The sequence below is a fragment of the Bos taurus genome, chromosome X (genome assembly GCF_002263795.3).
Source record: "Bos taurus isolate L1 Dominette 01449 registration number 42190680 breed Hereford chromosome X, ARS-UCD2.0, whole genome shotgun sequence".
Lineage (NCBI taxonomy): Eukaryota > Metazoa > Chordata > Mammalia > Artiodactyla > Bovidae > Bos > Bos taurus.
The window spans coordinates 90349012-90421100 of record NC_037357.1 but is presented as its reverse complement, the minus strand read 5'-3'; the positions used below and the strand labels follow the sequence as shown (position 1 = coordinate 90421100).

General features: G+C 44.1%; 1 protein-coding gene and 1 long non-coding RNA gene across 5 annotated transcripts; one reads left to right on the top strand and one right to left on the bottom strand.

The window, feature by feature from the left end:
* The first annotated feature begins 33388 nt into the window (after positions 1 to 33388).
* Positions 33389 to 44027, top strand: LOC104968724 (X antigen family member 5-like). Of its 4 annotated transcripts, XR_003033561.2 has the most exons (6): positions 33389 to 38283; positions 38558 to 38779; positions 39472 to 39766; positions 40242 to 40380; positions 40791 to 40916; positions 43915 to 44027. XR_003033561.2 is itself a non-coding variant. In XM_059883778.1 (4 exons), the coding sequence occupies exons 1-4, from the start codon at positions 39695 to 39697 to the stop codon at positions 43935 to 43937; spliced, it is 360 nt and encodes a 119-aa protein (XP_059739761.1). In that variant the 5' UTR covers positions 38962 to 39694; the 3' UTR covers positions 43938 to 44027. The 4 variants fall into 4 exon arrangements, 1 of the variants encoding a protein (XP_059739761.1); XR_009493565.1 differs by having other exon boundaries at positions 33389 to 38779; positions 39691 to 39766; XR_009493564.1 differs by having other exon boundaries at positions 33389 to 38779.
* A 495-nt stretch (positions 44028 to 44522) lies between these two features.
* LOC112445199 (uncharacterized) lies at positions 44523 to 60291 on the bottom strand. The gene is made up of 3 exons (XR_009493568.1): positions 57569 to 60291; positions 51117 to 52126; positions 44523 to 50906 (listed from the first exon to the last, which is right to left on the bottom strand). It is a non-coding gene; the product is annotated as an uncharacterized lncRNA (long non-coding RNA).
* Between the last annotated feature and the right edge of the window lie 11798 nt (positions 60292 to 72089).

Sequence of the window (72089 nt, the reverse complement as noted above, 5' to 3'; positions counted from 1 at the left end):
AGAAATGGGAGTTGGAGCTGTTTACCCCCTCTCAATGTGTTTTCTCCCTTTACATTCATTTGCACTTTTCTTCTTGAGTCACCGAATCCAACTCCGCTCATCCCTCCTGGTAACTGTAACAAGCTGCACCTGCATCTCTATCAGGGCGGGTGCACGTACCCCCGCACTATGTATTTTCCTTCTCTCCCTTCAGAATCTCTAGACTCCCAGACACCACCCTCAAAAGGGGCAGCGATGCAGGGGAGGTTGTGACTCTCATCCACAGCCTGGGCCAAAGCACAGCTGTGTTATATATAACCTCTTTCACTCTTAGAATGAACCTTATCTTCTAGCTTTCCTCCTGCTTCTTGGCCACCCTGCTCACCGTTTTGCTTGCTTTTCCCGTAGGTCCATTCCCTGTGTTTCTCCTTTGCACTTCTTTTCTTTTTATGTGTCTGTCTGGTCCACCAGTGTGATATTCCCATCATCCACCTCACATCACTGGTCTTGTTATTTCAAGCGTTGCAGATACACCTGAAACACGCTAGTAATCAATATGTGTGTACTCAATGAAGGAATATTTTTATGACTGACAGGAAAAGCATCTCCTCCATGTAGGAGTCGGTATATAGGCGTCATATTTGTGCACCATACCTAGTCTTGTGTGTTGTTCCAGACACTGTAGGAGTGTGACTCTGTCTTGGTGCCCTGGTGCCCTTGCATGTCCCCACTTAGGCTACATAGACAAGGCTAAACTGCAGGCTGGCTTGAAACTTGTCAGAGAACCTCCTGATTGCTCTTGCAGCAAGGGGAGATAAGCAGCCTGATGAAGAGCTGCTATGAGGCCTTTCTAACCTGCCTCCTCATCCAGCTGGAGGTGACACAAAGTTGTTACTCATCCACCTCTGGTTTCAGTTGAACATAGGATGGTCTCCCTAGCCCCAGCTGAGAGTACAGCTGTGGACTGCAGAGCTGCTCAATGCCATAGGGCACAACTGCGGGGTCCTTCCTGGCACAGACCCACCACCTGTAGTGCCTTTACTGAGGCCTTCCAATTCAGTGGCAAACCGTGGGACTAGGGACAAGGCAACTGACACCAGGGTCATATTGCTTCTGCACTGTCTGTAAGGTAGAATCTGAATCCATTCGGGTTCATTGTCTCCTTACTGGCCAAGCCCGTAGAAAGTGACAAGCCAAACTAACAACTGCAGTGGTGCCCTGAGGCCCTGTAGCTCCTGCGCTGTGACTTAGGGACTGGCTGCCTGACTACGTGACAGAGTCTGGTGTTGAGTTGTGTGATGTTGCTGACTAGAATATTGGCTTATTTTCTTTGTCATCACACACAGCAAGGAGCACAGTTTTCACTACATATTATGACTTAGGGTAGCCTTGTCAGTCCTCATTAACAAACCAACCTTAGAATGGATGCCATGTCTGACACCAGCTAATCTGCTATTGATCAATATATTTATTTAGACAAAATATGTTTCTGAAGTCCAATTCATTTTAAAAGTTAACCTTATAGTCTACTTGAAATTCAAAATCTGTATCACTTTGAGAAATTCTAATTGTAAAGGTAAATGAAATTAAATGTTTAAATGAAAAATTGGAGAATAAGCCAAATCCATTTGCAATGTAATGCCTACTTCACGTTATCTTGTTTATTCTTCATAACAAATATTTAGTGTAAACTTGTAATTTCCATTTAGAAATGGGGAAACAGATCCAAAGGATGTAAATACCTTTCTCACCTTCACACAGTATGTGTCAGAGCCAGTACTGACACTCTAGTTATGTCACGTGCTGTGCTTAGTCGCTCAGTTGTGTCCGACTCTTTGCGACCCATGGACTGTAGTCCGTCAGGCACTCTATCCATGGGGATTCTTCAGGCAAGAATACTGGAGTGGGTTGCCGTGGCCTCCTCCAGGGGATCTTCCCAACACAGGGATCGAACCAGGTCTCCAGCACTGCAGGCAGATTCTTTACCGTCTGAGCCACCAGGGAAGCCCAGTTATGTCATGTCATAGCCAATAAGGAGAACAGAGCAGATAAGACTCAAGTCATTTTGTCTCACGAAGTTCCCCTCTCCTTTCCCTTTTCTTCTAGCTAGGATCTAATCTTGTCAGGAGCTCCATGACTAGGGGCTTTTTCACATACTTTTTGGTAAGATAGGATACTCTAATTTAAGTCTCAATTTGTCTTAATTTGAGGTAGGTTGAACCTCCCATTTTCAGTCCCTTTTGGACCTGGCATTTTCATACCTCTGTAAGGGCACAACAGCTGTATTTATAATCCCTTGTTATTCCTAAGCAGAGTGAATTCTGAATAGGTCCTTTGTGTGAAATGTATTTTTTGGTGCGTGAGGATGCAGATGGGGCTCAGAGATGTAAGCTTTTGTTATTATGTTAATATAAGGATATAGGGAGGAATCAGACAGCTGGAGGACTTCCTGTAGCTCAAATGGTAAAGAATCTGCAGGAGACCAGGTCGATCCCTGGGCTGGGAAGATCCTCTGGAGAAGGGAATGGCAATCCACTCCAGTATTTGACTGGAGAATTCCATGGACAGAGAAGCTGGTGGCTACAGTTCATGGGGTCGCAAAGAGTCGACAGACTGAGTGATTCACACACACACAACACACAACCAAACACACACTGGAGGCTTTGAGATCTGGTGACTATCAAGCCAATGGAGATCATGGAGAAGAAAGATGTTTGTGGCTCTCTCTCCTGCACCAAAAAAACTGGAAGCAAGTCAGAATGTGTGAAGATATGCGTGTATTTGCCATGGAATTTGAACAGCAGTTTTTTTTCCTGTCTCCCTACAACCTTTAACAATGGCTTTGGCATTCCATTTCTCTATAGGCAGTACAAACATATAATTTTAAAAAAATGTTTCTCTGTCAATGATTTCATCAGGGACCATATGAGATTTGGGTGGCACATTTTGTAAACCCATTTATTCAAGAGAAGACCAAAGGCTTTTATGAATTTTTTATGTGTGGGTATATATATATGTATGTATGCATTAACATGTAGATTACACCTAAAGAATATGTTATGACCCAATTTTTTTAACCCTAGAAGTGCAAGGGTGGTTTACATGTATAAGGTTACCAATGCAATTCACCACATTAATAGAAAAATGGAGGGAAAACAATTCTATGATCATCACAATTGATGCAGTATAAGTGTTTGATGAATTAATCTATATTAAGAAGCAACTAGGAATAGAATGGAACTTATCTGATAAGTATATTACAAAAAGCATGTAAACAGGTTGAAATGGAGAAGATTTTTCCATTTCCTATTGGATAATGCGATTACACTACTTTAGTCAAGAATATTCTGGCCAGGTTTGTTCAATGCTGCAAAATGAGGACAGGTTTAAGTTTAAGCCAGTAGAAACTGTTGATATTCAAATATAATAGTATATTTTGAAAAGCAAAAATAATCTAGATCTAAATTTTGGAATTAATATGCATATTTAGAGGAATTGTTGGACAGAAAATCATATAGAATTCTACTACATCCTCAACTAGACAATAAAATCAAAACCATGAATTTTCAATAACATTAAATACCAGGGATAAATTTAACAAAAATGTGCAATAGAAAAGGAAACTTTATTGACGAATTTAACAGTCAAATACACAAATAAGAACAGCATAGATGGTTTCAGTTTATCTTCTTCAAGAAATGGCTGCCCTTCACCTATAATAAACATTTAAAAAGTCACTTAGCAGAATTATTCGATGACAGGAGAGGTATACAAGTTCACTGCAGTTGTAGTTTATAAAATGGACTAAAACAGGAACATAAGGGGACCTTTGGCTTACTTCAGTTAATCTCTCTAGAGATTTTATAGACTTTTCAAGCATATTACCATATTTTTAAAAACACACTACTCTTCCTAGTATACAAGAAAAGAAGGACACTGAGTTCAAACAAATGAAATCAATGGAACTATCAGAAGGTAGTTTTCAGTAGAAGCAAAAGTGTGTACACATTCAGTAAAATATCTAACAACAAAAACACCCTAAGGGAAACAAAATACACAAAAACTGAAACAAAATATCCAAAAAAGTATCATTTAAATGCACTGGTTTGAAATAATATTCCGAAATATGGATAGACTAACAGTTGTTTCTCTGTTACTCCTTTATGTGAAGTAAATAAAATGGCCAGCATTACATTTGTTTCTTCTCTACTGTGGAAAAGTGTAGACATTTTCATTTGTTCTAAATGGTTGATATGGTTGTTTTAAGTTGGTTAAACATTTGTCCCCCTTTTTACTTGTGGCCCTCATGTAATTCTAAATGTTTCTTTTCACCCTGGAAAGCATTCCAGTTGGTATAATACATTATATGGTGACACTAATTTTAAGTCATTACTATCACTGGTGACATGGTGACATCAAAATGTGAAGCAGAAATAGGACTGTTTCTCACAGCCACACCAAAAAAAAAAAGAAAGAAAGAAAGAAAGGAGAGAAGAAAGGGAGAGCAAGAGGGAGTATGAGTGAGAGAGAAAAGCAAGTAGGAAGAGAGAAAGAAAATCTGGAAAAGCAGATTTTTTGGTTTCTAAATGATAATGGCTTTTGAGAGAAAATTCTGACCAATTTCAAAAGTTCATCCACGGTATTTGTGATGTTTAGTTATTTAGTTACTGTGGGGTATGTTGAATATTTGTTTTTCTACCCTACTATTTCATCAATATTCTGAAAATATTTGAGTGCCAGAATTATACCCTGTTTTAATTCTGTAATATACTAACTGTTAGTGTCTTGTTCATATTTTCTAATTATGTGTACTTGGGCTTTGTCCATTTTCTTCACAATTATGTAAACTGGAGGAATCGACTGGCAGTCTGGGGTTGGCAGATACAAACTATTACATTCAGAATGGATAAACAACAAGGTCCTATTATATAGCACAGGGAACTAATGTCCAATCTCTTGTGATAAATCACAATGGAAAAGAATATTAAAAAATATGTGTGTGTATATATATATTAAAAATTACGTAAACTAAACATTGTCTTATTATTAGTTGAGTTTATTTTCCTCTTCCTAACAATTCATACCTGTCTTTTACTGAGTATCTTTTTTTCTTTTTCCCTTAGGTTTATTCTGTTGCTCTTTTTCTTACTTTTATGTTGGATTGTAGGATTTTATATTTATGTACCTTGTAATTTATGTATTTTCTTTTTAAATAACACAATTTAGACTAAGATTTTTCTATGAGAACATTTTAATCATGTTCTGTAGTTACTTGAAAGTAGTCTAAAGTTGTATTTTCATCTAATTTTTCTAATGGATTGGAAAAAAATGTAAAGTTAAAATATTTAGAAGGCTAATACACAGTAAATTCTTCCTAACTATGAAGTTTTCCTTTAAATCAGAACCATGCAATTCATTGTCAGCAATTTGGAAAACACTATGTGAAGATACTAAGTTGATTATGCGGGAAGAACTAGAGTTATAATCTTTGGCTTCAAAACTTTTAAACTTATGTATCAAAGAAAAAAATAACATCTTGATATGGTTAGAGACGATTATATCATGAGGCTCAGATTTTTATTAGTTTTAAGAGGAGAGTGGGTGTGTATGGCAAAACCATCATAGTATTTAAAGTAATGATCCTCCAATGAAATAAGCAACCTCCTTCCCCAAGAAAAGACCAACCTGGGGCAGTTAGTGTGCTTAGCATACGTATCTTACTCACACCTGCCTTGAATATCACTGACTAATGCACTCTCTCAACTTGATCAGCCACAGAAATAGGAAACTGGACTTTTTGGCCATTTTATTATTCAGTATTTCATGATTCCTGGGGAAAGGATTTAAAATGCAACTGTTTTTTAAAAGCTAGAGAATTCAGAATTGAGAGAATTTAACAACATCAAGCAGAATGTTGGCTCATTTTCTTTTTAAAAATTAATTAATTGATTTTAATTGGAGCTAATTACAATTTCTGGTGGTTTTGCCATACATTGACTGAATCAGCCACAGTGTACATGTGTCCCTCAGAAATGAAATCTCAATCCCCTGTTATAATTTGACTCAAGATGATATTTTATGATAATACATCATACAAACAGAGTATTCTTGTATGCATTCCATCAAAGAGAATCAGAGAATGCAAAATTAGCATTGAAAAATCAGCACCTGCTGTATCTGTCTGATTCACAACTTACATGAGTAAAGTTGAGTTTAGAAGTTAAGGATTTCATAGAATCACCACATTATGCTAAAGCTGGTACTAGAACCTACTTGGATGCCTAAGCATATTTCAATAAACGATATTTATTACAAATGCATTCCATATTTGCTACAAGCAGAAATTAAAAGAACTGAAAATTATTAGCTGTTGCTTAAAGTACTTATACTCAAGAGAAAAAATGGTTTCCTGTTTCATTTTGATATGGCTTTGATCCTGTCGTTTCTTTATTTGAAAGTCTTAAGTCAGGCACTCAGGCATCTGGGTCTGAACTATTTTCAAAGAATATGTGAACTCTATTATTAAAATAATAGTAATGTTCCTCTATATTTAGTAAAGATATAATATCTGAAAAACAGAAACCACATAAATTACTTTCTGAATGGATGACATACCTGCTTCTGGCATTTCAACGGCTCTGTATTTGATGCAAACTCTCCCTGACATCAGGACCATCTCCACCTTCACCCCAGTCTTTGCCAGAGCCAATTGCTGGAGATCAGTTCCAGGCCAGAATCTTTAAAAAAAAAAATGCATCAATTAGTGTAAGCATACATTAAATTCAGAAACAAGGGAATGATGATATTCATTCCCTCGGTGTTATGAATTAAAAGCCTAGGTTAGTATGCTAAAAATGTGATGAATAAGAACTCAGGAGCATTATTCCAGGAATGTTTTGCTGGAGAAAAGGAAAGCAGAATTTTCCGAATGTATTACCATTTTCCTTTTCCAGGTTGTCCTCAGACACTTAGTTGCCCCCTTCTCTTTGTCTTGAAAACAAGGGAAAATTTGAGCAACACACTAACCTGCAAACTATACTCTCCTCAGTTTTTTAGGAACTGTCTGAAGTCCTTTCTAATGTTTCCTTTCCTCTTCTTATGATTTGTCTAAGCATGACCAAATACACTTTACTTCAAAGGGATCCTTCTCCTCTTCTTCATCACGATTCACTGGATCCTCTCCATTACTTCCTCCTTTCAGTGTGATATCCTGAATCTCAGCTGGCGGTTCCTCTTGTTGAGGTTGCTCAACACTGGGCTGCTGGTCCTAGTAGAGTGTGCATGCAATAAAACCTTTTGTTGTTAATACATCTAATAGCATAAATATACATAATACATAGATATATCTATCATAAGTAAACCTAACAACATTTTCCCAACACAATTCTATGTACTTACTTTTAATAAAGTTACTCTTCCCACAGAGAAGAGTTAGCTCCCATAAGAGTTACCCAGAAAGACTTTGGAGCTATTTAAATCTATGTTGGGATGGAAGCATGCAGTCTGTTGTTAATAAGCAGGAGGAGGGAGTCACTGGGCACATTTCCAGGGAATTTAACAGTATACTCATCAGGCAAACCAGACTGTAATAATCTGGATCAATGTTCCTTCCTAAGACAAACTGTCACCCTTTATCAGCATGGAAGACTCTTATCACTGCATCTGTACTACTTAACATCATTTCTCAAAAATAATTTGTGCTATAGAAAATCACAAATGGTAAAGTACTCACAACCACAGGTTCATCCACCTGGGAGGAATCTTGATCTATAGGTCTCAATGTTGATGCTACTTGCTCACGTCATATTTCTCCCAAAAGTAGAATATTGTGATTTAGAAAATGTAATTTAAGAGTACAGCTATATTTGTCACTTTTATGACCATATGTTGACTTACTATTTTTAAAAATGTGAAAATGATTTCAAAACAAAACTCGGGTTAAGTATGAGTGTACATGCGTTCCCAATTAGCACCAAAGACGGTTTCTTGCAAAGCCACTTGTGTCTTGGCTAAGACGGCGAAGAAATCACCTTAAGGGTTACACAGGAAGACAGAATTTTTGTGAGGAAGTTTGATTTCACAACAGAATTCTCCATCATGTAGATATTTAGTGAAATGCTGCTAGGAATTTAAAAATTCAGGACTATTGCTTTTGTCACACTCTTATTCACGGACCTATTTTCCCCCCAACTCCCCTTGAGATCGGTTGGAACGGGAAGAAAGGCTCCAGTCTTTACAGCCTGTCTATGGCGATTTTCTCAGCGTCTGTGCTGAGGTGAGTCTGCATACAGAGAAACCGGTCCACTTCTCTCTTGGCACCTTAACGCAAACCTCGCGATACGGTCACAACCCCACCGTGGTCGGTTTCTAGGCCTTTCCTTAATTGCCCACCCCGCCCGCTGCCCAGGTCCCCACTGCGGGCCCCAGATTCTGTGCTCTGTCGTCAGTTCCAGGGCCCCATGAGCCAGATATCTCAACGCACCCCCAAGTCTCCCCCCACTGTCATCTGACCCCCTGCTCTCCTCTGCCCACCGCCCTTCCTTTCCCGCCACCGCAAGACAAGAAGTATGGCATCGCAACACCTGTGAGGAGAAAGATGACGACCTCGAGGGCCTTCCTCCTCAAAGGCCCCACATGGCACTGCCCGACCGCCCAAAACTCACTGGCTCCCCCTCACACGCATGCACACTTAAACTCCAGACAGGACAGATCTGTAAACCTACCTGGCGAGTCTCAAGTAGTGAGAAAGAACCGGGACTGAATAAACACACCTGTCTCAGGCCCAACGCTCCTCACAGAATGCGCTCAGGAAGGCGGATGCGCACCAAGGCGCGTGCACAGCAAGGGGTGTGGCGCACACACTGAGCATGCTCCCTGAGTTTGGCGTGTGCAGTGCAGGCTGAGGATTTCCCGCCACTAAGGTAGAGTCTTGGAACCACAGGGTCTCTGGAGGATGAGAAAAGGGGTTAAAGACTGTATTTTTTCCTTCCAGGGCAGTCTTTCTTATGCATCCACAAACTGTGGTGATAGGTAGTCCCAGGTTACCCTTAGTGGAGAATGTGTCTCGGGAAGACACTCATGACAGAAATAGATATTAAGATTTTTTAACACCTATTTTTATACATGCTTTGATGAACCATTTCCTTCTCTGCTTCTGGGATTTTCATCATGCTTGCAATGGCTTTACTCACTTCCATGGAATAAATACATAAATACATACCTCTGTTTCCATTGTTTTTGCTTGGAGCACTGCACATTTAAGTCTCTGAACTGGTAACTCATTTCTCTGAATATATCTCTGGTTCCTGTACAATATTGTTCTTTTAGCATCAGACTTTACTTTCACCAGCAGACACATCCACAACTGGGTGTTGTTTCCACTTTGGCTTAGCCTTTTCGTTCCTTCTGTAGCCATTTCTTCACTCTTCTCCACTAGCACATTCTTCTTATTCTATTACAGCGGGAATTTTCGTACTTACTAGGAGTTTTAATTTACCCAAGAGAAAGGAAAACAAGTTCACACAAGGACTTTTACTCAAATATTCTACTCATGTACTCCTAATACTAGAAACAGAAACTAGAAACAGCCCAACTATTCAAAAACTGGTATATAGATGAAAGAAGAACAAGAGTATACTCGTACAAAAGAACACTACACAGTCATTTACAAAGGAACTACTAATGCATGTAACAGCAAGGATGCATCTCAGCTGTGCCAATGAGAGATGTCAGACACAGAAAGCTGTGTATTATATGATTTCATTTCAGTGGATTTCTGGAAAAGGCACAACTATAGGCACAGAAATGTATCTGTGGTTGCCAGTGTATAGGAGTGGAGGAAGGAGTCTGAATGCAAATAGCCCAAGGGAGCATTTTCAAAACCAATGGGACGTTTTCTGCATTTTTATTGTGGTAGCATTTACATGATAGTATGCATATGTCAAAACTCAACAAACGGTAATGCTTTAAAGTGTTGACTTCTATTGTATATAAATTATATCTCAATACTCCTCACTTTTGTTAGAGGAAAAGGAACTTTTACATATTTAAATGTTGGTTATCATATCCATCTAGATCAGGAGCTCATAAACATAAAAATCTTATTTGCAATTCTTCCCAGACCTGGCCAACTTCCAGGATTCCCCATGCCACCTTTGCACTCTTATGACAGGACACAGAAACTTGGTCTTAACCATGTTTACAATTCCCTCTCCTTCAGCTCAAGTCCATATTCTTGCTGAGTTCTGTCCCTTTTACTTCGAAAATGTCTAATGCGTCTACTTTTTGCCAAGTCCCCCACATCTGTTGTAGTCCGAAGCCTCCCTCTGTTTAACTGTCAACCCCCTTCTAATGGTCTCTCACATCCACTCAGGGTGTCTCTTACAATTGCAAAACTGTTTATGACTTTCTAGATAAAGGCTACTGTCCTACACAAGAACTTGAAGGTATGGTCTAGCCCTTGCCCAGCTTGCTAACAACATGGGAAGCAGAGAATCCTCCTCTTTTCTCCCTTATCGAGCTTCATTCACACCCTTCAATTTCTTAAGCTTAGATTGTCCCATATTTCTGAAGCCTCCTGGTTAGTAAACTCCTTCAAGCTAGGCTTCAACAGTATATGGGATGAGAACTTCCAGATATACAAGTTGATTTTGAAGAGGCAGAGAAACAAGAGATCAAATTGCAACATTCCTTAGATCATGGAGAAAGCAAGGGAATTCCAGAGACACACCTACCTCTGCTTCATTGACTAGACTACCTCAAGGCCTCTGACTTCATGGATCACAACAAACTGTAAAATTCTTAGAGATGGGAGTACCAGACTAGCTGACCTGTTTCCTGAGAAACCTGTATGAGGGCTAAGACGCTACAGTTAGAATAAGACATGGAACAATACACTGGTTCAACATTGGGAAAGGAGTAGGACAAGGTTGTATATTGTCACTCTGCTTATTCAACTTACACGCAGAGCACATCATGGGAAATGCTGGGCTGGATGACTCACAAGCTGGAATCAAGATTGCTGGCAGAAATATCAACAAGCTCAGATGTGCAGATCATACCACTCTAATGGCAGAAACTGAAGAGGAACTAAAGAACCTCTTGATGCGGGTGAAAGAGGAGAGTGGAAAGGCTGACTTAAAACTCAACATTCAAAAATATAAGATTATGCCATCCAGTCTTATCATTTCACGGAAAATAGAAGGGGGGAAGTGGATGCAGTGACAGATTTAATTTGGGGGGCTCCAAAATCACTGTGGATGGTGATTGCTGCCATGAAATTAAAACACTTGATCCTTGGAAGAACAGCTATGACAAAGCTAGTATGCATGCATGCTCATTGCTTCGGTTGGGTCTGACTATGAACCCATGGACCGTAGCCTGCCAGGTGCCTCTTTCCATGGGATTCTCCAGGGGAGAATACTTTAGTGGGTTGCCATGCCCTCTGCCCATGGGGCATGGCAGGGGATCTTCCCAACCCAGGGGTGAAACCCATGTCTCCTGCATCCCGTGCATTGCAGGGTGATTCTCTTTCTTTTGCCACTTTATTTATTTTTTAATTGAAGGATAATTGCTTTACAGAATTTTGTTGTTTTCTGTCAAACATCAGCAAGAATCAGTCATAGGTACACCCATGCAGGAGAATTCTTTACCGCTGAGCCACCAGGGAAGCCTATGTCAAACCTAGACAGCATAGTATAAAGCAGAGACATCCCTGTGCTGACAAACTATGGCTTTTTCAGTAGTCGTGTACAGATGTGTGAGTTCGATCATTAAGAAGGCTGAGTGACAAAGAATTGACGCTTTCGGTTTGTGGTGCTAGAGAAGACATTTGAGAATCCCTCGGACAGCAAGGATATCAAAACAGCCAATCCTAAAGGAAACCAACTGTGAATATTCACCGGAAGGACTGATGCTGAAGCCGAAGCTCCAACACTTTGGCCACCTGATGGCAAGAGCCGACTCACAGGAAAAGACCCTGATGCTGGTCGTAAAGCAGGTTACGCCATGGTGACTGCTGAACAGGTTTTAGAGGCAAAATCTCTCCCTCAGGGAACCAGTGCTCAGTTAGCAGAACCTGTGTCTCTGACCCGAGCTCTGGAGTTAAGCAAAGGGCAGCGAGCAAATATCTACACTGATTCTAAGTATGTTTATTTGACTTTATACGCTCATGCTGCAATATGGAAAGAAAGACAGTTTAAAGGGCAACAGAAGAACCTGTTAAGCATTTCAGAGAGATCCAGAGACTTTTAACTGCCATATATTGTCCTAAAGAAGTAGCTGTTATGCATTGCAAAGGGCATGGCAGGGATGGGACTAAAGCAACTGAAGGTAATCAGCTGGCTGACTGTCAAGCCAGATAAGTGGCACTTTAGGCAGCCCACCAGGCTCCACAGTCCCTGGGATTCTCCAGGCAAGAACACTGGAGTGGGTTGCCATTTCCTTCTCCAATGCGTGAAAGTGAAGTTGCTCGGTCGTGTCTGACTCCCAGCGACCCTATGGACTGCAGCTCACCAGGCTCCTCCGTCCATGGGATTTTAAACTTGCTGAGAGAAGCATAGCTAGACAGGCTGAGGACCCTGCTAGGGAACATATTCAGGGATGACAAGGTGGTGACAAAGCCATGGTCTTTATCTCACCTACGTGGTGGTGTCCTTGAGTCCCCTCGGAGTTGACCCCTTTCCTAACAGAATGGAAGGTCCTGTTGTCTCTTTCTCATATTACTCTCAGTCAACGAGAGAGGCCTTCCCCACCCCAGGCCGTCAGATCCCAGTCGGTAAGGTGGCTGGCATTCATGAGACCTATTCTTTATTAAACAAGAAAGCACAAACAAGCACAATGCCAGCATAGATAAAATGCTTTCAATGCTCTCTGTTACTACAGTGATCCCCATAGAGACGCAATCTTCAGTTTATGAAGACGTTTTTATGAGACCCAAATTGCAGCAATCTGTGGGGTTTTCACCCTAACTTTGCGCTTCCGCCCTTTGGGGATCCTCCTGGAATGGTCCACAGGCATCTATATCTGCTGTTTCCCAATCCCACCAGCAAGGGGCGCGCGAGATGAAACAGTTCTGTCCTGGGATGTACCACTGAGGGGTAGCGGTAAGATCACCCACTCTGAAAGGTACCATTGGGAGAGGGCGTGTGACAACAGAGAGGGTCCCCTTACACCGCGTCGGGGATGGACCACAGTTCCCAGCAGCGGCACTCATGGCGCCACTGGGCCCATCCCCATTCGCTCCTCTTCGTCTTCCCACTGCTTTCGAATCCGAATGGACACCGGTATTAAGCGGAAACTTTCTGCGTCTCTTTTCCAACTCCACCCCTTCCTAGCTGGGACGACTACGGAGCGAGAGACTGGCTGTCGGTTTGGGTATGGCGTCAGGGAGGCGTTCTGGGCAGTGATTGGCCACCGCGTGATTGCCCGCACTGTGGTCGCAGAACAGGAACTGAGGGCGAGAGCGCCTGTATACGCGTGCGCCTGCGTTGGCGTGCGCAGATTTTCAGGACTTAGAATTTTCCTCCGAGTTTTATTGCTTTTCACGAAGGGGTCGAGTCCTGGTTAGTGGCGACGTTTGGCGCAGTCCCTGGCTGTGCATGGTGACGGAGTTTCAGTCTTCTTCAGCTCTCGTTCAGTCTGGATCGTGTGGCAGCGCACGGTCATTCGCACAAATGCATGCAATTCATGTCCAGGGAGAGGTCTCTGAGTTTGGTGTCTCTCCCTGGAGAGTAACCTGTATCTGGCAGCTTGGGATTGTGTATTGCTACGTGTGACAACACAGGTTTTGCTGTTGGGTACATTTGATCTCCTTGAGGCTTTGGGCGATGTTGTGAGTGATGGGATATTTGATCTGAGCGGATTTTGTGAGCCACAGTACAAAGCCTCTAGGACGTGTGCCTGTATACTGGGATGTGCATCTTTGGAGCTTGCTGGCCTTTCAGTCCCTGGGTGAGAGATCTCTGTGTAGGCATCTGCACCCTAGAATGTGAGATCACTGAGCTTTTGATTCTGGGTCCGAAGTTGTGATGTCTCTGTGCTGCTTTAAGGATGGGTCAGTGTAAAGGTGTAAACTATCAGCTGCTTGTGGATCTATGCACAGGTTGCAAGTTTTTCATTTGTCTGGAAACTTTATCTTAAGGTTATATGATGTTCTTGAGTTATTAAAACTTCTGTCTTTCCGTTTAGGGGTTTTGTATTAGGTCGGTAAGTGTCCCAGTGGTTTGGGAGTGATTCTCCATGATGTGAAGTATCTGTGCAGTTCTCATTTGTTTCTGTCTGGAAGACTTTGGGCTGTTTGTAGGGTCTCTGTCACAGTGTGTATGGTTATGGTCTCTGTTGTGTTTGAACATCTGAGACTCGAGTTGTGTACCCTCTGTGCAGAGATTCAGTGAGCTCTTTTTGGTGTCTCTGGGTATCTGTGAGCTGTTTGGAGTCTTTGTGTTAGAAATAAAACCTCTTATGTTTTTGGCTGTGAGGTCTCTGTCCGGGAACTGAGGATTTGGAAGCTGGCAGATATGATTCCGAAGCCTGGAAACTGACATGCTGACTGTGTGTTGTTGAGTGTACCAATTGTCTCCTGAAATCTCAGTTTGTATCATAATTAATACAATGGGGCCAATGTGCCTCTTGCAGGGCACCTGTGCATGTTAGCGATGTGTGTAAAGGGCCTGGATCCAGACTGTCCTCCAGAAAATGTTTTCTGAGCGCCTGCCATAGACCTGAGCACTACTGGAGGAGTTTGGGACAGGACAAAACTAACCAAGTCTCTCCTTTCATAGACTTGGTGGTCAGTAAAGAAGCAAGGGTGGCAGGCACCATGAAGAAAGATATTGCTAGATCAGGGGAAAAGGTGTCTGTAGGTATGATGTTATTATTTTATTCAAGATAATGAGGGAAAGACTCCCTGAAAGATGGCAAGTAAGCAGAGATCTGGAGGAAGTAAGGGAGCAGGCTGTGGGGTTACCTAAGGGAAGAGCATTCCAGGCAGAAGAAACAATAAATGCAACAGTCCTGGCATGGAAATCTACTTGGCGTGTTCCTGAATGTCAGGGAATCCTGTGATGTGCTGGATTTGGCACGTAGCTCTCATTGAAAGGGGCCTGGTGCTGCTATTTCTGTTTCTCCCCCAGTTTGTGGTCTTCTGCATTTCTTAGATGAAGGACTCAAGGCTCCAACATGTGCCCTGCACCTTCTTTCCTACCTATACTTGAAATTAGAGTGAAACCTTCTGGTCCATCATGAGAGACAGAGAGCTTCAGTGTACCAGCTGCAGGGATGGTAGCATCCACACTGAATGTCAGCCAAGCAGCGGACATCAGTTATAATCATGGGATTATGAGGCATGGGAATCATGCCTCATAATATTGCTCCCCTTGATGGAGGGCAGGACTTTAGAAAGAGAAAGGAACTGGGGCAAAGGAGAGAGGCACGAAGGGGAAGCTGGAGGACAATGAGAAAAAAAATGAGTGGTTTCATCATATTGCTTGGATTTGGCCCAATTCACCTTGATTGATGAAATGATTGGTTTAGGATATATATATATTCACCTTTTCCCTGTCCCTACCCTTTCTTTCCCTCACCTTCTCTTTTGTGCCTGGGATACCATCTGGGGCTGGAGATTTCTTTTCTGTAAATTTTTCAACCACAAGCTGGCTTTTAATATAGATTATGTGTTTCTTTTTCACTGACCTTTGATAGTTTGTTCCACTTCACCTAAATTGCCAGATGTAGTTATATAGAATTATTCATAGAATCTTTTTAATTTCTGTGGAATCTGTAACCTATTTCTTTCCTGATATTGGGAAGTTTTGTCTTTAGTTATCTTTTTTTTTATTCTTGTGGGTGGAAATTTATGAATTCTTATTGAATTCATAAGTTAGGATATATAAATTCATAAATTTAAAACCAATCATTTCACTACTCTAGCTAACAGCTCCCATTTACCTCAGAGGCTTCACACCCCTCCCCCAGAGCCTCAGTCTGCACCCTGGGACACAGAGCCCCACATCTTTGCCTCTGGGCTACTGCGTGGGCATTTGCACTGAGTCTCTGTTCAGTCAACCCCAAGGGAGAGAGGCCTCCAGTCTTGCAATTCCTGCAGCCCGCAGTCAGCAGCATGTCACCCTGAGGAAGGCAGGTTCATTCCAGGGGCATGGTGTGTCTTAGAGCTAAGGGGTTCTGAAATTGATTTCCCATGTCTGGGTCCTGAGAATGACCCTAACCCCACCCTGGTCAACTCTGGTCATGGTAACTTTGTATCCTGCCCTATGGAAGGTTCGGAGTGAATGCCAGTTCCACAGAAGAAGCCCCAGGGACCTGGTCCTCTCTATCGCAGCACCCACTCTGAACTACTGAATTCTGGAGAGAGGAGAGGGTTTCCCCTCACTGTGCCTATGACAACTCCCTTACATCCCTCTAATCACCTCTGTCATTTTCCAGAGTCCATCTCCTGGGGGCAGCTGCCTCAATTCCTCTCTCTCCCCAAATTGCCACCCCTCTCCTCCCCTTCCACCAGGCCTCCCCTCCCCACTCAGGGGCCTCGTTAGCCCCTCCCCCAGCCCTACTCACAGGGCCTCACCCCATTTGTGTCCTCTCACCCAGCACCCACGCTTCCTCAGAAGATCCCCTCAAGACCCTGCTTTTTACCCCCAGGATTCTGCCGGACACCTGTCTCCTGCCCACACACAGGGTCTGTCATAAAGTCCCTGTGAGGGCCAAACTGAAAAATCTGTTCAGGATCCAGATAAAATTCAGACCCAGACCAGGAGTCCGGGGCAGTTCCTAGGGGGCTGGAAGGAAAGGGAGAGGGTCTCAGAATTCTGCAGGGGTGAAAGGGTTTTCTTCCAGGGTCCTAGTGAGGATGAAGTGAAATAGCACCTTATAAGTACTTATGCATACATGCCAAATGTGTGCCAATTCTCTTGAGTCATGTCCGCCAGGGTCCTCTGTCGATGGGATTCTCCTGCAAGAATACTGGAATGGGTTGCCATTTCCTCCTCCAGGGGATCTTGCCAATCCAGGGATCAAACCCCCATTTCCTGCATCTCCTGCACTGGCAGGTGAATACTTTACCACCGAGCCACCTGCGTAGCCCCAACATTTGTTGAGAGTTAATCTAATATTGTGTTCTCACTACACACACACACAGTCTAACATAATACAAAACTAAAGAGACACAAGGAAAGTTTAGGAGGTGTTGGATATGTCCTTACTTTGATTGTGGTGATGATAGTATCATTGTTTGCATATGTCCAAACTCATCAAATTGTACACATTAAACATATACAATTTGCTGTATATCAATTCTATTTCAATAAAGATGTTTTAAAAAGGAGAGCAGAAAAATGTTCTCCAAAAAATTGATATTTACATAAAATGAGAGGATTTCTTGAAAAATACTGACAAGCAAAGTTCACTCAAAAAGTAATGAAGATGAATACTTTTATATCTATTAAGTAAGTTCACGCATGAGCATGCTAAGTCACTTCCTCGTCTCTGACTCTTTACGATCCTATGGACCGTGGCCCACAAGGCTCTTCTGTCCCTGGGATTCTCCAGGTAAGAATACTGGAGTGGGTTGCCAGGGCCTCCTCCAGGGGATCTTTCTGATCCAGGGATTGAACCTGACTCTCTCATGCATTGGCAGGCAGGTTCTTCACGCCTAGTGCCACCTGCCAAGTCCCAAGGAAGTTAATTCCTTTGTCTCATATTATGAGGCCATTGTTACCTGACGACACACAGCCATGTCATACTCCTTTCCCAATTTTAAAGCTGTCACCTCTTCCATCTTTGGTTCTAACTTGCTTCTTGACCTGCATGCAGATTTCTCAGGAGACAGGTCAGGTAGTCTGGCACTCTGCTCTGTTTAAGAATTTTCTACAGTTTGTTGTGATCCACGCAGTCAGAGGTCTTAGCGTAGTCAATGATGCAGAAGTAGATGTTTTTCTCGAATTCCCCTTGCTTTCTCCATGACCTAAAGTATCCTGGCAATTTGATCTTTGGTTCCTCTGCCTCCTCGAAACCTAAGTTGTATATCTGGAAGTTCTTGTTTCACGTACTGTTGAAGCCTAGCTTGAAGGACTTTACTAACCAGGAGGCTTCAGAAATTGGGGACAATCTAAGTGGAGAAGCTTAGGAAATTGGATGGTGTAAAGGAAGCCTGATAAGAGAGACAAGAAAAGGAAGCTCTACTTTCGTTGTTGCTAGCAAGGTGGACAGGGGCTAGACTGTGCCTTCAAGTCCTTGTGTAGGAGAGTAGCCTTTATCTAGAAAGACATAGACAGTTGTGCAACTATGAGAGAGGGAGGGGGAGGGAGGGACGAGGGAGACAGACACCCTTAATGGATATAAGAGACAGTTAGAAGGGGAGTTGACAATTAAATGGAGGGGGGCTTTGGACTAGAGCAGATGTGGTGGATGTGGGTAAAAGTAGACACATTAGATGTTTATGAAGTAAATGGACAGAACTCAGCAAGGATTTGGACTTGAGGTGAAGGAGAGGGAATCGTATACATGGTTAAGACCAAGTTTGTGTGTCCAAAAGAGTGCAAAACTGTCATGGGGAATCCTAGAAGTTGGGAAGAATTCCAAATAAGATTTTTATGTTTTTGAGCTCATCGTCTGCTGCTAAGTCACTTCAGTTGTGTCCGACTCTGTGCGACCCCAGAGACAGCAGGGATTCTCCAGGCAAGAACACTGGAGTGGGTTGCCATTTCCTTCTCCAATGCATGAAAGTGAAAAGTGAAAGTGAAGTCGCTCAGTCGTGTCCGACCCTCAGCGACCCCATGGACTGCAGCCTACCAGGCTCCTCCATCCATGGGATTTTCCAGGCAAGAGTACTGGAGTGGGGTGCCATTGCCTTCTCCGGAGCTCATCGTCTAGATGGATACAATAACCAGTATTTAAATACTTAAACGTTCCCTTTCCTTTAAAAAAAAAAAAAAGTATTCTGGTATAATTTGTATTCAGTAAAAGCCAGCCCTTTAAAACATTGCAGTTTGTAGGGTTTTGACAGATGTATACAGTGGTGTAAATGCTACCACAATAAAAATGTAGAAAACAGCCCATCGTTCAAAAATGCTCCCTTGGGCTATTTGCCATCAGACTCCTTCCTCTACTCCTATATCCTTGCAACCACAGATACTTTTCCAATAGCTGTGCCTTTTCCAGAAATCCACTAACATGAAATCATATAATATGTAGTCTTCTGTGTCTGGTTTCTCACAGTTTTTGCACAGTTGAGACACATCCTTGCTGTTACGTGCATTAGTAGTTTCTTTTTTTATTACCATGTAGTATTCCTTTGTATGGGTATATTCTTGTTTTTCTTTCATCTGTATACCAGCTGTTGAATAGTTGGGTTGTTTCTATGTGTGGCTATTCGGGATACATGTGTGGAATATTTGAGTACAGGCCACTGTGTGAACATGTTTTCATTTCTCTTCGGTAAAGTTGTCTAGTAGATTTGCTGGGTCATATAAGGCTTCCCAGGTGGCGCTAGTTGTAAGGGACCCACCTGCCAATTCAGGTTCGATGCCTTGGTCTGGAAGATCCCCTGGAGTAGGAAATAGCAACCCGCTCCAGTATTCTTGCCTTGAAAATTCCATGAAGAGGGGTCCTTGCAGGTTACAGTGCATGGTGCCCCAGAGACTTGAACATGACTGAGCGACTGAACACACACACACACACAGTAATTCACGTATCTTAGAATCTAAACTGTGCCCTCTGTAGACAACATACAGTTGGATCTTTGGTTGTTTTTTTTTAAAACTGGTCTCTCAATGTCTGCCTTTTGGTTGTATTGTTTTATCTATTCACATTTAATGTTGATGCAGACTTACATCTGCCAATATATTTTTCTCTCTCATGTCATTTTATTCTATGGTCCTCATATTATTGCTTTCTTTTGCATTAAATGGGTATTTTCTAATGTACCATTTTAAATTCTTACTGATTTTTTTTTACTATTTTAAGTTATTTCCTGAGCTATAGGCTACCATAAACAACTTCAGTTCAGTCCAGTCACTAAGTCTTGGCCGACTCTTTGTGATCCCATGGCATGCAGCACACCAGGGCTCCCTGTCCATCACCAAGTCCCGAGCTCGCTCAAACTCATGTCCAACGAGTTGGTGATGCTATCCAACCATCTCATCCTCTGTCATCCCCTTATCCTCCTGTCTTCAATCTTTCCCATCATCAGGGACTTTTCCAATGAGTCAGTTCTTCACATCAGGTAGCCAAATTATTGGAGCCTCAGCTTCAGCATCAGCCCTTCCAATGAACATTCAGGACTGATTTCCTTTAGGATTGACTGGTTGGATCTCCTTGCAGTCCAAGGGACCCTCAAGAGTCTTCTCCAACACCACAGTTCAGAAGCATCAATTCTTCAGTGCTCAGCTTTCTTTATAGGCCAACTCTCACATCCATACCTGACTACTGGAAAAACCATAGCTTTGACTAGGCGGACCTTTGTTGGCAATGTCTCTGCTTTTTAATATACTGTCTAGGTTGGTCATAGCTTTTCTTCCAAGGAGAAAGAGTCTTTTAATTTCATGGCTGTAGTCACCATCCACAGTGATTTTGGAGCCCAAGAAAATAAAGTCTGTCACTGTTTCCGTTGTTTCCCCATTTGTTTGCCATGAAGTGATGGGACAGGATGCCATGATCTTACTTTATAAATGTTGAGTTTTAAGCCAGCTTTTTCACTCTCCTCTTTCACTTTCATCAAGAGGGTCTTCAACTCCTCTTCAGTTTCTGCCATAAGGATGTTGTCATCTGTATATCTGAACTTACTGATATTTATCCCAGCAATCTTGATTCCAGCTTGTGCTTAATCCAGCATGGCATTTTACATGATGTTCTCTGTATATAAGTTAAGTAAGCAGGGTGACAATGTAAAGCCTTGACGTACTCCTTCCCCAATTTGGAACCAGTCCATTGTTCCATGTCCGGTTCTAACTGTTGTTTCTTGGCCTGCATGCAGATTTCTAAGGAGGCAGGTAAGGTGGTCTGGTAGTCCCACCTATTTAAGAATTTTCCACAGTTTGTTGTGATCCACACAGTCAAAGGCTTTGGCGTAGTCAACAAAGCCGAGGTAGGTATTTTTCTGGAAATCTCTTCCTTTTCTATCATCCAACAGATGTTGGCAATTTGATCTCTGGTTCCTCTGCTTTTTCTAAATACAGCCTGAACATCTGGAAGTTCTCAGTTCACGTGCTGTTGAAGCCTTGCTTGGAGAATTTTGAGCATTAGTTTGCTAGCGTGTGAGATGAGTTCAATTGTGCCATAGTCTGAACATTCTTTGGCATGGGCGTTCTTTGGGATTGGAATGAAAACTGACCTTTTCCAGTCCTGTGGCCACTGCTGAGTGTTCCAAATCTGCTGGCATATTGAGTGCAACAGTTTAACAGCATCATCTTTTAGGACTTAAAATAAGCTCAGCTGGAATTCCATCACCTCCACTAGCTTTGTTCATACCGATGCTTCCTAAGGCCCACTTGACTTCACACTCCAGGAAGTCTGACTCTAGGTGAGTGATCACACCATCGTGGTTATCTGGGTCATTGAGATCTTTTTTTTATAGTTCTGTGTCTTCTAGCCACCTCTTCTTAATATCTTCTGCCTCTGTTAGGTCCATACTGGTTTTGTCCTTAGTTGTGTCCATCTGTGCATGAAGTTTTCCCTTGGTATCTCTAATTTTCTTGAAGAGATCCCCAGTCTTTGCCATTCTATTTTTTCGTCTATTTCTTTACAATGATCACTGAGGAATGCTTTCTTATCTCTCCTTTCTATTCTTTGGAACTCTCCATTCAGATGGGTGTATCTTTCCTTTTCTAAAAAGTCAGATGTTTATTACTAATGCCACTAATAAACATCTTACTCTATCACAATCAGCTTAAAATTTATCTAATCCTAATGATATATACAAGGATTACTCCTATATCGCTCTATTCCATTTTCCCCCTTTTCCTCACATTGTCACAAATACTAGATCTATAAAGGGTACATCCCATTAATACACTCCTATCATTATTATATTACTATAATGTTATATCTATGAAAAGCTGATATAGGCAGGATATCAGGTATATGTTTACAAGTTCTGTGATATTAAACTTCTTTGTCATGATTTCGGATACTTTGCATATGTTCGTGTGGATCTGACACCATCCTGTCTTGTTTCCTTCCCTAATACAGCTTTGCTCCCAACCACCTCCTTTGTGCTGTTACTGCAAATATATTACATTCCATATGTTATTTGCCCAACAAAAATTGGGCTTCTCTGGTGGCTCAGACAGTAAAGAATCTGCCTGCAATGCAGGAGACTAGGTTCAATCCCTCAGTCAGGAAGATCCCCTGGAGAAGGGAATGGCTAACCACTTCAGTGTTCTTGCCTGGAGAATCCCATGGACAGAGGAGCCTGGGGGGCTACGGTAATGGGGTCGCCAAGAGTCAGACACGATTGAGCAACTATCTCTTTCACAATAATTTATGTGGTATTGTTTTAGACAGTTGCTTTTTAAATACAGGAAGGAGTGAAATGTGTATCCATAAAGTATTTTCGTTCATATAATTACCTTTACCTGTGCTCTTTGCTTTTTCACATGGATTCTGATTAACATCTGAATTCACTTATTGCAGCCTGAAGAATTTCCTTTAGTTTTCCTTGCCAGCCAGCTCTACCAACAAATTCCCTGATTTTTTTTTTAATTTGAGAATGCCTTTATTTCGCTTTAATTTCTGTTTTTAAAACTACTATATTCTGGTATGTGTAACATGTAAAAAGCTGTGTACACTCTGTGAAATCATCACCAGATTCAACACGCAAAACTCATCTGTATTTCTATACAAGTGGTGAATACTCCCAATAAGTAAGAAAATTCCAGTTATAATTGAATAACAAGAGCAATATACTTAGGAGTTAATTTAACCAAGAAGGTGTAAGATTTGTACACTGAAAATGACAAAACACAGTTGAAAGAAATAAATGAAAATTTAAACAAATGGTCGCTGACTATCAATGGGCACTAGAGTTTCCCCTAGAAATTTGCTGTCATGTACACACATCTCTGAACATGTAGGAATATTTCCCTAAGGCACATTCACAGCAGTGAGATTGCTGGATCAAAGACTTCCTTGGCTAAACACACATCTGTGGAATACTTACTATGTGCATGTGCCTGACGCTGTTCTAAACGCCAAGGAGGCATCAAAATAGGACTAACACATGTCCCTCTTTCATGAAGGCAAATGCTGCTGAGGGTGAGGGCAGGATGGAATGTGAATTCTGATGGGAGCTGCCACAGACCCCTGCAAAGGTGTTTTACCAGTTCACACTGGCCTCAGTGGGGCAGGGGAGTGCATGTGCCTTTACTGGCATCTTGGCACCATTTGTAGGGTGGGAGGTCTAGGCAGGAGGCTGGACTCCTTATGTCCAGCTCCCTAGAAGAGTGTCAAGTCCACAACTAGGAATGATCCATGTAGGAATTTCAACAGACGTGAACACCCTAGGTGTCCATACCCTTGGTTGTGACATCACAAAGTGTATTTGTCAAAGCATGGGAGGTCTCTGACCCTTTGGTGGCTCTGCACCCTGAGTGTGCCATCTCTGACCTGGAGATAAGTCTGTGAGCCAGGGATTGAGGGTGCTGAAACCTTGAGGGTTTTACTATATCTTGGGCTGTGAACTTTGGGGTTTGTAGGATGCGGGGTACCATGGTCTGAGGTCTCTTTGTGGTGGCTTCATGGAACATCGTGAAAGAGCTGTATGCATTCACCATACCAGTGCTCTGTGCGGTTGGTGTGATTGTGTCCTATGGTGTGAGCTGTGTGATTTCGACTTCTGTGTCCAGGGTGTGAGGTCTCTGTGCTGTTGGGTTTCTCCATGGCAGCTTATGAAGTTGTTAAAATGCATGTCAGCCTGTATTCAAATTTCATCTCAGCCGATTTCATGTGTCTTGCCTCACTTATCAAGTCTCTAGGCGTTTCAGTTTGGTGTATTGTTTGGTGTTGGGTGTTCAGTGCAGTGAGGTCTGCTAGCTGCTCTAACCTTGGTCCATATCTGGTCGAGTGTATCATCGAAATTTGGGTTTTGTGACCCATAGTGTGAAGTCCCTGGGGTATGTGTGAGTCTGGATCCAGGCTCTGATGCTGCACAGCTGGCGGGAGACCAGGGTCCCAGAGGGAGGTTGCTCTGTCTTTGGTCCTGTGCTGCAGGGACTGAAACCCTGAGCCACTTGGGCATTTATGTCTCAATTGAGATACTTCGTCACTTGCCAGGCTTCAGACATGAGGTGTTTGTGACCTCCTGATGTCTCCATCTGACAGCTGTCTATAAAGAAAGTGAGAGGTTGATTGATCTGAGTTGACTGTGAACTCATCCACTGCGGCTTCCATCAACCAGGCTTCCTTGTCTAGACCATTGAGGTATGGGGTTGCCTTCCTTGAGGCCCTCCGTGGGGGCCAGTTTCTTGCTATTGTTTTGAAGGTCTCCCTCAGTCACAGTGGTGGAAATGCCATTGTGGAGGACAAGTTTTTTTCTGTGACTGACAAAATGCAGCAGGGACACCCTGCTCTTTTCTAATATATCCTCTGTGTAATCCAAAGCTTCCCCCATCTCCATCTTCACTTATTCCCAAACCTGCAGAACATCATCACCTCCACCACAAAGCTGTCAGCCAGGAGCACCACTGTACACCCAGCCCTGGGAAACCTTCCTTGTCATGGACATGTCTGTTTTCCCCAAACCTGCCTCTGCTTCTGAGCCCTGCTCTCTGGTGCGGCCCCTCAGCTCAGCTGTCTGGTGGCCTGAAGTCCGGGGAAGCCTTCCAACCTGAGAAGGGCAGGGGAACTGGAGGTCACACCCCAAGGGGAAAATCAAAGGTTGTTGCTGAAAGAAAAGACGCCGGGATTCTTGGCCTCTGGGGTAGAAGAATTCAATCTGGGGCCAGAGACGAGGCTTGATCGCTCAGAGCTTTTGTGTAATAAAATTTTATTAAAGTATCAAGGAGATAGAGAAAGCTTCTGACATAGGCATCAGAAGGGGGCAGAAGAGTACCCCCCTCCCCCCGCCTGCTACTCTTCAGCTGGATGTTATATAGTCACTAGCAGTCTGTTAATGAAAGAAAGGAATGTCTGAAAACTCAGAATGGCACCAGGCCCCTCACTCATAAGATGCATTTTGGGATAATCTTGGCACCAGACGATTCATCCCGGGCCATAAAATGAGTAACTTGAATCTTGAAGAAGGGCAGATTACCATACAAATAGTTTTGTTTACATAGATTAGGGGAACAATATCTGAGTATAACATGTTGGTTTGTCAAGTAGGTTCGGAGCCAAGAGGCGGAACCCTGACTTGAAGACAGAGTCTGGGGTAAATGCATAGAACATTAGCATAGTTTAAGACAAACATTTCCATAAGAAAAAGGCATTGGTTAACTCAAAGTTTGAGAATAGTTAACTTCAGATGAAACCAGGTGTCATTATGGCAACAAAGTATTTTAAGAGAAACCTGCTTTTAAATTTGTATAGAGAAGAAAAAAATATCGCTAGTTTATTTCCTCCTGCCTCTTAAGAGAGGTAAAAATGTCTGGTACTTGCAGGCTATTTCCTCCGTTTGGAGACCTCTGGCCTTCCTGCCTGTTACCCTATCAAAAATGACAAGGCCATTCTAACTTTTCCCAACATTTCCTGTCATTCCAAAATGTAAACAGATGCCTGTTAGCCTCTCCTTTGCAAAAGTAATTGAAGTCTTCCTGCAGTTGTGGGTCAGGCAGGAGTGCATTGAACACACTGGGAGCCAGTCCCCTGAATGTTGGGGTGGTGGTGGGGGGCGGTGCATGGGTGATCAGTCCTGTCTGATTCTTTGTGACACCATGATCTGTAGCCTGCTGAGCTCTTCTGTCCATGGGGTTTTCCAGGCGAGAATACAGAAGTGGGTTACCATTTCCTCTCCCTGGGGATCTTCTCAACCTAAGCCCTGTCCTCCTGTCTGCTACATTGACAGGCAAGTTATTTACTGCTCTGCCACCTGGGAAGCCCTTGTTGGGCTGTGGGCAAGGAGGGGGGTTGTGGAAAACTTTCTGTTGTTTTTTGAAATAGAAAGCTCGACAAGTGAGAATAAGAAAAGAGGAAAAAGAACTACCACACCTGCTGAAAGTGAAAGTCACTCAGTCATGTCCGACTCTTTGCAAACCCATGGTCTATACAGTCCATATACAGTCTGTGATCTGTACATTCCATGGAATTCTCCAGTCCAGAACACTGGAGTGGGTAGCCTTTCCTTCTCCAGTGGATCTTCCCAACCCAGGGATCGAACCCAGGTCTCCCGCATGGCAGGAGCATCCTTAACAGGTGAGCCAAAAGGGAAGGCCAAGAATACTGGAGTGGGTAGCCTATCCTTTCTCCAGTGGATCTGTCCGACCCAGCATCGAACCAGGGTGTCCAGCACTGCAGGTGGATTCTTTACCAGCTGAGTTATCAGGGACTTAAACATTTTACATTGTTGCTGTTCAGAAACTCAGTGGTGTCTGACTCGTTACAACCTCATGTACCTCTAACAACAGTTAGAACCGGACATGGAACAATGGACTGGTTCCAAATTGGGGAAGGAGTACGTCAAGGCTGTACATTGTCACCCTGCTTACTTAACTTATATACAGAGAACATCATGTAAAATGCCATGCTGGATTAAGCACAAGCTGGAATCAAGATTGCTGGGATAAATATCAGTAAGTTCAGATATACAGATGACAACATCCTTATGGCAGAAACTGAAGAGGAGTTGAAGACCCTCTTGATGAAAGTGAAAGAGGAGAGTGAAAAAGCTGGCTTAAAACTCAACATTTATAAAGTAAGATCATGGCATCCTGTCCCATCACTTCATGGCAAACAAATGGGGAAACAACGGAAACAGTGACAGACTTTATTTTCTTGGGCTCCAAAATCACTGTGGATGGTGACTACAGCCATGAAATTAAAAGACTCTTTCTCCTTGGAAGAAAAGCTATGACCAACCTAGACAGTATATTAAAAAGCAGAGACATTGCCAACAAAGGTCCGCCTAGTCAAAGCTATGGTTTTTCCAGTAGTCAGGTATGGATGTGAGAGTTGGCCTATAAAGAAAGCTGAGCACTGAAGAATTGATGCTTCTGAACTGTGGTGTTGGAGAAGACTCTTGAGGGTCCCTTGGACTGCAAGGAGATCCAACCAGTCAATCCTAAAGGAAATCAGTCCTGAATGTTCATTGGAAGGGCTGATGCTGAAGCTGAGGCTCCAATAATTTGGCTACCTGATGTGAAGAACTGACTCATTGGAAAAGTCCCTGATGATGGGAAAGATTGAAGACAGGAGGATAAGGGGATGACAGAGGATGAGATGGTTGGATAGCATCACCAACTCGTTGGACATGAGTTTGAGCGAGCTCGGGACTTGGTGATGGACAGGGAGCCCTGGTGTGCTGCATGCCATGGGATCACAAAGAGTCGGCCAAGACTTAGTGACTGGACTGAACTGAAGTTGTTTATGGTAGCCTATAGCTCAGGAAATAACTTAAAATAGTAAAAAAAAATCAGTAAGAATTTAAAATGGTACATTAGAAAATACCCATTTAATGCAAAAGAAAGCAATAATATGAGGACCATAGAATAAAATGACATGAGAGAGAAAAATATATTGGCAGATGTAAGTCTGCATCAACATTAAATGTGAATAGATAAAACAATACAACCAAAAGGCAGACATTGAGAGACCAGTTTTAAAAAAAAACAACCAAAGATCCAACTGTATGTTGTCTACAGAGGGCACAGTTTAGATTCTAAGATACGTGAATTACTGTGTGTGTGTGTGTGTTCAGTCGCTCAGTCATGTTCAAGTCTCTGGGGCACCATGCACTGTAACCTGCAAGGACCCCTCTTCATGGAATTTTCAAGGCAAGAATACTGGAGCGGGTTGCTATTTCCTACTCCAGGGGATCTTCCAGACCAAGGCATCGAACCTGAATTGGCAGGTGGGTCCCTTACAACTAGCGCCACCTGGGAAGCCTTATATGACCCAGCAAATCTACTAGACAACTTTACCGAAGAGAAATGAAAACATGTTCACACAGTGGCCTGTACTCAAATATTCCACACATGTATCCCGAATAGCCACACATAGAAACAACCCAACTATTCAACAGCTGGTATACAGATGAAAGAAAAACAAGAATATACCCATACAAAGGAATACTACATGGTAATAAAAAAAGAAACTACTAATGCACGTAACAGCAAGGATGTGTCTCAACTGTGCAAAAACTGTGAGAAACCAGACACAGAAGACTACATATTATATGATTTCATGTTAGTGGATTTCTGGAAAAGGCACAGCTATTGGAAAAGTATCTGTGGTTGCAAGGATATAGGAGTAGAGGAAGGAGTCTGATGGCAAATAGCCCAAGGGAGCATTTTTGAACGATGGGCTGTTTTCTACATTTTTATTGTGGTAGCATTTACACCACTGTATACATCTGTCAAAACCCTACAAACTGCAATGTTTTAAAGGGCTGGCTTTTACTGAATACAAATTATACCAGAATACTTTTTTTTTTTTTAAAGGAAAGGGAACGTTTAAGTATTTAAATACTGGTTATTGTATCCATCTAGACGATGAGCTCCGGAGAAGGCAATGGCACCCCACTCCAGTACTCTTGCCTGGAAAATCCCATGGATGGAGGAGCCTGGTAGGCTGCAGTCCATGGGGTCGCTGAGGGTCGGACACGACTGAGCGACTTCACTTTCACTTTTCACTTTCATGCATTGGAGAAGGAAATGGCAACCCACTCCAGTGTTCTTGCCTGGAGAATCCCTGCTGTCTCTGGGGTCGCACAGAGTCGGACACAACTGAAGTGACTTAGCAGCAGACGATGAGCTCAAAAACATAAAAATCTTATTTGGAATTCTTCCCAACTTCTAGGATTCCCCATGACAGTTTTGCACTCTTTTGGACACACAAACTTGGTCTTAACCATGTATACGATTCCCTCTCCTTCACCTCAAGTCCAAATCCTTGCTGAGTTCTGTCCATTTACTTCATAAACATCTAATGTGTCTACTTTTACCCACATCCACCACATCTGCTCTAGTCCAAAGCCCCCCTCCATTTAATTGTCAACTCCCCTTCTAACTGTCTCTTATATCCATTAAGGGTGTCTGTCTCCCTCGTCCCTCCCTCCCCCTCCCTCTCTCATAGTTGCACAACTGTCTATGTCTTTCTAGATAAAGGCTACTCTCCTACACAAGGACTTGAAGGCACAGTCTAGCCCCTGTCCACCTTGCTAGCAACAACGAAAGTAGAGCTTCCTTTTCTTGTCTCTCTTATCAGGCTTCCTTTACACCATCCAATTTCCTAAGCTTCTCCACTTAGATTGTCCCCAATTTCTGAAGCCTCCTGGTTAGTAAAGTCCTTCAAGCTAGGCTTCAACAGTACGTGAAACAAGAACTTCCAGATATACAACTTAGGTTTCGAGGAGGCAGAGGAACCAAAGATCAAATTGCCAGGATACTTTAGGTCATGGAGAAAGCAAGGGGAATTCGAGAAAAACATCTACTTCTGCATCATTGACTACGCTAAGACCTCTGACTGCGTGGATCACAACAAACTGTAGAAAATTCTTAAACAGAGCAGAGTGCCAGACTACCTGACCTGTCTCCTGAGAAATCTGCATGCAGGTCAAGAAGCAAGTTAGAACCAAAGATGGAAGAGGTGACAGCTTTAAAATTGGGAAAGGAGTATGACATGGCTGTGTGTCGTCAGGTAACAATGGCCTCATAATATGAGACAAAGGAATTAACTTCCTTGGGACTTGGCAGGTGGCACTAGGCGTGAAGAACCTGCCTGCCAATGCATGAGAGAGTCAGGTTCAATCCCTGGATCAGAAAGATCCCCTGGAGGAGGCCCTGGCAACCCACTCCAGTATTCTTACCTGGAGAATCCCAGGGACAGAAGAGCCTTGTGGGCCACGGTCCATAGGATCGTAAAGAGTCAGAGACGAGGAAGTGACTTAGCATGCTCATGCGTGAACTTACTTAATAGATATAAAAGTATTCATCTTCATTACTTTTTGAGTGAACTTTGCTTGTCAGTATTTTTCAAGAAATCCTCTCATTTTATGTAAATATCAATTTTTTGGAGAACATTTTTCTGCTCTCCTTTTTAAAACATCTTTATTGAAATAGAATTGATATACAGCAAATTGTATATGTTTAATGTGTACAATTTGATGAGTTTGGACATATGCAAACAATGATACTATCATCACCACAATCAAAGTAAGGACATATCCAACACCTCCTAAACTTTCCTTGTGTCTCTTTAGTTTTGTATTATGTTAGACTGTGTGTGTGTGTAGTGAGAACACAATATTAGATTAACTCTCAACAAATGTTGGGGCTACGCAGGTGGCTCGGTGGTAAAGTATTCACCTGCCAGTGCAGGAGATGCAGGAAATGGGGGTTTGATCCCTGGATTGGCAAGATCCCCTGGAGGAGGAAATGGCAACCCATTCCAGTATTCTTGCAGGAGAATCCCATCGACAGAGGACCCTGGCGGACATGACTCAAGAGAATTGGCACACATTTGGCATGTATGCATAAGTACTTATAAGGTGCTATTTCACTTCATCCTCACTAGGACCCTGGAAGAAAACCCTTTCACCCCTGCAGAATTCTGAGACCCTCTCCCTTTCCTTCCAGCCCCCTAGGAACTGCCCCGGACTCCTGGTCTGGGTCTGAATTTTATCTGGATCCTGAACAGATTTTTCAGTTTGGCCCTCACAGGGACTTTATGACAGACCCTGTGTGTGGGCAGGAGACAGGTGTCCGGCAGAATCCTGGGGGTAAAAAGCAGGGTCTTGAGGGGATCTTCTGAGGAAGCGTGGGTGCTGGGTGAGAGGACACAAATGGGGTGAGGCCCTGTGAGTAGGGCTGGGGGAGGGGCTAACGAGGCCCCTGAGTGGGGAGGGGAGGCCTGGTGGAAGGGGAGGAGAGGGGTGGCAATTTGGGGAGAGAGAGGAATTGAGGCAGCTGCCCCCAGGAGATGGACTCTGGAAAATGACAGAGGTGATTAGAGGGATGTAAGGGAGTTGTCATAGGCACAGTGAGGGGAAACCCTCTCCTCTCTCCAGAATTCAGTAGTTCAGAGTGGGTGCTGCGATAGAGAGGACCAGGTCCCTGGGGCTTCTTCTGTGGAACTGGCATTCACTCCGAACCTTCCATAGGGCAGGATACAAAGTTACCATGACCAGAGTTGACCAGGGTGGGGTTAGGGTCATTCTCAGGACCCAGACATGGGAAATCAATTTCAGAACCCCTTAGCTCTAAGACACACCATGCCCCTGGAATGAACCTGCCTTCCTCAGGGTGACATGCTGCTGACTGCGGGCTGCAGGAATTGCAAGACTGGAGGCCTCTCTCCCTTGGGGTTGACTGAACAGAGACTCAGTGCAAATGCCCACGCAGTAGCCCAGAGGCAAAGATGTGGGGCTCTGTGTCCCAGGGTGCAGACTGAGGCTCTGGGGGAGGGGTGTGAAGCCTCTGAGGTAAATGGGAGCTGTTAGCTAGAGTAGTGAAATGATTGGTTTTAAATTTATGAATTTATATATCCTAACTTATGAATTCAATAAGAATTCATAAATTTCCACCCACAAGAATAAAAAAAAAGATAACTAAAGACAAAACTTCCCAATATCAGGAAAGAAATAGGTTACAGATTCCACAGAAATTAAAAAGATTCTATGAATAATTCTATATAACTACATCTGGCAATTTAGGTGAAGTGGAACAAACTATCAAAGGTCAGTGAAAAAGAAACACATAATCTATATTAAAAGCCAGCTTGTGGTTGAAAAATTTACAGAAAAGAAATCTCCAGCCCCAGATGGTATCCCAGGCACAAAAGAGAAGGTGAGGGAAAGAAAGGGTAGGGACAGGGAAAAGGTGAATATATATATATCCTAAACCAATCATTTCATCAATCAAGGTGAATTGGGCCAAATCCAAGCAATATGATGAAACCACTCATTTTTTTTCTCATTGTCCTCCAGCTTCCCCTTCGTGCCTCTCTCCTTTGCCCCAGTTCCTTTCTCTTTCTAAAGTCCTGCCCTCCATCAAGGGGAGCAATATTATGAGGCATGATTCCCATGCCTCATAATCCCATGATTATAACTGATGTCCGCTGCTTGGCTGACATTCAGTGTGGATGCTACCATCCCTGCAGCTGGTACACTGAAGCTCTCTGTCTCTCATGATGGACCAGAAGGTTTCACTCTAATTTCAAGTATAGGTAGGAAAGAAGGTGCAGGGCACATGTTGGAGCCTTGAGTCCTTCATCTAAGAAATGCAGAAGACCACAAACTGGGGGAGAAACAGAAATAGCAGCACCAGGCCCCTTTCAATGAGAGCTACGTGCCAAATCCAGCACATCACAGGATTCCCTGACATTCAGGAACACGCCAAGTAGATTTCCATGCCAGGACTGTTGCATTTATTGTTTCTTCTGCCTGGAATGCTCTTCCCTTAGGTAACCCCACAGCCTGCTCCCTTACTTCCTCCAGATCTCTGCTTACTTGCCATCTTTCAGGGAGTCTTTCCCTCATTATCTTGAATAAAATAATAACATCATACCTACAGACACCTTTTCCCCTGATCTAGCAATATCTTTCTTCATGGTGCCTGCCACCCTTGCTTCTTTACTGACCACCAAGTCTATGAAAGGAGAGACTTGGTTAGTTTTGTCCTGTCCCAAACTCCTCCAGTAGTGCTCAGGTCTATGGCAGGCGCTCAGAAAACATTTTCTGGAGGACAGTCTGGATCCAGGCCCTTTACACACATCGCTAACATGCACAGGTGCCCTGCAAGAGGCACATTGGCCCCATTGTATTAATTATGATACAAACTGAGATTTCAGGAGACAATTGGTACACTCAACAACACACAGTCAGCATGTCAGTTTCCAGGCTTCGGAATCATATCTGCCAGCTTCCAAATCCTCAGTTCCCGGACAGAGACCTCACAGCCAAAAACATAAGAGGTTTTATTTCTAACACAAAGACTCCAAACAGCTCACAGATACCCAGAGACACCAAAAAGAGCTCACTGAATCTCTGCACAGAGGGTACACAACTCGAGTCTCAGATGTTCAAACACAACAGAGACCATAACCATACACACTGTGACAGAGACCCTACAAACAGCCCAAAGTCTTCCAGACAGAAACAAATGAGAACTGCACAGATACTTCACATCATGGAGAATCACTCCCAAACCACTGGGACACTTACCGACCTAATACAAAACCCCTAAACGGAAAGACAGAAGTTTTAATAACTCAAGAACATCATATAACCTTAAGATAAAGTTTCCAGACAAATGAAAAACTTGCAACCTGTGCATAGATCCACAAGCAGCTGATAGTTTACACCTTTACACTGACCCATCCTTAAAGCAGCACAGAGACATCACAACTTCGGACCCAGAATCAAAAGCTCAGTGATCTCACATTCTAGGGTGCAGATGCCTACACAGAGATCTCTCACCCAGGGACTGAAAGGCCAGCAAGCTCCAAAGATGCACATCCCAGTATACAGGCACACGTCCTAGAGGCTTTGTACTGTGGCTCACAAAATCCGCTCAGATCAAATATCCCATCACTCACAACATCGCCCAAAGCCTCAAGGAGATCAAATGTACCCAACAGCAAAACCTGTGTTGTCACACGTAGCAATACACAATCCCAAGCTGCCAGATACAGGTTACTCTCCAGGGAGAGACACCAAACTCAGAGACCTCTCCCTGGACATGAATTGCATGCATTTGTGCGAATGACCGTGCGCTGCCACACGATCCAGACTGAACGAGAGCTGAAGAAGACTGAAACTCCGTCACCATGCACAGCCAGGGACTGCGCCAAACGTCGCCACTAACCAGGACTCGACCCCTTCGTGAAAAGCAATAAAACTCGGAGGAAAATTCTAAGTCCTGAAAATCTGCGCACGCCAACGCAGGCGCACGCGTATACAGGCGCTCTCGCCCTCAGTTCCTGTTCTGCGACCACAGTGCGGGCAATCACGCGGTGGCCAATCACTGCCCAGAACGCCTCCCTGACGCCATACCCAAACCGACAGCCAGTCTCTCGCTCCGTAGTCGTCCCAGCTAGGAAGGGGTGGAGTTGGAAAAGAGACGCAGAAAGTTTCCGCTTAATACCGGTGTCCATTCGGATTCGAAAGCAGTGGGAAGACGAAGAGGAGCGAATGGGGATGGGCCCAGTGGCGCCATGAGTGCCGCTGCTGGGAACTGTGGTCCATCCCCGACGCGGTGTAAGGGGACCCTCTCTGTTGTCACACGCCCTCTCCCAATGGTACCTTTCAGAGTGGGTGATCTTACCGCTACCCCTCAGTGGTACATCCCAGGACAGAACTGTTTCATCTCGCGCGCCCCTTGCTGGTGGGATTGGGAAACAGCAGATATAGATGCCTGTGGACCATTCCAGGAGGATCCCCAAAGGGCGGAAGCGCAAAGTTAGGGTGAAAACCCCACAGATTGCTGCAATTTGGGTCTCATAAAAACGTCTTCATAAACTGAAGATTGCGTCTCTATGGGGATCACTGTAGTAACAGAGAGCATTGAAAGCATTTTATCTATGCTGGCATTGTGCTTGTTTGTGCTTTCTTGTTTAATAAAGAATAGGTCTCATGAATGCCAGCCACCTTACCGACTGGGATCTGACGGCCTGGGGTGGGGAAGGCCTCTCTCGTTGACTGAGAGTAATATGAGAAAGAGACAACAGGACCTTCCATTCTGTTAGGAAAGGGGTCAACTCCGAGGGGACTCAAGGACACCACCACGTAGGTGAGATAAAGACCATGGCTTTGTCACCACCTTGTCATCCCTGAATATGTTCCCTAGCAGGGTCCTCAGCCTGTCTAGCTATGCTTCTCTCAGCAAGTTTAAAATCCCATGGACGGAGGAGCCTGGTGAGCTGCAGTCCATAGGGTCGCTGGGAGTCAGACACGACCGAGCAACTTCACTTTCACGCATTGGAGAAGGAAATGGCAACCCACTCCAGTGTTCTTGCCTGGAGAATCCCAGGGACTGTGGAGCCTGGTGGGCTGCCTAAAGTGCCACTTATCTGGCTTGACAGTCAGCCAGCTGATTACCTTCAGTTGCTTTAGTCCCATCCCTGCCATGCCCTTTGCAATGCATAACAGCTACTTCTTTAGGACAATATATGGCAGTTAAAAGTCTCTGGATCTCTCTGAAATGCTTAACAGGTTCTTCTGTTGCCCTTTAAACTGTCTTTCTTTCCATATTGCAGCATGAGCGTATAAAGTCAAATAAACATACTTAGAATCAGTGTAGATATTTGCTCGCTGCCCTTTGCTTAACTCCAGAGCTCGGGTCAGAGACACAGGTTCTGCTAACTGAGCACTGGTTCCCTGAGGGAGAGATTTTGCCTCTAAAACCTGTTCAGCAGTCACCATGGCGTAACCTGCTTTACGACCAGCATCAGGGTCTTTTCCTGTGAGTCGGCTCTTGCCATCAGGTGGCCAAAGTGTTGGAGCTTCGGCTTCAGCATCAGTCCTTCCGGTGAATATTCACAGTTGGTTTCCTTTAGGATTGGCTGTTTTGATATCCTTGCTGTCCGAGGGATTCTCAAATGTCTTCTCTAGCACCACAAACCGAAAGCGTCAATTCTTTGTCACTCAGCCTTCTTAATGATCGAACTCACACATCTGTACACGACTACTGAAAAAGCCATAGTTTGTCAGCACAGGGATGTCTCTGCTTTATACTATGCTGTCTAGGTTTGACATAGGCTTCCCTGGTGGCTCAGCGGTAAAGAATTCTCCTGCATGGGTGTACCTATGACTGATTCTTGCTGATGTTTGACAGAAAACAACAAAATTCTGTAAAGCAATTATCCTTCAATTAAAAAATAAATAAAGTGGCAAAAGAAAGAGAATCACCCTGCAATGCACGGGATGCAGGAGACATGGGTTTCACCCCTGGGTTGGGAAGATCCCCTGCCATGCCCCATGGGCAGAGGGCATGGCAACCCACTAAAGTATTCTCCCCTGGAGAATCCCATGGAAAGAGGCACCTGGCAGGCTACGGTCCATGGGTTCATAGTCAGACCCAACCGAAGCAATGAGCATGCATGCATACTAGCTTTGTCATAGCTGTTCTTCCAAGGATCAAGTGTTTTAATTTCATGGCAGCAATCACCATCCACAGTGATTTTGGAGCCCCCCAAATTAAATCTGTCACTGCATCCACTTCCCCCCTTCTATTTTCCGTGAAATGATAAGACTGGATGGCATAATCTTATATTTTTGAATGTTGAGTTTTAAGTCAGCCTTTCCACTCTCCTCTTTCACCCGCATCAAGAGGTTCTTTAGTTCCTCTTCAGTTTCTGCCATTAGAGTGGTATGATCTGCACATCTGAGCTTGTTGATATTTCTGCCAGCAATCTTGATTCCAGCTTGTGAGTCATCCAGCCCAGCATTTCCCATGATGTGCTCTGCGTGTAAGTTGAATAAGCAGAGTGACAATATACAACCTTGTCCTACTCCTTTCCCAATGTTGAACCAGTGTATTGTTCCATGTCTTATTCTAACTGTAGCGTCTTAGCCCTCATACAGGTTTCTCAGGAAACAGGTCAGCTAGTCTGGTACTCCCATCTCTAAGAATTTTACAGTTTGTTGTGATCCATGAAGTCAGAGGCCTTGAGGTAGTCTAGTCAATGAAGCAGAGGTAGGTGTGTCTCTGGAATTCCCTTGCTTTCTCCATGATCTAAGGAATGTTGCAATTTGATCTCTTGTTTCTCTGCCTCTTCAAAATCAACTTGTATATCTGGAAGTTCTCATCCCATATACTGTTGAAGCCTAGCTTGAAGGAGTTTACTAACCAGGAGGCTTCAGAAATATGGGACAATCTAAGCTTAAGAAATTGAAGGGTGTGAATGAAGCTCGATAAGGGAGAAAAGAGGAGGATTCTCTGCTTCCCATGTTGTTAGCAAGCTGGGCAAGGGCTAGACCATACCTTCAAGTTCTTGTGTAGGACAGTAGCCTTTATCTAGAAAGTCATAAACAGTTTTGCAATTGTAAGAGACACCCTGAGTGGATGTGAGAGACCATTAGAAGGGGGTTGACAGTTAAACAGAGGGAGGCTTCGGACTACAACAGATGTGGGGGACTTGGCAAAAAGTAGACGCATTAGACATTTTCGAAGTAAAAGGGACAGAACTCAGCAAGAATATGGACTTGAGCTGAAGGAGAGGGAATTGTAAACATGGTTAAGACCAAGTTTCTGTGTCCTGTCATAAGAGTGCAAAGGTGGCATGGGGAATCCTGGAAGTTGGCCAGGTCTGGGAAGAATTGCAAATAAGATTTTTATGTTTATGAGCTCCTGATCTAGATGGATATGATAACCAACATTTAAATATGTAAAAGTTCCTTTTCCTCTAACAAAAGTGAGGAGTATTGAGATATAATTTATATACAATAGAAGTCAACACTTTAAAGCATTACCGTTTGTTGAGTTTTGACATATGCATACTATCATGTAAATGCTACCACAATAAAAATGCAGAAAACGTCCCATTGGTTTGAAAATGCTCCCTTGGGCTATTTGCATTCAGACTCCTTCCTCCACTCCTATACACTGGCAACCACAGATACATTTCTGTGCCTATAGTTGTGCCTTTTCCAGAAATCCACTGAAATGAAATCATATAATACACAGCTTTCTGTGTCTGACATCTCTCATTGGCACAGCTGAGATGCATCCTTGCTGTTACATGCATTAGTAGTTCCTTTGTAAATGACTGTGTAGTGTTCTTTTGTACGAGTATACTCTTGTTCTTCTTTCATCTATATACCAGTTTTTGAATAGTTGGGCTGTTTCTAGTTTCTGTTTCTAGTATTAGGAGTACATGAGTAGAATATTTGAGTAAAAGTCCTTGTGTGAACTTGTTTTCCTTTCTCTTGGGTAAAATTAAAACTCCTAGTAAGTACGAAAATTCCCGCTGTAATAGAATAAGAAGAATGTGCTAGTGGAGAAGAGTGAAGAAATGGCTACAGAAGGAACGAAAAGGCTAAGCCAAAGTGGAAACAACACCCAGTTGTGGATGTGTCTGCTGGTGAAAGTAAAGTCTGATGCTAAAAGAACAATATTGTACAGGAACCAGAGATATATTCAGAGAAATGAGTTACCAGTTCAGAGACTTAAATGTGCAGTGCTCCAAGCAAAAACAATGGAAACAGAGGTATGTATTTATGTATTTATTCCATGGAAGTGAGTAAAGCCATTGCAAGCATGATGAAAATCCCAGAAGCAGAGAAGGAAATGGTTCATCAAAGCATGTATAAAAATAGGTGTTAAAAATCTTAATATCTATTTCTGTCATGAGTGTCTTCCCGAGACACATTCTCCACTAAGGGTAACCTGGGACTACCTATCACCACAGTTTGTGGATGCATAAGAAAGACTGCCCTGGAAGGAAAAAAATACAGTCTTTAACCCCTTTTCTCATCCTCCAGAGACCCTGTGGTTCCAAGACTCTACCTTAGTGGCGGGAAATCCTCAGCCTGCACTGCACACGCCAAACTCAGGGAGCATGCTCAGTGTGTGCGCACACCCCTTGCTGTGCACGCGCCTTGGTGCGCATCCGCCTTCCTGAGCGCATTCTGTGAGGAGCGTTGGGCCTGAGACAGGTGTGTTTATTCAGTCCCGGTTCTTTCTCACTACTTGAGACTCGCCAGGTAGGTTTACAGATCTGTCCTGTCTGGAGTTTAAGTGTGCATGCGTGTGAGGGGGAGCCAGTGAGTTTTGGGCGGGTCGGGCAGTGCCATGTGGGGCCTTTGAGGAGGAAGGCCCTCGAGGTCGTCATCTTTCTCCTCACAGGTGTTGCGATGCCATACTTCTTGTCTTGGTGGCGGGAAAGGAAGGGCGGTGGGCAGAGGAGAGCAGGGGGTCAGATGACAGTGGGGGGAGACTTGGGGGTGCTGTTTGAGATATCTGGCTCATGGGGGCCCTGGAACTGACGACAGAGCACAGAATCTGGGGCCCGCAGTGGGACCTGGGCAGCGGGCGGGGTGGGCAATTAAGGAAAGGCCTAGAAACCGGACCACGGTGGGGTTGTGACCGTATCGCGAGGTTTGCGTTAAGGTGCCAAGAGAGAAGTGGACCGGTTTCTCTGTATGCAGACTCACCTCAGCCACAGACGCTGAGAAAATCGCCATAGACAGGCTGTAAAGACTGAGCCTTTCTTCCCGTTCCAACCGATTTCCAAGGGAGTTGGGGAAAATAGGTCCGGTGAATAAGAGTGTGACAAAAGCAATAGTCCTGAATTTTTAAATTCCTAGCAGCATTTCACTAAATATCTACATGATGGAGAATTCTGTTGTGAAATCAAACTTCCTCACAAAAATTCTGTCTTCCTGTGTACCTTAAGGTGATTTCTCTGCCGTCTTAGCCAAGACACAAGTGGCTTTGCAAGAAACCGTCTTTGGTGTAATTGGAACGCATGTACACTCATACTTAACCCGAGTTTTGTTTTGAAATCATTTTCACATTTTTAAAAATAGTAAGTCAACATATGGTCATAAAAGTGACAAATATAGCTGTACTCTTAAATACATTTTCTAAATCACAATATTCTACTTTTGGGAAGAAATATGAGTGAGCAAGTAGCATCAACATTGAGACCTATAGATCAAGATTCCTCCGAGGTGGATGAACCTGTGGTTGTGAGTACTTTACCATTTGTTGTATTCTATTAGCACAAATTTACTTTTGAGAAATGATGTTAAGTAATACAGATGCAGTGATAACGTTAGGTCTTCCATGCTGATAAAGGGTGACAGTTTGTCTTAGGAAGGAACATTGATCCAGATGTCTTACAGTCTGGTGTTGCCTAGATGAGTATACTGTTAAATGCCCTTGAAATGTGCCCAGTGACTCCCTCCTCCTGCTTATTATCAACAGATTGCATGCTTCCATCCCAACATAGATTTAAATAGCTCCAGGAGTCTTTCTGGGTAACTCTTATGGGAGCAAACTCTTCTCTGTGGGAAAAAGTAACTTAATTAAAAGTAAGTACATAGAATTGGGCTGGGAAAAGTTAGGTTTACTTATGATTAGATATATCTGTGTATTATGTATATTTATGCTGTTAGATGTATTAACAACAAAAGGTTTTTATTTGCATGCACACTCTACTAGGACCAGCAGCCCAGTGTTGAGCAACCTCAACAAGAGGAACCGCCAGCTGAGATTCAGGATATCACAGCTGGAAAGGAGGAAGTAAATGGAGAGGATCCAATGAATCATTATGAAGAGAAGGAGAAGGATGCGTCTGGAGGTAAAGTGTATGTGTGCATCATGACTTAAGACATAACCAGCAAGGGGAGGAAAGGAAACATTAGAAAAGGACTTCAGACAGTTCCTGAAAAACTGAGGAGAGTATAGTTTGCAGGTTAGTGTGGTTGCTCGAATTTTCCCTTGTTTTCAAGACAAAGAGAAGGGGGCAACTAAGGTGTCTTAGGACAACCCTGGGAAAGGAAAATGGTAATAGCGTTCGGAAAATTCTGCTTTCCTTTTTCTCCAGCAAAACATTCCTGGAATAATGCTCCTGAGGTTCTTATTCATCACATTTTTACCATACTAGCCTAAGGCTTTTAATTCATAATACTGAGGGAATCAATATTATCATTCCGTTGTTTATACTGTATGCTTTACAGCTGAATTGATACATTTTTTTTCTTTTTAAAGATTCTGACCTGGAAACTGATCTCCAGGAATTGGCTGAGGCAAAGACTGGGGGCAAAGGTGGAGATGGTCCTGATGTCCAGGAGGAGCTTGCATCAAATACAGAGCCTGTTGAAATGCCAGAAGCAGGTATGTCATCCATTCAGAAAGTAATTTATGTGGTTTCTGTTTTTCAGAATATTATATAGAGGGAACATTACTATTATTTTAATAACAGAGTTCACATATTTTTTGAAAGATAGTTCAGACCCCAGATGCCTGAGTGCTTGACTTACAGACTTTCAAATAAAGAAACAGACAGGATCAAAGCCATATCGAATTGAAAATAGAAACCATTTTCTTCTCTTGAGTAGAAGTACTTTAAGCAACAGCTAATAATTTTCAGGTTCTTTTATAATTTGTGCTTGTAACAAATATGTAATGCATTTGTAATAAATATCAGTTTATATGAAATATGCTCAGGCATTCAACTGGTTCTAGTACCAGCTTTAACATAATGCGTGTGATTCTGCAAAATCCCTTAACTTCTAAACTCAACTTTACTCATATAAGTTGTGAATTCAGAACAAGTATACTAAAATGCTAATTTTCCAATGCTAATTTTTGCATTCTCTGGTTCTCTTCGATGGAATGCATACAAGAATTCTGTTTTTCGTGATTTATTTATCATAAAATAGCATCTTGAGTCAAATTATAACAGGGGAATTGAGATTTCATTTTCTGATGGGGAACACATGTACACCTGTGGCTGATTCATGTCGATGTATGGCAAAAACCACCACAGTATTGTAAAGTAATTAGCCTCCAATTTAAATAAATATATAAACTTTTTTAAAAAAGAAAATGAGCCAATATTCTGCTTGAGTTTGTGAAATTCTCTCAAATTCTGAATTCTCTAGCTCTTAAAAAGTTGCATTTTAAATCCTTTCCCCAATGAAGCATGAAATGACTGAACAATGAAATGGCAAAAGATAGTCTAGTTTCCTGTGTCTGTGGCTGATGAAGTTGAGAGAGTGCATGTAGTCAGTGATGTTCAAGGCAGGTGTGAGTAAGATACACATGCTATGCACACTACCTGCCCCCACGTTTGGTCTGAGTTTTGGGGGGATTTTTGCTTATTTTAGTTGGAGGATAATTACTTTGCAATGCTATGATGGTTTTTGATGGTGGTATTTGCCATACATCCCACTCGTAAAGAACTGTCAGTCTTAAAGAACTAATAAAAATCTGAGCCTCATGCTATAATCATCTCTAACCATATCAAATATGTTATTTTTGCTCTTTGATACATCCGTTTAAAAAGTTTTGAAGTTCAAAGTCTGTAACTCTAGTTCTTCCTGCATAATCAACTTAGTGTCCTTCACATACGTGTTTTCCAAATTGCTGACAATGAATTGCATGGTTCTGATTTTAAAGGAAGAACTTCATGGTTAGGGAAGAATTTACTGTGTATTAGCCTTCTAAATATTTTCACTTTACATTTTTGTTCCATTCCATTAGAACATTTAGATGAAAATACCACTTCCAGTCTACTTTCAAGTAACTACAGAACATGATTAAAATGTTCTCATAGAAAACTCTTAGCCATAAATATGTGTGGTACTTAAAAAGAACAATAAATAAATTACAAAGCACATACATATAAAATCCTACATACAATATAAAAGGTAAGAAAAAGAGCAACAGAATAAACCTACAGGAAAAAGAAAAAGATACTTAATAAAAGACAGGTATGAATTGTTAGGAAGAGGAAAATAAATTCAACTAATAAATACAGACAATGTGCTAGTTTACGTAATTTTTAACACACATATATACATTTTATATACATTTTTTTAATATTGTTTCTGTTTCACAGAACATTGGACTTAGTGCCCTGTGCGGCATAGTAGGACCTTGTTGTTTATCCATTCTGAGTGTAATAGTTTGTATCTGCCAACCCCAAATTCCCAGTCCATTCCTCTCAGTTTACATAATTGTGAAGAAAATGGACAAAGCCCAAGTACACATAATAGGAAATATGAACAAGACACTAACAGTTAGTATATTACAGAATTAAAACAGTATAATCTGGAACTCAGATATTTTCAGAATATTGATGAAATGGCTAATAGGATAGAAAAACAAACACTGTTTAACATACCCCACGGTAACTAAATAAGTAAACATCACAGATACCGTGGATGAACTTTTGAAATTGGTCAGAGTTGTCTCTCAAAAGCCATTATCATTTAGAAGCAAAGAAAATATCTGCTTTTCCAGATTTTCTTTCTGTCTTCCTACTTGCTTTTCTGTCTCACTCATACACCCTCTTGCTCTCCCTTTTCTTCTCTTCTCTCCTTTCTTTCTTTCTTTTTTTGGTGTGGCTGTGAGAAACAGTCCTATTTCTTCTTCACATTTTGATGTCACCATGTCGCCAGTGATAGTAATGACTTAAAATTAGTGTCACCATATAATGTATTATACCAACTGGAATGCTTTCCAGGGTGAAAAGAAACGTTTAGAATTACATGAGGGCCACAAGTAAAAAGGGGGACAAATGTTGAACCAACGTAAAACAACCGTATCAGGGATAAACTAAAACAAATGAAAACTTCTACACTTTTCCACAGTAGAGAAGAAACAAATGTAATACTGGCCTTTTTATTTACTTCACTTAAGCAGTAACAGAGAGAACAACTGTTTAGCTATCCTATATTCAGAATATTATTTCAAATCAATACATTTAAATGATACTTTTTTGGGATTTTTTGTTTCATTTTTTTGTGCATTTTCTTTTTCTTAGGGTGCTTTTTGTTGTTAGATATTTTACTGAATGTGTACACAGTTTTGCCTTCTACTGAAAACTACCTTCTGATAGGTTCCATTGATTTCATTTGTTCTGAACTCAGTGTCCTTGTTTTCTTGTATAACTAGGAAGAGTAGTGTGTTTTTAAAAATACTGGTAATGTGCCTGAAAAGTCTATAAAGTCTCTGTAGAGGATTAACTGAAGGTAAGCCAAAGGGTCGCCCTTAGTGTTCCTGTTTTAGTCCATTTTATAAAACTACAACTGCAGTGAACTTTGTATACCTCTCCTGTCACTGAAATAAAGTTCTGCTAAGTAACTTTTTAATGTTTATATTATAGGTGAAGGGCAACCATTTGCTTGAAAGAAGATAAACTGAAGCCATCTCTGCTGTTCTTATGCTGTATATTTGACTGTTAATGTTCTGTCAATAAAGCTTCATTTTCTACTTGCACATGTTTTGTTAAATTTATCCCTGGGTATTTAATGTTATTGAAAATTCATGGTTTGCGATTTTTATCGTCTAGTTGAGGATGTATGTAGAGATAGAATGTTTATATATAGACTTTCTGTCCAACAATTCCTCTAAATATGCATATTAATTCCAAAACTTTAGATCTAGATTGTTTTTGCTTTTCAAAATATACTATTATATTTGAGTATCAACAGTTTCTACTGGCTTAAATCTTAAACCTTTCCTCATTTTGCAGCATTGAACAAACCTAGCCAGAACAGTCTTGACTAAAACAGGTGATAATCAGCATTTTTTTCCTGATAGGAAATGAAAAATCTACTCCATTTCAACCTGTTTAAGTTTCTTTTTTGTAGATATACTTTATCAGAGTAAGTTCCATTCTATTCCTAGTTTGCTGTCTTAAATATAGATTAATTTTCATCAAACACTTATATTGCATCAATTGTGATGATGATAGAATTGATTTCCCTCCATTTTTCTATTAATGTGGTGAATTGCATTGGTAACCTTATACATGTAAACCACCCTTGCACTTCTATGGTTAAAAAAAATTTGGTCATAACGTATTCTTTAGGTGTAATCTACATGTTAATACATACAAATACATATATATATACCCACACATAAAAAGTCATAAAAGCCTTTGATCTTCTCTTGAATATGTGGGTTTACAAAATGTGCCACCCAAATCTCATATGGTCCCTGATAAAATCATTGACAGGGAAACATTTTTTAAAACTTAATATATTTGTATTGTCCTATAGAGAAATGAAATTCCAAAGCCATTGTTAAAGGTTCTAGGGAGACAGAGAAAAAAAACTGCTGTCAAATTCCATGGCAAATGCCACAGAGTATCTTTCACACACTTCTGACTTGCCTTCCAAATTTTTTTTTGGGTACAGGGAGAGAGCAGCCACAAACATCTTTTCTTCTCCGTGACATCCTCCATTGGCTTGATAATCACCAGAACTCAGAAGCCCTCCAGCTGTGCGTGTGTGTGTGTGTGTGTTAGTCACGCAGTCATGTCCGACTCTTTGCGACCCCACAACCTGTAGCCCGCCAGGCTTCTCTGTCCATGGATTTCTCCAGGCAAGAATACTGGAGTGGATTGTCATTCCCTTCTCTAGAGGATCTTCCCAACCCAAGGATCGAACCCTGGTCTCCTGCATCACAGGCAGATTCTTTACCGTTCGAGCTACAGGGAAGTCCTCCAGCTGTCTGATTCCTCCCTTATATCCTTATTATTACATAGTAACAAAACGCTTACATCTCTGAGCCTCCATCTGCATCCTCACACACCAAAAACTATATTTCTGCAACAAAGGATCTATTCAGAATGCACTCTGCTTAGGGAGTAACAGGGGATTATAAACAGCAGCTGTTGTGCCCTTACAGAGGTATGAAAACCCAGGTCCAAAAGGACTGAAAATGGGAGGTTCAAATCTACCATGAGACTTAAGTTAGAGTGTCCCATCTTACCAAAAAGTGTGTGAAAAAGCCCCTAGGTCATGGAGCTGCCTGACAAGAATAGATTCTAGCTAGAAGAAAAGGGAAAGGAGCGAGGGGAACTTCATGAGCCAAAATGACTTGAGTCTTATCAGCTGTGTCTCCTTATTGGCTATGACATGACATAATTGGGCTTCCCTGGTGGCTCAGTCGGTAAAGAATCTGCCTGCAGTGCTGGAGACCTGAGTTCGATCCCTGTGTTGGGAAGATCCCCTGGAGGAGGCCAGGGCAACCCACTCCAGTATTCTTGCCTGAAGAATCCCCATGGATAGCAGTGCCTGACGGACTACAGTCCATGCGGTCGCAAAGAGTCGGACACAACTGAGCGGCTAAGCACAGCACGTGACATAACTTAGAGTGTCAATACTGGCTCTGACACATACTGTGTGAAGATGAGAAAGGTATTTACATCCTTTGGATCTGTTTCCCCATTTCTGAAATGGAAATTACAAGTTTACACTAAATATTTGTTATGAAGAATAAACAAGATAACGTGTAGTAGGCATTACATTGCAAATGGATTTGGCTTATTCTCCAATTTTTCATTTAAACTTTCAAAATTTTTAATTTCATTTACCTTTACAATTAGAATTTTCTCAAGTGATACAGATTTTGAATTTCAAGTAGACTATAAGGCTAACTTTTAAAATGAATTGGACTTCAGAAACATATTTTGTCTAAATAAATATATTGACTCAATAGCAGTGTAGCTGGTGTCAGACACGGCATCCTTTCTAAGGTTGGTTTGTTAATGAGGACTGACAAGGCTACCCTAAGTCATAATATGTAGTGAAAGCTGTGCTCCTTGCTGTGTGTGGTGACAAAGAAAATAAGCCAATATTCTAGTCATGCAACATCACACAACTCAACACCAGACTCTGTCACGTAGTCAGGCAGCCAGTCCCTAAGTCACAGCGCAGGAGCTACAGGGCCTCAGGGCACCACTGCAGTTGTTAGTTTGGCTTGTCACCTTCTACGGGCTTGGCCAGTAAGGAGACAATGAACCCGAATGGATTCAGATTCTACCTTACAGACAGTGCAGAAGCAATATGACCCTGGTGTCAGTTGCCTTGTCCCTAGTCCCGCGGTTTGCCACTGAATTGGAAGGCCTCAGTAAAGGCACTACAGGTGGTGGGTCTGTGCCAGGAAGGAGCCCGCAGTTGTGCCCTATGGCACTGAGCAGCTCTGCAGTCCAGAGCTGTACTCTCAGGTGGGGCTAGGGAGACCATTCTATGTTCAACTGAAACCAGAGGTGGATGAGTAACAACTTTGTGTCACCTCCAGCTGGATGAGGAGGCAGTTAAGAAACGGCCTCATAGCAGCTCTTCATCAGGCTGCTTATCTCCCCTTGCTGCAAGAGCAATCAGGAGGTTCTCTGACAAGATTCAAGTCAGCCTGCAGTTTAGCCTTGCCTACGTAGCCTAAGTGGGGACATGCAAGGGCACCAGGGCACCAAGACAGAGTCACACTCCTACAGTGTCTGGAACAACACACAAGACTAGGTATGGTGCAACAAATATGACGCCTATATACCGACTCCTACATGGAGGAGATGCTTTTCCTGTCAGTCATAAAAATATTCCTTCATTTAGTACACACATATTGATTACTAGCGTGTTTCAGGTTGTATCTGCAACGCTTGAAATAACAAGACCAGTGATGTGAGGTGGATGATGGGAATATCACACTGGTGGACCAGACAGACACATAAACAGAAAAGAAGTGCAAAGGAGAAACACAGGGAATGGACCTAAGGGAAAAGCCAAGCAAAACGGTGAGCAGGGTGGCCAAGAAGCAGGAGGAAAGCTAGAAGATAAGGTTCATTCTAAGAGTGAAAGAGGTTATATATAACACAGCTGTGCTTTGGCCCAGGCTGTGGATGAGAGTCACAACCTCCCCTGCATCGCTGCCCCTTTTGAGGGTGGTGTCTGGGAGTCTAGAGATTCTGAAGGGAGAGAAGGAAAATACATAGTGCGGGGGGTACGTGCACCCGCCCTGATAGAGATGCAGGTGCAGCTTGTTACAGTTACCAGGAGGGGATGAGCGGAGTTGGATTCGGTGACTCAAGAAGAAATGTGCAAATGAATGCAAAGGGAGAAAACACATTGAGAGGGGGTAAACAGCTCCAACTCCCATTTCTGTACCAGGGTAGGTGCTCCATTCCTGTTGTGAGAAGGCTTCCTGGTCTGAGCTCTGGGAGGGAGTGATGAGCATTCTAAGGACCCATCATCACCTAAGCAGGGGGCACTGAGTGTGTGAAGACAGAAGTCTCAGCCTTTACCACTGAGAGACACAGAAAGCTTCTTCACCCTGCTGAGAGTGGGGCTCTGGCAGCTTAGGCAAGCTCAAAGGTAAGGTGGAGGTGGTGGTTGTTGTTCAGTCGCTGAGTCGTGTCCAACCATTTACTACCCATGGCCTGCAGCATGCCAGGCTCCTCTGTCCTACACTATCTCCCTGAGTTTGATCAAATTAATGTCCATTGGGTTGGTGATGCTATCTAACCATCTCACCCTCTGTCGCCCCCTTCTCCTCCTGCCTTCAATCTTTTTGCATCAGGGTCCTTTCCAGTGAGTCAGCTATTCGCATCAGGTGGCCAAAGTATTGCACCTTCAGCATCAGTCCTTCCAGTGAATATCAGAGTTCATTTCCTTTAGGATTGGCGGGTTTGTTCTCCTTCCTGTCCAAGGGATTCTCAAGGCTCATCTCTAGCACCACAATTCGAAAGCATCAGTTCTTTGGCACTCAGCCTTCTTAATGATCCAACTCGCACATCTGTACATCACTACTGGAAAAACCGTAGTTTTGACTCTACAGACCTTTATCAGCAAAGTGATGGCTCTGCTTTTTAATGTTGTCTAGGTTTGTCATGTGCTTTTCCCAGGGCTCAGTGGTAAAGTATCTGTCTGTAAGGCAGCACACTTAGGAGATACGGATTCAATACCTGAGTCAGAAAGATCCCCTGGAGGAGGGCATGGCAACCCACTCCAGGATTCTCATCTGGAGAATCCCCTGGACAGAGGAGCCTGTTGGGCCTCGGTCCATGGGGTCATAAAGAGCCGGACACTACTGAAGTGCCTGAGAATGTGTGCAAGCTAGGTTTGTCATAGCTTTCCTTCCAAGGAGCAAGTGTCTTTTAATTTCATGGCTGCAATCACCATCTGCAGTGATTTTGGAGCCCAAGAAAATGAATTCTGTCACTGCTTCCACTTCCCCCCTTCTATTTGCCATGAAGTGATAGGACCAGATGCCATGATCTTAGTTTTCTAAATGTTGAGGTTAAGGCAGTTTTTTCACTCTCCTCTTTCACCTTTATCAAAAGGTTATTTGCTCTTTCCTTTCTGCCATTAGAGTGCTATCGTCTGTGTACTTGAGCTTGTCGATATTCCTCCCAGCAATCTTTGATTCCAGCCTGGCATTTCGCATGATGTACTCTGCATCTAAGTTAAATAAGCAGCATGACAATATACAGCCTTGTCATACTCCTTCCCCATGAAGGAGTTATGAAACAGTTATTTGTTCCAACTCTGGTTCTAACTGTTGCTTCTTGACCCGCATACAGGTTTCTCAGGAGACAGTTCGAGTAGTCTGGTACTGCCCTCTGTTTAAGAATTTTCTCTATTTGTTGTGATCCACGCAGTCAGAGGTCTTAGCATAGTCAATGACACAGAAGTAGATGTTTTTCTGGAATTCCCTTGCTTTCCCCATGACCTAACAGATATTGGCAATTTGATCTTTGGTTGCTCTGCCTCCTCAAAACCTAACTATATCTGGAAGTTCTCAGTTCACGTACTGTTGAAGCCTAGCTTGGAAGAGTTTACTCACAATTCGTACTCAATGTGGGTGCCAAAAACTTGAGGCCCAAAGTAAAGTCTAAACATTGAAAATACCTACATTCCTTTAAGGACAGGTGTTTACAGTTTGAAGTGAAGCCAGGTGACTCCTGAGTCCCAGGTCACAGAGCTGCTGGCCTGGAGGTGTGGCTGAAACTGAGGCAAGACAACTTGAGGCCCTCTCCCTGCATGGAGGGAGGGCCTGCCCCAAGGATGAGAAGAACAGGACCCCCAGGGGTCTCACAGTCTAGCAGGGAGGCAGGCACATTGCTTCAGGCAGCACATATTCATCGAGGCTTTTCTTGGCTCTCTGTACTGGATACAAGTGGCCAGCCCACAGAAATCCCTGTGCTGGACTTACTCTCCCCAAAGGGGAAGGGGTGGGGGTAGGAGGCACCCTACCTCATAACAACCCAGGACATTCTACAGTGTGTTAGAAGGGGGTGGTGCTGTTATCAGATATATGTAAGTCCTGTAAGGGACTGGTACTGTGGGCAGCAAGGCGGAAAGCTGCAAGTCACAGTATTGAACAGAGCAACCAGGGCGGGCTTCATTGAGGAGCTGATATTTTAACAAAGACTTGAAGGGGGAAAGGAGTCAGCACAGCAGACATCTGGGGTCAGGATATCGCAGAAGAGGGAACAGTGGGGATAAAGGCGGGGGAAGACATAGCCAGGTGGCCAGGGCAGCTGGGAGCAGAGTTGAACAGAAAGCGGGGACTAGATACGGCGGCACTGGGTAAGCGTCTGCTCTGTCGGTGAACCAACAGGGACAAGCAGGGGTCATAGGTGCTGATGGACATGCCTGTACCAGGCCTGTGAGGGAGGCAGAGGCAGGACAGGGGGAAAGAGCACAGACAGCTGAGGTGGGGCAAGCAAGGAGTGAGGAGGATGCACGAGGGGCAGCTCCGAGTGAGGCTGACGGCCTCCCCTGGACTCGACACGCCTTTCCTACCTGTACTGGTGTCCCCGACTCCATAGACGCCTGTGCTCCAAGCACAGTGTCAGAGACTCCACTAGCAGCCTGAGGTCATTCAACAGTCCATCGTCTGGACACATAGTTACGGGGCCTACATTGCCACTTGGTCCTTGGGAAACGTTCAGTGACCTGAATGGTGCTCTCAGGATCTTGACCCCAGTTCCACTGTGAGGCTACAACTGTGGCTGATGGGGCAACAGAGTGACCCACACGTGTGTAATGAACCTTGCAGCCTCTTTGATCAGGAGTTTCCAGAATTAGGGGTCATATGAAACATGCACTCCAATCCCCGCCCCCAAAGGGAAGAGAATCTGATTCCACAGATGTCCTGCTTACTCCATTCTCCTGTGTCGTTATTAACACACAAGTAACTGGTCCACGAAGAGCTACGCTTTATTGACTGAGAATTTACCTTGAGTCCCGGTCCTTCATTCATTCAGGAAGTAGTTCTAAGCAGGGACCAGACGCTATGTCTCCTCCTACTGCGGCTGAGTTCGTTAGGCATGATGAGGACTGTCACCTACAAGCAGATGACTGCCACGTGCTGTGTGAGAAAAGCGATGGCAGGATTTAAATTATAGAACTCAGGGAACACAGAAGAGAGCATCTGACCCCTGCCATATGTCCGGGGGTGGGATGAGGTGTGGATCCCTAGTCAGGACACATTCTCGTGGTGGGGACCAGGGTGGGGGGTTCTTGAGGTGGCACTTTGACCTTCCACAGTTTACACACACACGAGCAGAAGGGCACAGACCTGGACACAGGTGGAGCCAGACAGATTTCATCCCCAAATGTCTCCAGAGCACCATGGCAGCTGGGTCGTCTCCAGTGCTGTCTTACAGCCACTAAAAACACTTGCTGTGCTTTGGCGTGCCTCCTGATTCCTTATATCTGATAAACAGAGTGAGACTGGTGGAGACATAACTGGGGTGGGGGTTGGTTGCAAAGCCTCTCTGATATGGCAGAGTGCCTCCCCGCAGGGGAAGTTAAACTCCTGCTTGCTGTTGTCTCTGGAGCAACCCTTTCCTAACAGCGGACTCCAGTTTCTTGGCTGCAAGGCAGCTCCTCCTAAGGCGCACACAAAGGGGCTTAGGACCCTTTCAGGTGGCTTTGCCCTATTGGATACCCGTGTTTCACAAGTGGACAGGAGATTGGGACACTGATGGCTCTCCTCTCATGGAACATCTGCATCTCAGTAACTGAAACACAAGCCACGCGTGTTGTTGTGACTGCAGAGAAGACTGGCTTGAATCTAGGGCATGACTCCAAGATCCAGCTTTTACTGCATCAGCCACCTAAGCTCTTTCAGCTTGCTTCCTTGTCTGTGAGAAGGCTGGGGTTCATCCTTACCCCTCTGGGTCTGTGGGGAATAAAACCCCATATACCTGGCTCCCACAAGCTCCATAATTATGCTCCAGGTGAGTAATTTACACTGCCCCCCGCCACCCGTTACGGACACATCAGTGGAAAGGGAGGCATGCCTGAGCCCCTTCAGAGTCTACTCCATTCTCTGGCTGGGGTGAGGCTTGGGGTGTGGTGGTGGAACTGGTGCCATGTCCAACTATTTAATTGGCTTTACATACCACAGGCACACACTTCATTTCATATTTAGGTGTGTTCTGCTCAGAGGAGTTATAGTGAAGGGAGTCAGTCGTCACAGTTGAATCTGTAGCAGGTCGAAGCAGCAGTGGGGTCGCTCCCTCCACTGCCCATCACAGGAACTGGCAGTTCCCTCCATGGGTTGATGGCACCAGGTGGAGACACCTGAGGAGTTGCAAGAAGGTGCTGTGACATTCCCTAGGAGGGTCCCCATACTGAGCTGAGAGCTCGTCATTGCCTCCCTGATGACCACAGGGACTAGTAAATCACACCCCGCATAGGGAGGACGTATCAATATACTTCATCTCGTCCTAACAGGAACTCAACACTATAACGTGAAAAATAGTGAAAATCTCATCAACACACACTGCATGGGTGGGGAAGCTCAAGTCCTGTTCCGTGTACTGGGTCACAGACACCGTAAAGTGACATTGTGAAACTTCCATGCTTCGGCTTATCCCTGCTCACTGTGAAGCAGGTGGTCACCCTGGATCCCTTTATGCTTCCAATGCTGTGACCAAATTCAAAAGGCCATATTCAAAGACAACAACAGGCCCATATAAAGCACAAGGAGAGCTTTTCTGTCTGTATCCTTTGCTTAGCAAGGAAGCCTTTCCCAGACAAACTCTGCCATCTGATTGCATTTCTCATCAGCTCATCGAGCAGCAGGGATTCATAGTGAAATCTCCACCACCTTGCATTTGGTAATAATATCAAATCTGTTAACTGTGACTTTTCACCCAGGTACTCCCCAGGAAAAATGGAAATTGCCCTACCCAGCCTGACCGCTGAACCTAAGAAGGAATCAGGCAGATGAGGAGGGAAGAAGGGCATGTAAGATGGAGGCAAAGGCAGGAGTGAGATTGTGAAATTGGTGGGTGGGGAGGGGGCAACAAGGGGGGGGGGGGCAGCTAGGGAGTACGAGTGTGAGCACACCAGCCATCTGATGAACAGAGAGAGGTCTGGGTGGCTGGAATATCAAGTGGGGCTTGGAGAGGAAGGAGGGTGTCTGGTGAAGATCGGGCATTTGGGGGCAGACAAGACCTCCTGCGCCTAGTCCAGGTGGCTGTACAATATCCTAAGAGCAGCAGGCAGCCTGTGCAGAGTTTTGAGCAAGGGTGTCATGCCCAGATTGCACTGAAGAAAGCTTCCCTTCCTCAGGCAGCAGGACAGACCATGTGTTGGAAAGCATCAGGATTGCTGGTGCTTGTCAAGGAGAGAGACGAGGGTGACCTGGCCTAGGGAATTCACTGTGCTGAGGGAGAGAAGGAAGAGAATCTTACTTAGACTTAGGAGGCAGAGAGGTGAGGCTTGATGATTGAGAGTGTGGTGAGAGAGAGGCAGCAGGCAAGGATGGCTTTAAGCATCTCTGGCCTAAGCAGCTGGGGAGAAGGCTGGGATGCACTGAATCAGTGAGAGAGTAACAGGCAGGAAGGCCAGAGGTCTCCAAACAGAAGAAATAGCCTGCATGTGACAGACATTTTTATCTCTCTTAAGGGGCAAGAGGAAACAAACTAGCGATATTTTTTTCCTTCTCTATACAAATTTAAAAAGCGGTTTCTCTTAAAATACTGTGTTGCCACAATGACACCTGGTTTCACCTGAAGTTAACTATTCTCAAACCTAGAGATAACCAATGCATTTCTCTTATGAAAATGTTTATCTTAAGCTATGCTAATGTACTATGCATTTACCCCAGACTCTGTCTTCAAGTCAGTTCCGCCTCTTGGCTCAGAACCTACTTGAGAAATCAACATGTTATACTCAGATATTGTTCCCCTAATCTATGCAAACGAAACTATTTGTATGGTGACCTGCCCTTCTTCAAGATTCAAGTTAATCATTTTATGGCCCAGGATGAACCATTTGGTGCCAAGATTATCCCAAAATGCATCTTATGGGTGAGGGGCCTGGTGCCATTCTGAGTTTTCAGACATTCCTTTCTTTCATTAACAGACTGCTAGTGACTATATAACATCCAGCTGAAGAGTAGCAGGCGGGGGGAGGGGGGTACTCTTCTGCCCCCTTCTGATGCCTATGTCAGAAGCTTTCTCTATCTCCTTGATACTTCAATAAAACTTTATTACACAAAAGCTCTGAGTGATCAAGTCTCGTCTCTGGCCCCGGATTGAATTCTTCTCCTCCGGAGGCCAAGAATCCCAGCGTCTTTGCGTGATTCAACAATAACATTTTATCTGGTAACAGTAAAGGAGGTGCAGCTGTGTGGGGAGCAGGGGGAGGGGGATGGATACAGTTTGGACATGTTGCATATTCCTTGCCCGGAGGACTCAAACACAAACTATTAGAACGACTTGGGGGAGCTGACCTAACTTCTCTGTGCCCATGATGCCTCATCTGTGATGGTGGAATGAGGCTAAGAATTAAGAAACAGACTAATTTCCTGTTTCATTGCTTTAGTCTAGGAGAATGTTCTTCTTTTACAAAGAAGTGCTGTCTTACTGTCAGGTATTCTGTTGGTATAATGGGAATGTATCTGCTTATCCATATATCTGCTTGGTTTTACATATCTGCTTTGTGTATTTTCACCATGTGCTATGTATTCTCAACCGTAAAGAAAAATAAACTCAAAGGAACAAGTGTTTCTTGTCACATGCATGCAGAACGGCAGTCCATCAGCCTGTCTCTCAGAGAAACAGCCCCCTTTAGAACCTCCTGTAGCTCCTCATTCCCTCCAGGGGGTGGGTAGAGGCCTGTGGAACCCAGCGTGTCTTTCACTTCTCTTCCCTGTGAAGGCATCTCCGGTGTCCCAGAAGTTGCCTAGCACTTGTTGAGTGCAGTCTCCCTGCAGCCCTGTCAGTTGACTAGGGAAGTCTGTAGTCAGGAAGAGAGTGCTGAGCCTGATGTGTGGATCTGGAAACCATCACCCTGTGATGCCGAGCTGGGAGGTGATGAAGCCACAGACACCTAGATTTGAATCAAGGTCCCACCACTTACTTCTTCTGTGACCGTGGGCAAGTTACTTACACTCTCTGGGACCTAGTTTCCTGAATTGAAGAGGATTATGATTCTATTCTGTGATAATGACTCCTTTTTGCTGCCTTCATTTAGATTACCAAAAAAACCCAAACCTCTTGAGAACTAACTATACAGTGATGTTCAAGTGTTGATTACTTCCAGAGTAAAAACGGAACCTGTCAACAAAGACATGAAAAGATGCTGAACCTTGTTCATCATGAGAGAAATGCAAATCAGAACGACAATTAGCAATCTTGTCACAGCAGTCAGAATGGTCATCAGAAATCTACACACAATAAATGTGGGAGTGGACGTGGAGAAAAGGGAATCCTCCTTTACTGTTTGCGAGAATGAAAGTTGATACAGCCACTATGGAGAACAGTATGGAGATTTCCTTTAAAACTGGGAATAAATAAAACTACCTCGTGCTGTGCTGTGCTTAGTTGCTCAGCTGTGTCCGTCTCTTTGCACCCCCATGGACTGTAGCCCACCAGGCTACTCTGCCCATGGGGATTCCCCAGGCAAGAATACCGAGGTGGGTTGTCATGCCCTCCTCCAGGGGATCTTCCCAACCCAGGGACCAAAGCTGGTCTCCCGCAGTGCAGGCAGATCTGTTATTGTCTGAGCCGCCAGGGAAGCCCGTAAATACTAGAGTGGCTAGCCTATCCCTTCTCCAGGGGGTCTTCCCAACCCAGGATTTGAACTGGGTTCTCCCACACTGCACATGGATTCTCTACCAGCTGAGCTACCACGGAAGCCCATAAAACTACCATATGACCCAGAAATCACACTATTGGGCATACACCCTGAGAAAACTATTATTCAGACAGATGTACCGAAATGTTCCTTGCACCAGTATCTACAATATCCATGATATGGAAGAAACATAGATGTTTGTCAATGAATGGATAAAGATGTTATGGTACATGTATACAGTGGAATATTAATCAGTTATAAAAGGGAACGAATTTGAGTCATTTCTAGTGAATTGGATGAAGCTAGAGCCTGTTATAGAGTGAAATAAATCAGAAAGAGAAAAACAAACATCCTACATCAACAGATATATGTGAAATTTAGAAAAAGGTACTGATGAACCTATTTGCAGGGCAAAATTAGAGTCTCAGACATGGACAAGAGAATTATGGACACAGCAGGCAAGGAGAGGATGGATTGAATTGAGAGAGTAGCACTGAGTCGGACACAACTGAAGGGACTTAGCAGCAGCAGCACTGAAATATACAGATTACCATGTGTAAAACAGATAGCTAGGGCAAGCTTCTATATAGCACAGGAAGCTTAGCTTGGTGCTCTGTAATGACCTAGAGGGGTGGGGTTGGGGGGTGGAAGAGAGGTTCAAGAGGGAGGGGATATATGTATATACTTATAGCTGATTCACCCTTGTCCTACAGCAAAAATTAGCACAACATTTAAAGCAATCATAATCCAATTTTAAAAGGTGGGGGGTGTTCGAACCTCTCTGCCTTTATACTTATCTACTGGGACCGGCATGAAAGATGCACATATTTACCATGCTGACAAAGTTCAACTTCACCTGAGCTGTTAAGAAAAGCCACAGTAAAGAAATCTCTGCAGACTTTCATGTCCCCAAAATGACTTAATGCAAAGCACCACCCTTCCCCGTCGGACCCCTCATCCAAAGTATCCAGTGACTCCTGGGTTTACCTACTACAAGGTCAAGTACAGACCTTCCTCCTTGTCATTAAAAGGCAGACACAGACCATCCAACTCCTTGTTTTCTGTCTCATGACTAGGAACGGTGACTAAAAGTCAGTTCAACTGAAACTAGCTAGTCACAAAGATAATTGTTTCCTCTTTTGTCGACAAGATTTCCCCCTAAATGTTTTCCCCCCTGCAAAGGTCCCCACTGTCACTTCTCTACTACTCTCTGTGGAATGAAGTACAGTGCAAACCACCTTGCTGGCAGTCTGATCATCAGGTCTGTGGTGCTCTCCCAATTGCAATCGGTAGAAATACAGCCAGTGTCTCTATTAGTTTGCTTTTACTCTTTCCTAGTGTGTTACTCGGAGAAGGCAATGGCACCCCACTCCAGTACTCTTGCCTGAAAAATCCCATGGATGTAGGAGCCTGGTAGGCTGCAGTCCATGGGGTCGCGAAGAGTCGGACACTACTGCGCGACTTCACTTTCACTTTTCACTTTTATGCATTGAAGAAGGAAATGGCAACCCACTCCAGTGTTCTTGCCTGGAGAATCCCAGGGACGGGGGAGCCTGGTGGGCTGCCGTCTCTGGGGTCGCACAGAGTCGGACACGACTGAAGCGACTTGGCAGCAGCAGCAGCAGCAGTGTGTTACTAGGAACAATTGGTAGAAAAACATTCAAGTAACAGGAGCTGCTCCTCACGTTGACAGGCGACAACACAAATTACCAGGCAATCGGGGAGAAGCCGCCACCCTCCAACCCCAAGAGCCGACCATCACCAACTGTCATCTGTGTGGAAGGAAACTTCCTGCGACTCTGGCAGCGATGGTCCCTCCTAGCCTCCAAGCTGCTGGCAAGGACCTCCGGGCACGCGGTCGAGAGGGCCCGGCACTAACTCCTCTTCTCTGAATCCCCATCGCCCTACTGACGCCGTGCTCGGGGAGGAACCTACTTTTCTTCAGGCCACTCCAGGCTCCCTCTCAACCCACTAGAACGCAGGGAATACGCAGGAAGTTCCTTCTATAAGGAGTGGAGGGGTAAATGTCCCATCTTTGTGACGTTATAATCATGCCCGCAGACTCCTCCCCGCTCAAGGGCGGGTTGGCTCTATAGGACGCTGGAGGACTCCTCTCGGTGGTCTTCACCCTTCTATTCCACACACACTAAGGATGGGAGGCCTTAGTGTGGATGGGAGGAATAGAAGACCGCCTCCCACTCCCGGCTTCTCGCACGGGCTGAGCATGGGAGGCACTGCATTGGCGTCCTGCTGCTGAGAACCTGATCCTGAGAAAGAACTTGTGAGAGCCAGGGGTAGAGAGAGGGACAGACACGCAGAGAGAGACATCTATCTCTCTAGGGCCAACCACGTGTGCCGTAGTGTCACAGGACCAGAATCCTCTTTAGCCAAGTGGGATCCCTGTTCTTTCAGAAGAGTTATTTTCCGCAGATGCCCCACCTCTTCAGTATCAGATGGCGGTTGGACAGTCTTCAGTTCAGTTCAATCAATCAGTCCTATCCGACTCTTTGCAACCCCATGGACTGCAGCATGCCAGGCTTCCCTGTCCATCACCAACTCGCGGATCCTACTCAAACTCATGTCCATTGAGTAGGTGCTGCCATCCAACCATCTCATCCTCTGTTGTCCCCTTCTCCTTCCGCCTTCAATCTTTCCCAGCATCAGGGTCTTTTCCAATGAGCCAGTTCTTCTCATCAGGTGGCCAAAGTATTGCAGTTTCAGCTTCAGCGTCAGTCCTTCCAATGAATATTCAGGACTGATTTGCTCTAGAATGGATGGTTTGATCTCCCTGCAGTCCAAGGGACTCTCAAGAGTCTTCTCCAACATCACAGTTCACAAGCATCAATTCTTCAGCACTCAGCTTTCTTTATAGTCCACCTCTCACATCCATGCATGACTACTGGAAAAACCAAAGCTTTGACTAGACGGACCTCTGTTGGTAAAGTAATGTCTCTGCTTTTTAATATGTGGTCTAAGTTGGTCATAGCTTTTCTTCCGAGGAGAAGCCGTCTTTTAATTTCGTGGCTGCAGTCACCATCTGCAGTGATTTTGAAGTCCAAACAATAAAGTCTCTCACTGTTTCCATTGTTTCCCTATCTATTTCCCATGAAGTGATGGGACCGGATGCCATGATCCTAGTTTTCTGAATGTTGAGATTTAACCCAACTTTTTCACTCTCCTCTTTCACTTTCATCAAGAGTCTCTTTAGTTCTTCTTCGCTTTCAGCCAAAAGGGTGGTGTCATCTGCATATCAGGGGTTATTGATATTTCTCCCAGCAATCTTGATCCCAGCTTGTGCTTCATCCGGCCTGGCATTTCGCATGATGTACTCTGCATATAAGTTAAATAAGCAGGGTGACAGTATACAGCCTTGACGTACTTGAGAACCCCGTGAACAGTATGGACAGTCTGTATGTGACTTATTTCTTTCTCTGTTTGCAGACTGCCATTTTTAAACCGATATGGTAACATGCTATGGACATCAGTTAATGACCATGATAACTGGGCTCAAATCAATGTTCACCAGGTTCAGAAGTAGGCTCTTTCCTTGGCATCAGATTCCTCCACATCTCCTGTCCCACGTCACAAAATGAGACAAAATTCCAGGGGGAATGCATTTCCCATATTGAAATCATCACAGGTGTTCTTTCTCCAGAGTGCGTGAGTTAGACCTTGATGTGACATAGGAATAAGTACATACTTGTAATAGGCTCCTTGAGTCCTGCCTTGGTATGCAATGTTTTTGAAAACTTTTATCTCCTGAATCGACCAGTAGCAGTGTATAGTAATTTAAAAAGGAAGGCATCTTTGGTTGTCTGGTGTCCTGGGGTACAGCTGATCCTGGGCAGTAGACCTCTGCTGTGGTCAGAAATTTGGATATATGATTAGTTAGGGGTTTCCCTTTGTATTTCGATTGTTGTTGATTAGTCCCTAAGTCGTGTCGCATTCTTTTGTGATCCCATGGACTGTACCCACCAGGTTTCTCTGTCCATGGGATTTCCAAGGCCAGAATACTGGAGTGGGTTGCCATTTCCTTTTCCATGGGCTCTTCATGACCCAGGGATCAAACCCCAGTCTCCTGCATTAGCAGGTGGATTCTTTACCACTGAGCCACCAGGGAAGCCCTTATATTTCCAATACTATTGCCTTATATTTGACACACCTCTATTGGGTGTATTACATACGTCTATGCGCCTGTGTGTTAGGGTTGCTTTGCTTGTTTGTTTTGTCAGAAACAGAAAAGTGAAGTGGCATTGCTTGCTTAAGTCTCTCAGGGAACCAGCAACAGTAAAAATATTAAAAAAAAAAAAAAAAAGTATTTCCATGTCTTAAGGAAATGAATTTCCACAACTCCCTGTGAAAGGGGCTTAGTCTCCTGCCTAGAATGTACTGATATTGAATGAACTCTTTTCATGAGTGGTCATTTTAGGAAGGAAGTGGTTCTGCTGTTTTTAATTGAATATTGGCTACATTTAAAATTATGCTTGAGATTGTGTGAAATAGGTAAGTAAAACTACAGATCCCAGTGATCCATTTTCTTTACCCTGCATGTGGGTGCAGTAGAAACTCAGTGTAAACCATCAGTTTCGGTAGAGCCAACATGCCCTGCACGGACATTTTGTTTATAAAGTGGACAGACTGGATGTGCTAACAGGAAATCTATACTTTGTTCAGGAGATTATTTATCTAATAAAGGAGGACCTAGAGTCAAGGGAATGTGTAACGTGGTGATTGTGAGCTAAAATAGGTGACAACATTGAGAGGGTGGCATTATCAACAGTGCAGAAACCTTCACATTTGAACCCACACAGATGAAAAATGGTCAGGACCACTACCAAGCAGTGTGACCTTGAGTAAGATGCTCACCCTCTCTGATCCTCGGTTCCCAGGTCTGCAAGTGGGGACAATAATATTCTATGTTATCCCACCCCCAGGAGAAGCCCATTCCTGACCCTCTGATCCCAGCCTCTGCTGGCTCCTGAGGCCAAGGCTCTCATCACACTTGTTTCACCATTGTCTTCAGTCTGGCTCCCTGCCCACCCCATGGTGAGCTCCTTGAGGACCCTCTTGCTGCCTGCAACGCTCTTGTGCCCACAAAATCTGGAAAGCACCGGTCTGGGAGTCTGGTGCCCCACAGGTGCTCAGAACACGTTCACCGTCTTATGAATGATGTTAAGGTGAGGTACACAGAGCAGTGCAGCTGTTGATACGTTGTCAATTTGTTCGCTGCAAACCACATACGCGAAAAAAGTGGCTAGAGCAAACCTCTTGGCTCAGTTTTTATAGGTCCAGGGCTGTGTCTGTCTTTTAATCCCACATTGTCCAGAACCTTATTGTACCAGAGTAGCACTCGCCTTTCTTCTTCCTACTGCATCACCATTATAGCAGCTGTTTCTCAACTGAATTGCCAGTGAGTGAACCCTGAAAATTCTAGGCTCACATTTCTGTTCCTTTGAGCGGGTGATGGGCATCCTGTCTTCGATCCCCACTCAGACAGGAGTGTCTAGTGTTCGTCCCTTCCCACTTGGCTTCCCATTTATTCTATATCTTGGACAATCTGTTACCTCCTGAGACTGAGTTCTGTCCTAGGCTATGGCTGCTTTCGGCACTGTGCTGAGGGCATCGATGACCAGGTGGGTGCTGGGGGGATACTTGTTGGATGAATACAGCTCGGAGAGCCGGGCTACTTTATTTCAGGGATGAGAGTTGTAACTTCCACGCAGACTGCCATCAGCAGGATGGAAGGTTTGAACCTGCTGATCAGTGTCCTGGGCAAATCCACAGGAGCCCTGTCACTCTGCTGTCCTCAGCTTCCTCTTGCTCCCATGGCTCCTTCTACTCTTACCCTCCCCCGTGCCCTCCATTCTTCTCCCACTGCTCTCCGTGTACATGGACACTGTGCTTGAGCCCATCCATTCCCCTGATTTCATGTTGTGTGATTGTCAGTTACCTTTCTGATTAGGTTCTTTGAGGAGTTTTCTCTTTACTCACAGTCCAACATGGATGCCGCAATACAGTAAGCATCATGGGTCTCCTTTTATTCTTTTTCCTTCATTTTCTCCTTTTTTTCTTCCTTTTTCCCCTTTTATGAGGAAACAATACAGTGTGTGGGTACGGACACTAGCTCTGATTCTAGACAGCCTTCCTTGCACCCAGTTCTCCCACTTGTTATCATCACATCTTGAGAAATTAAATTGGCTCACTGTGCCATAGCAGCCCACCTGAAAATGGGTGAATTATTCTGAATAATGCCATGGACTGAGCAGGTGGTTTTTGTGAGTATGGAATGAGGTTCGTAGGAATGTGTTGGCACGTTCCCTGTTGTAACAAATACTGAGCTGCAGCGGGGCAGGTTTCAGGTCAGGCCTTACCCTCAAGCTTCATGAAGCACTTCAAGGTCACGTTAGACATCTGTGTCCAGCCCTAGAGGCTCCTTCCTTCTCAGCCACAGTTCTCGAGCTTTTCCCTCACAGCTAGACGAACCCTCACCAGGAGGCTGGCTTTTCTGTTACACCTCTCCCACCTGGGCACCACTCACAGACTTCATCTTCTGTTGCATGCATGATGTTGTTCCTGGTAATTTTGGCTTCAGATGGATTGGGGCTGCTCCTATTGCAAGGGGATACCCAGGACTGATAACAAGGGTGTGATGTTTCCTGGCGCCCCCATGGCACGGAAACTCTCTGGGACGTGTGCCCAAACTCGTCTCCCCATGTCATCTCCCTCCATCCCACAGTTCACAGTCTACACTCAAGCTGGGTTCCAGTGCAGGCCCTACCAGCCCAGGCACTCTGCTTCAGCCTCAAATTCCTTATCTGTAAAGTGGCAATAACTCTACCTGTTGGTGAGGTTTATTGGGAGACCTAGTGGGGATAACAGATGTAAAACACCTAGCGCCCATGTCCTGGCAGGTGGAAGGCACTAAATAAATGGCTGTGTCCTCTATCAGCTCCTGTAATGCACAGCATCTGGTGTGGGATAATACAGTGACTCAGTTAATGTCTTTGGATTGGATTGAGAAAGATGTGACATATTGAGTGTGTATTAGGCTTCTCTGGAGAAACACAGCCAATAGTGAGAGTTACTTTAGGGAATTGGATCATGGGTTCATGTGTGCTGACAGTTCTGATATTCTTAGGCAGGTCAGCTGGCTGGAAATCCAGGTGGTAGTCCAGAGGCCCAAATGTGCAGAGCAGCCCAGCAACTTTGAGTCTCATGCAAGTTTCTCAGGCTGTAGTCTTGAGGCTAAACTGTTTCATGCTCAGGAAGGCTCAGTCCCTGCTCTTAAGCTTTTTCAACTGATTGGATGAAGAAACTGCCCCACCCCCACCTCCGTTATGCCAGGTAATACAATTCCCTTAAAGTCTACTGGGAGAAAAGTTACGACCAACCTAGATAGCATATTAAAAAGCAGAGACATTACTTTTCCAACAAAGGCCTGTGAAGTCAAAGCTATGTTTTTTCCAGTAGTCAAGTACAGACATGATAAAGAAAGCTGAGCGCCGAAGTATTGATGCTTTAGGATCGTGGTGTTGGAGAAGACTCTTGAGAGTCCCTTGGACAGTAAGGAGATCGAACTAGTCCATCCTAAAGGAATTCAGCCCTGAATATTCATTGGAAGGACTGATGCTGAAACTGAAACTGCAATACTTTGAACGTCTGATGTGAAGAACTGACTCATTGGAAAAGACCCCTTGCTGGGAAAGATTGAAGGTGGGAGGAGAAGGGGACAACAGAGGATGAGATGGTTGGGTGGTATCACCGACTCAATGGACATGAGTTTGAGTAAGCTCCGGGAGGTGGTGATGCACAGGGCGGCCTGGCGTGCTGCAGTCCATGGGGTCACAAAGAGTTGGACACGACTGAGCAACTGAACTGAACTGAAAGTCTACTGATTACAATGTGAATCAAGTATCCAAGTACCTTTCTAGCCCGCCATCTAGTGGCTACCATCTGAAAAACCGGGCACCACAGCCAAGCCAAGATGACTTTTACTTTATTCATTCATCACATTGGGCAGGCAGTACACTGAGAGACATCACCTCCCAAACAGAATTTCTAGCCAATGGACTGTCTGTCTAGCTTTACTCATCTCAAGTAAAATCTGTTTCCTGGCCTCAGAAGCCACGTGAAATAACGTAGAAAACTTGAGGCAGTGGTGATTTAAGGAGAGATTTGGTGCAAAATCTTTATTCATTTGGGCCAAGTGACAGCAGGGGATGAAATGGGGTGGGGTGGTGAAGGAAAGGAGATGTTGAATGTATTGCCCCAGCCACCTCCTTGCCCCCAGGTAGCCGACTTCAATAGGTCTGACTGGTATTAATGCCTTTGTGTGTAGGCTCACTATTAACACCACGTGTGTGGTACGAGAAACTTGGTGGGCAAAGCAGACAGCATGGCCAAATATTCAGTTCTCAGAGTGGATGGAGGGGAAAGAAGAAGAGTCAAGAATGATGAACCACAGGTTAGTTGTGAGTCAGTTTCTAAAATCTCAGTACTTCTTCACAAGGTGTGTGTGTGAATTCTTTTCTTTATCTGAGAATTGGCTTTCTCTCTGAAGAAACATCATTGTGAGAGACTCCTTGTGACATGTGAAAAGTGGTTGGGAGTGAATTGGGTTAAGGTCATTTTCCAAATGTTTCACACCAAGTGTTTGTTTAAGGGGACAGCAGTGGCCCTAAAGAACTGAACTAAGTGGTTGAAATACAGGATCAGTTACTGAAATGTGAAGAGACTCTTTCTGGGATGTGTGTTAATCCTAGCCTGCTGTCACAGGATTTGAACCGTCTTCCTAATGTCATTTGTTTCCTGCCCTTCAATGCGCTGGAGGCCGCAGTTCTGGTTACTAAAGTTTCGAAGTAAGTTCTCTGAGAAAAGTAGCTCTCTAGAAAAGAGCAGTGCCTGGGAAGCCGATCTAAAGTTTTAACATAGCCTAGACTGAGCGACTTCATTTTCACTTTTCACTTTCATGCGTTGGAGAAGGAAATGGCAACCCACTCCAGTGTTCTTGCCTGGAGAATCCCAGGGACGGGGGAGCCTGGTGGGCTGCCGTCTATGGGGACACACAGACTCGGACACGACTGAAGCGATGCAGCAGCAGCAGCAGCTAAAGTTTTAACATAGCCTAGTTTTAACAATACATATATGTAAATTTTGTTAGCTTCACCCAAGATATGATTATTCAAAGAATATAGAGATGCACCTACTTTAGTATCTACCACTGGATTTTTCAAATGAACATACAGTAAGATTGGCCTGGTTTTCTTATTTATTTCTTTATTGTGGCTGCACTGAGTCTTTGTTGCTGCATGAGGGCTTTCTCTAGCTGTGGAGAAGGAGCACTACTCTCTAGCGGTGGTGCGCGGGCTTCTCATTGCAGAGACTGCTCTTGTTGCAGAGCATGAGCTCTAGGCTCGTGGCTCCAGTAGTTGGAGAAGGCAGGTTCAGGAGTTGTGACACACAGTCTTAGCTGCTCTGTGGCACGTGGAAACTGCCTGGACCAGGGACTGAACACCTGTCCATTTCATTGGCAGGTGGATTCTTCTTCTTTTTTTTTAATCATTAATTTATTTTAATTGGAGAATAATTCTTTACAATATTCTGACGGTTGTTTTTTTTTTTTTTTTTTTTTTTACCATATATCAACATGAATTGGCCACAGTTATATATGTGTCCCCCCATTCCTGAACTGGGGGTCCCACCTCCCTCCCCACCCTATCCCTCAGGGTTGTCCCAGAGCACCAGCTTTGGGTGCCCTGCTTCATGCATTGAACTTGTGCTGGTCATCTGTTTTACATATGGTAATGTATATGTTTCAATGCTATTCACTCAAATCACCCCACCCTCCTCTTTCCCCACCGAGTTGAAAAGTCTGTTGTATAGGTCTCTGTCTTCTTTGCTACCCTGCATGTAGAATCGTTGCTACTGCCTTTCTAAATTCCATATATGTGCATTCCATATATATTTGTCTTTCTGTTTCTGACTTACTTCTCTCTGTATAACAGGATCCAGGTTCATCCACCTCATTTGCACTGATTCAAATGTATTCCTTTTTAATAGCAGAGTAATATTCCATTGTGTATATGTACCACTACGTCTTTATCCATTCATCTGCTCATAGACATCTAGGTTGCTTCAATGTCCTGACTATTGTAAATAGTGCTGCGGTGAACATAGGGGTATATGTGTGTCTTTCAAATCTGGTTTCCTCGAGGTGTATGCCCAGCAGTGGGTCGTAGAGCAGTTCTATTCCCATTTTTTAAAGGAATCTGCACACGGTTTTCCATAGTGGCTATACCAGTTTGCATTCCCACCAACTGTGGAAGAAGGTTCCCTTTTCTCCCTACCCTCTCCAGCATTATGGTTTGTAGACATTTTGATGATGGCCATTCTGACCTGTGTGAGATGATACCTCATTGTGGTTTTGATTTGCATTTTTCTAATAATCTGTGATACTGAGCATCTTTTCATGTGTTTATTAGCCATCTGTTTGTCTTTGGAGAAATGTCTGCTTAGGTCACTTGCCTACTTTTTATTGGGTTGTTCATTTTTTTGGTATTGAGCCACATGAGCTGCTTGTAAATTTTGGAGATTCCTTCTTTGTCAGTTGTTTCATTTGCTCTTATTTTCTCCTGCTCTGAGCGCTGTCTTTTCACCTTGTGTATAGTTTCCTTCGTTGTTCAAAAGCTTTTAAGTTTAATTAGGTCCCATTTGTTTATTTTTGTTTTTATTTCCATTACTCTGGGAGGTGGATCCTAGAGGATTTTGCTGTGATTTATGTCACAGAGTGTTTTCCTGTTTTCCTCTTAAGAGTTTTGTGGTTTCTGGTCTTACACTTAGGTCTTTAATCCATTTTGAGTTTATTTTTGCATATGGTGTTGGAAAGTGTTCCAGTTTCATTCTGTTATACGTAGTTGAGCAGTTTTCCCAGCACCACGGGTTGAAGAGACTGTGTTTTGTCTATTGTATATTTGTGCCTCCTTTGTCAAAGATAAGGTGTTCATAGGTGCAGGGATTTATCATTGAACTTTCTGTTTTGTTTCATTGATCTAGATTTCTGTCTTTGTGCCAGTACCATACCATCTTGATGACTCTGGCTTTGTAGTATAATCTGAGTCAAGAAGGTTGATTCCTGCAGTTTCATTCTTCTCCCTCAAAATTGCTTTGGGAATTTGGGGTCTTTGGTATTTCCATACAAACTGTGAAATTATTTCTTCTACTTCTTTGAAAAATACCATTGGTTGTTCGGGATTGTGACGAATCTATAGACTGCTTTTGGTAGTAGAGTCATTTTCACTGTATTGATTCTTTAATCCAAGAATATTGTACATTTCTTCATCTATTTGTGTTATCTTTGATTTCTTTCATCAGTTTTTTTTTAAACAGATTTCTGTATACAGGACTTTTGTTTCTTCAGGTAAATTTAGTCCTAAGTATTTTATTATTTTTTTTGCAATGGTAAATGGGATTGTTTCCTTAATTTCTCTGATTTTTCATTGTTAGTGTATAGGAATGCAAGGGATTTCTGTGTATTAATTTTATATGGCAGGGTGATTCTTAACCACTGGACCACCAGGGAAGTCCTGGCTTGCTTGTCTTTGGGTCTGAAGCTCTCTGAGCTCTGACACATGGCAAATTCCAGTGATCACCAGCATGACCAGGAACAGGCCAAGTCCATCACCCTGAAAATGCCCAGGTGCTGCCTCCTTCTGGTTTCTCCTTCCACATCTGAATCCCTGGCACAAGCATCTGTCCTCCTTCACTCCGTTTTGTCCTTTGCAATTTTAAAATTTCTTATGTATTCTGAATATAAAACCTTTGCCATAGCTATGATTCACAAACATCTTTCCACTAATAACAAATAGCTTCCCTTTTCATTACAGGAGACATGAGTGATGAAATCTACTTTTCCTCCCCACACTTAGAGCCCAATGTTGTATACCAAGCAAGTGCCCATGAGATTCTTCAGAAGTGAAAATGAATTCTGCTGTCTGTCTATCTGTGCTCTCAGGTAGTCCCCAGAGCTATATTTCTCATCTCTGATCCCCTACCTGAATGGGAAATATAATAGAACTGTCTAAGGACAGGTGCTGTATCTTTTGCTGTGTTTTTCCTCACACTAGTATTTGCATTATCAACCAAGAAATGACCAGCAGTCTATTCTCAATATAAATCTGGTCACATGTAGACCAAATGAAAAGTACCTGGTTGTCCCCGGTGCTTTGCTTTATAATTGTGTTGTGTCATGATATTGAGGGAGAAGGCAATGGCACCCCACTCCAGTACTCTTGCCTGGAAAATCCCATGGACTGAGGAGCCTGGTAGGCTGCAGTCCATGGGGTCGCTAAGAGTCGGACACGACTGAGCGACGTTACTTTCACTTTTCACGCATAGGAGAAGGAAATGGCAACCCAGTCCAGTGTTCTTGCCTGGAGAATCCCAGGGACAGGGGAGCCTGGTGGGCTGCCCTCTATGGGGTCGCATAGAGTCGGACAGGACTGAAGCAACTTAGCAGCAGGAGGAGCATGATACTGATACAGTGGATGAATCGTTTTCTATGCGGCACCCTCCCTTTTCATTTAGCATCTTATTCTTATAACTATGTTATTATACATTTTTAAAAGTTTCGCAGGCTATTTTGCATTCATTTGGACTTCCCTGGAGGCTCAAATGGTAAAGAATCTGCCAGCAATGCGGGAGACCACAGTGCAATCCCTGTAAGACCCAGGGTCAATCCCTGGGTCGGGAAGATCCGCTGGAGAAGGGAATGGCAACCAACTCCAATATTCTCTCTTGGAGAATCCCCATGGACAGAGGAGCCTGGTGGGCTACAGTTCAGGGGATCTCAAAGAGTCAGATAGGGCTGAACGACCAACACTTTCACTTTACCCTCATTCCCATTATTTTATTTCATTCTTCTACTGGGGATAGGAAAGCATCCTGCAAACCAGTGTGCAAACTACAATCTGACAGACTTGAGACCTGAACGGAGGGACACTCTTGGAGGAACCCGGGGAACCTGGACAGCTGATTCTTCCTCTGTGTGCCACAGTTCTCAAAGGCAAAAATGAGGGCAGTAACACCACCTGCTTCCTGGGTGGTGTCCAGCATCTAGCCAGCAGGATCTTAGCTTGGCCCTTGTCCCTGTCATGTCATTATTGTAGGTGGCTCGGATGGTAAGGAGTCAGCCTGCAATGCAGGAGGCCCAGGTTCGGTCCCTGGGTGAGGAAGATCCGCTGCAGAAGGAAATGGCAACCCACTCCAATATTCTTGAATGGAGAATCCCATGCGCAGAGGAGCCTGGCAGCCTACACAGTCCAAGGGATCTTAAAGAATCTGACAGGACTGAGCAACTTTCATTTCCTTTCACATAAACATTTTCAAGTCAAAACTCACTGTCATAATAAAGTTCTCTTTAAATACAGCATTTCCTCCAGGATCGGAAGCAAGACAAGGGAGCTCATTCCCTCCATTATTCAATATATCAGCTTATATTATTTTATTGTAATTTTAAGTGTCAATGGGTTTGTTCAAAGTTTTCACAAAGGGCTCTCTGAAGGGCTCAGATGCAGTTTGAACCAGCCAAGGGGCACAAGCAGAGAAAACTATCTTCCACTTCTTGTGGCAAAAGGCTTCGTCGCTTTTTTTCCAACGGCAAAGGGCGGGGGAGAAACGGAATGGCGATACTTGGAGCAACACTGCCACCTGCAGACCACAGAAACTAAAACGCCACAAGCCCGGAAGAAAATCTATCGTTTCTGTTGGGTTTTCGCGCAGAGGATTCGACAGCGTGGATGCGGAAGTTAAGGAGAATGCCCATGAGTACCAGAGAAAGGAAGGGATCCTCTCGAAGGGGCCCGGGCAAACCACCCGTGGATCCCGCGTTCCTCTGCGGCGGCCCGCGGAACCAAGGCAACACGGGCAGGAAGTAATGGAATCCGGGAAATCCGGAACTTGGAGGGCGGGGCTGCGCTCCGATTGGCTGGTTCTGGGCCTGCGCGCAGGAACCCAGTGAGACCCGCGCCAGTCTCCTGGCCTGGGTCGGTTGGGAGTTTTATCCTGGACCCTGTTTCAAAGTCTTCATTCACTGAGGAACTTGACCGGGTATGTCCGGGTCCTGTCGCCCTCTGCCGAAGCCCCCATAGTGCGGGACCGGTACAAGTCCCCTGTATTTCTCCTCCCGCCCACCCCAGGCCTGTGAACGCGTTCCTCCCGTGGTACACTCACCGTTCTCTCAGCCCTCACTATTCTGATCCGTCCTCAGTGCCCACGAGGCTCACCCGGTCATCCTGGAGACTCTCCGTCCTCTTCGATGTTCCCCTCCTCCCCACCCGAGCATCCCCCTGCCCATGGTCCCGCCCCGGGCATCAGGAAAGACCGCGCCCCTCATGGTGTCCTTTTTCTAGCCTTCCTCCCTCTCATCACCCTCAACATGATGTCCTGTCCTCCAGCTCCCTCGCTCTAGTGCCAATGCACTGATACCAGAACCTCCTGGAAACCTCCACCTCACCTACCACACGTCCTTCAACACTACCCTCCAGGCCCCTCCTGGATCGGCTGAGCCAGGGCTGGAAGCTATCCCCGCAAACACGCCTATTGTGCTCCTTGCACCCTCCTGCCTACCCACGCCCTGCCTGTGTCTGAGCACCGGAGCGTTGAGGAGCAAACTAAACAACTTTACAGAAGTGTTTTATCTTAAATCCGTGGCCAGAGTAGAACTGCTGTTCATTTCCACTCTCACCTACCTACACTACTACACTACACAGTAGTAACGTTCCTCCATCCTATGACCACCAGCCCCACCCGGCAATAATTCCTGGAGAAGAAACCTTCCTCCATCCTAATGACCACCAACCCCACAGGCCAATAATTCGTGGAGAAGGAAGAAGCAATCTCGTGGATTTCTCAAGTTTCCCAATCCCAAACTCCATGTTTCTGCCCTGGCAGTCAGCTGCCCCTCTGCATGTGTGCTCCTGACTACACCAGCCCCTCACCTCTGCTCGGGATCCCATGCCTTGCACCTTCCCAGGGACTTTGCACCTGCAGTTATCACTCCTCTGTCCTGAACCAGAACCCCTCTTCATCGCAGCATTCCACAGCACAGGGGGAAACCCACCGTCTTCCACCACCCTATTCTGCAGCTATTGGCACATTACCAGCTGCCCTTCAAAGCAAAACTGCTTCAAATTCTGCTGAGATATTGTCTCCTCAGCCCCCTTCCGTGGAGCTTTTGTCCCAGTCACTCCCCTGTAACTGGTCTGGTCATGGCCATCGTTAATATCCATACTTCCTGATCCCACAGACACTCTTCAGTGCTCATCTAAACCAACATCCCAGGAATCTTTGGCATATTTGACTCTTGTGTTCTTTATCCCTCTGTTTTCATATTTCAGGGGTGTGGGACTTATGTGACACCAAATATCCTAACTGTACTCCACAAGGTACACATTCTACACTATGCCCCCTTTGACCTGGATATTGTATGGGAAGTCTTGGGTCAAGTGAAAGACAAGCCAAAGAAAAGAGCATCCCAGTCACAGTGGGGAATGGCCCACAGAGGCAGTAGCAGGCAGAGGTGAGAGAGCTCAGACAAGGGAGGTGTGACAAGAAATGAACACCAGGGACAGGCAGATTCCACCCTATTCACACTTGGGACTCCAGGGGCACACTGTACAATGACCCAATGGAGTCTTTGGCAGAAGGGTGGTTGCAGTTTAGGAATTTTGTTTTCAGGAGCTGATCTTGGTTCCTGCTTTGCTGCAGGTGAGGTCCAAGGGAAGGATCTGCATCACTTTAGGGCGAAATGTGGAAAGGAACTAAATCCAGATGAAGACAAAGCAGGCAATGGGCTAGGAGACCTTGAGGCTGAAGCTGAGGAGTGGACATCCCTGCCTGGGGATCAGCTGGATGATCAGTCCCAGATTCAGAGGGGTCTGCAGATGCCAGCAGGGTGGCTGAGGCTCAGTCAGCCAGGGAGCACTGGGTCCACAGCAAGAGGAGGGAGACAAAAATGCAAGTTTCACCACCCCCACCCATGGGCGGTACAGGTCAGCATCAACAGCTGGAGCCAGGAGAGGACAGTCATTTTTCCCTCAGGGAACACTGAGGCCTCTGTGAGGAACAAACGTATGCCATGTTATAGACTCCCTCTCCCACATGACTGCGAGCCTTGTAAGTGACGTATACCCCTGCTCCATCGCTGAAAGAAGTAGAGAGCATTTTCACCAGAATAGACTGAGCATTTGTATCTGTGGATATTCAGTTGGTTGCATGCAACCACATTTTCCAAGTCAGAAGCAACCTCAGTGGGGGTTCTTCCTGTTACTAACCAGTATGAAGGGTGAACACTCATGAGGAAGATCAGGTCATCCAGGGAGAACAAATACACTAAAGTGTCTGTGGAGTCTGAGGAGCATACATTGAGACTGTGATCTCAGCAACCCATGCCCCCCACCAC

Coding starts and splice junctions, on each gene's coding strand:
- LOC104968724 (XM_059883778.1), top strand. CDS start 39,695: ATGAGTGAGCAAGTAGCATCAACATTGAGACCTATAGATCAAGATTCC. Junction 39,767..40,241: donor AGGTGGATGAACCTGTGGTT/GTGAGTACTTTA, acceptor ACACTCTACTAG/GACCAGCAGCCCAGTGTTGA. Junction 40,381..40,790: donor GGAGAAGGATGCGTCTGGAG/GTAAAGTGTATG, acceptor TTCTTTTTAAAG/ATTCTGACCTGGAAACTGAT.